We start from the raw sequence: 72,089 nt of genomic DNA on the forward strand, positions 1-72,089 counted from the left end.
GTGGAGGTGGAAATCACCGAAGCGGGGGTTTGACTAAGGAAAAACCCTATATAGCCACCCATACCCCCTTTTTCAGATATAAGTGCAGGTTTCGGGACTCGGACGATGCCACAGGATACAGATCCGGAAAGAACAGGTTGAGACAACACTCTATATCAAATTGCAGAGCAGAAGACTGGGACAGGGGTGCTGGGCACCCTGGTCCCTGGGACAGAGGCACTGGGCGCCCTGGTCCTCCAGACAGACAGCTTTCAGATAGCTTCCCGACAGTGTTTCAGAGTGCAGAACGACAGTTTCCGGTGCAGTTTTCAGGACAATGGCGCCCGCGGCCCCATCCCGCACATTTTCAGTCCGATTTTGACTCCGAGTACACATCTGCATTCTTATTTCATCCTTGTATTTACAACTTTCCATTGTTTAAGTTCAATTCTATAATCTTGTTGTTAGCTCATACTTGCATTTTAGGGTTAGGAATTGAACTTGCATAATCTTACCTTTCAATTACAACAAAGGAATAGAAACCCTAATAGGTAGCCCATGGCTCTCTCTTTCACAAAAAGAAGTAGCCAATTGTGCGATACCTCTAGGCTCTTTCATATTCCGTAGTGTGTGACAAGAGGTAGGATTAGGGCATGATAACCTAGTCTCGCTTTTTCCCCCACACAGGTGCATCATTACCAAAGCGAACCACACCACCATCATATTCTTCCAAAGATAGAAACTTGCTCCAGTCACGAGTCATATGGTGAGAATAGCCACTGTCAATAATCCACTCCTTGGAATCATCAAATTGGGAGACAAGAGCCTTCTTGTCTGACACATCTTCCTTTACTACAACAAACACAATATCTTTATTTTCTTCATCTTCCGATTCCTCATCTATGACACCTTCATCAACTGCTACAAAATAGTTTCTCCGGTTTCCTCCTTTGAATTTCTTGAACCTTTCTGGTTTGTCCTTGTTGTCACCATTAGGGAAATTGACAACAATATGTCCTATCAGGTTACAAGAAAAGAATTTCAAAGGGAGCTTACCTCTATATTTACCGGTTCCCTTAGGAAGTCTCCTAGCAAGAAGAGCTTCAAATTCCGTCAGAATCTCCTCATCATCCATTTCTCTTCTTTGTCTTGGTTCACCGCTGGTGCTTGCTTCTTTTCCTTTTCCGGATGGTGCAACAGAAGCTCTAAAAGCTGATTCAGTCTTTTGAACACTGGCATAAAAAATATTTAGCTCATAGGTTGTCAACTTTGCAATGATGGAGTCTAGGGATACCTTAGTCTTGTCTATTGATCTCAACTCCTGAATAGTAGCAACCCTTATTGCATAGACCGGTAATAAGGATCTCAAAACTTTGCTTACCACAGTGGAATCTTCCATTTTACCACTTGTACTCTTGATATCTCCAACAACAGTTTTGATTCTTATTCCATATTGTTGAATGGTCTCTCCTTCAACCATCTACATGTCTTCAAACTTCCCTCTAATTATTTCTTCCTTAGCTTGTTTTACATGCTCATCACCGCCATAGATATTCTCAAGAGTATCCCATACTTCTTTGGGATTTTCTTTATCCTAGACATTAATAAACTCAATGTCAGATAAACTGTTGATTAGGGCCTCCATGACTTGCCCATTCTCCTGAATCTCTCTCTGAATTTAAGTTTGAGTTGTGTAGAGTTTGAGAGAAAACTAATTCACCCCCCTCTCAGTTTTCTGCATTGTTGCCAACAATTGGTATTCAAAGGTAGATCCTCTAGAAGAAGCTTGACTGCTTAAGGAGATCCCAGATGGCAACCTTTGATTTTAAGAAGGATAGTTTGAGGTTTGATGGAATGAATTACACTCTCTGGAAGAGCCAGATGGAATGCCATTTGTAATATATTGGTGAATACTATTGGAAGATAACTAAGAATTTGTATAATACTCCTCTAAATAGTCCTACCACTCTGGATGAGTCAAAGGAAGCTTAATTCAATATTAGAGATAAGGAAGTGTTGTTGAGTGTCTTACCTAATTCTAAGATGACTAATGTGATCGATTTGTAGACTTCTCATGTGTGTTATATGGAAGAAGCTAGAGACTTTGTATGAAGGTGATAGTCCTATAAAAGTTTCTAAGTTGCAGAGCTTGAAGGGAAAGTATGAAATGCTGAAGATGGGTGAAAATGAGAACATTACCTCCTTTATGTAGAAAGTGAATGAGGTTGTGTTGAACATCAAATGTTTTTCTAGAGTATTGGAAGAATCTGGGATTGTTTCTAAAGTGTTGAGATCCTTGCCTCCTACTTACAAGCATAAGGTTGTTTCTATTGAAGAGATTCAGACAGTGACCGATGTGACTAGAGACATGCTGATTGGTAAGCTTGTTGATTTTGAATTGAGTGAGTTTGGTGAAGTCCCCCCTAAATCTGAATCTGCATTTAAAGCTACTATATTGAGGAAGAAGAAATATGATCTAGGAGAAAGTTTTGTTAATCTGAGAGGATCCGGTTAATACTGAGCGGGGGGTGAATTAGTATTAACAAAAATTCATAACTTAAACTTAAACTGATAAAGCTTTACCAAATCAATCACAAAATAGTAATAAACTATTTACTAGTAGCGGTAACCACTGACATACAACTGTTAAACTAATTTATCAAAACTCCTCATTAAGTGTTCATCAACATGCATAAACTGAAAGCAAATCAAATCAACACATCAGAAACATTCACCATATGAACACTAGAATTTTCACGTGGAAACCCAAATAGGAAAAACCACATCGGGAATTGGTACCCACTAAAATTGTGCACTCTTTCGGAATGCACCCTATTAGGAGCCTAGCTTGGTTAGGAGCTTACAATGATGCCTTATTAGGAGAAAACCATGTTAGGAGTCACTTGGTTAAGGGATTTCTATGATGAGCTATGTTAGGAGCTTTGCCCTATTAGAAGCAACCTTGCAAGAGGATTTAAGACTTAGATTTTGAGCTACCTTGTTAAGGGATTTACAATTTAAGGTTTGTTAGGACCTACCCAGTTAAGGGATTTTGTCTGCTGCAACTGTTATGGAACAACAAATGAATGATCTCAGAATAGCACTAACTACTTGCTTGTTCAGATCCAATTCAACTCCAATCTGCTATACTCAAGTAGACACACACACTGGTTTGGCCACACACTCTTCTTTTGATCACCGACACAACAAACATCAACTATACCAACCTAAATAACCTTTACATCTTAGTTAGTTAGAAAACCCTAGATACATCAAAATTCAAATGAATTTACAATACATATCATCATAGATAATCATTCAGATCATTACAATAATTTTCAGGATAATATTAGTCATTAATGATCATAACTCATCACCATACTTCAATTTGATAAGCAGTCAAACCCATAAAACACTCTTCTATGCTCTTTGTTGTTTCCCAAGAAATTACTTCCTTAATCACACTAAAAAAGCAACTTATCTTTTCACACGGGTTTTGCCACATCACCATCACCATTTGAACATGATATAAATCACCACCAAACCATAAAACATTACTGGTTATAAGATTTGAATACCGGATCTATAACCCTTCTTAAACCCTACAAAAAATACAACAAAAACCATAAACATGACTTCTGGTAATCAAAACATGATGTGATTCTAGTCAAATATACATCATAATGATACAAATACATGTTCCAAATTGCACCACTTGACTTATCACCAATCTCCAGAACCAATCAAAATATTTCCACGTTTACTGGTCAAGGTCCTAATTCCTAGTGCACTGTCTTCATTACTGGTAAGACATTTTCAATAGACCAAAAAAACTTAGATGACAAAATAAACATGAAAAACATAATTGCCACTACCATCATTGACAACACAAATAACTAATCAAAGTCATTAAGACAATAATCTCAATTTCTTCATCACTATATCATTACCATTAGTCCTTTACCTATTCATCAACATTCTCCATCAACATCAGTTATGCCAATCATTTCAACATTCTTCCCCTTTGGCATTGATGACAACACCAACATATTCAATTGTCAACTATGATCTTCTCTACTTCCTTCATCTGATCTTCTTCTGTTGCACTTCATCTGCTAGTTACACTTCTTCACTTGCTCTAATTCTTCTTCTTCGGATCATATTACTTCTCCCCCTTTGACAAAAATGTCAAAGGTTCAAATGTATCACCGATCTTCATTCCTATTGTTGTTGTCTCCAACATCTCTACAAATCTCATCTAAGTTGTAACTAATTCAAACTTCCAACTAATTGTCTATACAAAGTAGGATCAACAAGAGGAGTTTGCATATCAAGCATTAACTTAGTGCCTAATTCAATATGAATTGAAACATGGTGAGCATCATTCATTTTAAACTTATCTATGAGATCTTCAACATATTTACTTTGAGATAAGAAAATTCCTAAAGAGGTATGCCAAATTTGCATTCCTAAGAAATAATGTAAAAGACCTAAATTAGTCATTTAATTTTTTTGATTAAGTTGAAACTTAATATCATAAATCAAATTATTGGAACTTGAAGTAAGAATAAAATCATCAACATATAAGATAATAATGATGATATCATCGTCACTATGTTTAATATACAAATTTGGATCATTTTTACTTCTAATGAAACCTTGAGAAAGAAAGAATGCATTAATCTTAGAATACCACTCCCTAGGAGATTGTTTTAATCCATAAATTGATTTCTTTAATTTACAAACTAAGTGTTCATTACCTTCTTTAATAAAACCAGGAGGCTGAGACATATAAATTTCCTCATGCAAATCGCCATTAAGAAAAGCACTTTTAACATCCATTTGGTGAATAGGACAATTCATTCTAGAAGCTAAAGAAAGAACCAGTTTAATTGTAGGCATTTTAGCAACAAGAGAAAAAGTTTCACTATAATCTAAGCCTTCATTTTGAGAAAAAACTCTAGAAACTAATCTAGCTTTAAATTTACTAGCTTGATTATTAGCATTCAATTTAGTTTTATAAAGCCACTTGCAAGAAACAAGATTTTTACCATGAGGCAAGGGAAGTAAGTCCCAAGTTTGGTTAGAAATTAAAGTATCATATTCTTCCTTTATTGCTTTTTGCCAATGTGGTTGATTTTTAGCTTGATCAAAAGTTTTAGGATCATTAGAATTCATAATAGTAGACATTAAAGCATAATTATAGTAATTAACTCTTCTAGCTTGAAGTATATCCATTCTAGCTAAGTATTCATCACTATCTTGAATTAAAGATTTAAACCATTTAGGTCTTCTTTTAGAAGTAATGGATTCATCACTAGAAGAAGAGTCATGAGGAGTAGAGTTATTATTATCATCATCACTGTCACTAGAAGGAATAGAAAGAGATGCATTAGGAGTAGGGTTAAGAGAAGGAGGTTGGTCCTCCACAAGCACAACTTTTCTTTGAGCAGGTTCATCATCCTCCACTTTAGAACAATCATGAATGCCTTTTTCTGCAATACAAACATCTCTTTCAACTTTTACCTTGTTAGTAATAGGATTGTAAACTCTATAACCTTCAGTATTTTCATCATAACCAACAAAAATAAAAGGAGAAGATTTAGCATCTAATTTTTTTCTTTTCTCCTTAAGTTTCTGAACATAAGCCGTGGAACCAAAAATTCTTAAATTCTAAAAATTGGGCTTTCTACCGAACCAAGCTTCTTTGGGAGTTTTATCCTTTAAGGCTTTGGTAGGTGTTCTATTAATTAAATAAGTTGCACAAGCCATAGCTTCAGCCCAAAACTTGTAATCCATATTTTTTGCATGCAATAAACATCTTGCCATTTCCACAATGGTCCTATGCTTCCATTCCGCCACACCATTTTGTTGTGGTGTATAAGGAATGGTAAGCTCATCTTTAATTCCAAAAGATTTCAAATAAGAATTAAAGGAATTATTGACATATTCTCTTCCATTGTTAGTACGAAGAATATTAATTTGAGAACCAAATTGCCTTTCTGCAAACATATGAAATTCAGTAAACACATCAAGCACTTGATCCTTACTATGAAGGAAATATATCCATGTTCTCCTTGAAAAATCATCAACAAAGGTAAGAGCATACCTTGAACCTTGGATGGAGGGATTCTCCATGGGACCCAAGAGATCACTATGAACTAGATGCAATTTAGTATATACCCTCCAAGATTGACCATGAGGAAAGGGTTCCCTATGCATCTTACCACTCATGCAACCATTGCAAACAATTTGAGAAGGAATAATAGTAGGAAATCCATCAACCATATTTGATTTTTTCATCAATGAAGGGTTAGTGCAGGATCAAGGGGGGCCAAAAAGTGGCGATGTGAAAAAAATAGCCTTCCTCACTCGCCTAAAAATGCGAAAATCCGTGTTGAATTTTTGCTTGGCCTGGGTGTCAGTACACCTTGGCCTGGTAATTACCTATGCAAATCGGATATCCGATTTTTATTTGTAATTTTAATTTAAAAAATATATTATATGTTACATATTACATTATATATATTATATAATACGTATTATATAATATATTATTATATTATATTATATTATAATATAATAATATAATATTATACGTATTGTATTATATTATATATATTATAATATATAATATAATACAATATTATATTATATTATATATTATAATATATATAATATAATACAATACGTATTATATAATATATTATTATATTATATATGTTATTTAAAAATAATTTAAGTATCGAAATCGGATATCCGATTTTCTGAGACTTTTATATTTTGACAGTGATAGTCCCGTGAGTCATTTTTAACTCACGGGTCGCGCGAATTCATCAAAATCCATAGGACACCAAATCATATCGTTAGGGGTCATATTGTGTCTTACGGGGTCGTAGGACACAATATGACCCCCAACGACACCATAGGACCCCTTAAGACACCAAATCATATCGTTAGGGGTCATATTGTGTCTTACGGGGTCGTAGGACACAATATGATCCCTAACGACATGATTTGGTGTCTTAAGGGGTCCTATGGTGTCATTAGGGGTCATAGGGTGTCTCAAGGGGTCATATGGTGTCCCATGAACCCTTATGACCTCTTAGGACACCATATGACCCCTAATGACACCATATTGGGTCGCTTTGGGTCATATTGTGTCCTAAGGGGTCATATTGTGTCCTAAGGGGTCCTATGGTGTCCCAAGACACCATATGACCCCTATGCACACTATATGACCCCTAATGACACCATAGGACCCCTTAAGACACCAAATTATGTCGTTAGGGGTCATATTGTGTCTTACGGGGTCGTAGGACACAATATGACCCCTAACGACATGATTTAGTGTCTTAAAGGGTCATATTGTCTCTCTCTCTCTCTCTCTCTCCCTCTCTCCCTCTCCTTCTCTCTCTCTCTCCCTCTCTCTCTCTCCCTCTCCTTCTCTCTTTCTCTCTCTCTCCCTCTCCACCTCTCTCTCGCTCTCTCTCTCTCTCTCTCTCTCTCTCTCTCTCTCTCTCTCTCCCTCTCTCCCTCTCCTTCTCTCTCTCTCCCTCTCTCTCTCTCCCTCTCCTTCTCTCTTTCTCTCTCTCTCCCTCTCCACCTCTCTCTCTCTCTCTCTCTCTCTCTCTCTCTCTCTCTCTCTCTCTCCCTCTCCCTCTCCCTCTCCCTCTCCCTCTCTCTCTCTCTCCCTCTCTCTCTCTCTCTCTTTCTCCCTCTCCCTCTCCCTCTCTCTCTCTCTCCCTCTCTCTCTCTCTCTCTCTTTCTCCTCTCTCTCTCTCTCTCTCTCTCTCTCTCTCTCTCTCTCTCTCTCCTTCTCTCTCCCTCTCTCTAAAATATGACTAATAAAATTAATCGGATATCGGATTTCTGCCATGTGGCAATTTACCAAATAAATGGCGACAATGGGAAATTGTTTGGGGACCACAAATTTTTGTACTAAAATTGGATATCGGATAAAATCCGATATCTGATTATCCGATTTTTGTAGTCAAATTTTCAAATTTCAAATTTCGGCCCCAGAATGCTTTGGTATTTGGCTTGGAAGTGACAAGCCTGGAAAGTCAACTGAAAAAACGTGTTTTTCAGTATTCCTTGATTTTCCAGACTTTACACTGGTGGCTGACAACTTTTTTTGTAACCAAAATTGATAAAACAAAAAGGGTTTTTAAAGGACGTTCCTAGCTTTCCAACAATATAAGGCTTGTCTTATTTCGACTTTAATAAATTATTATTATTTATTTTCTAATTGAATTTTGACAATAGTCCTGATTGATATATTGATTGAAAAACACTCATAACTTTCAAACAGTATAACATTTTTGAAACCGAAACATGCGTCACATCCTATGCTTCGTCTACTATAGGGAAAAATATAAAAAAATAAAATTTCATAAGGTTTTGACCAAGTTAAGGTGGTCAGACGTAGGAGTTTCTGAATTTCATAAAAGCTGTAGTAAAAAATTCATAAATAATTATGTAATTTATAAAAAAAAAATGTGTCACATCCGGACATGAGTCTAATACTTATATTATAAATATTATAAAAAAATATTAAGATTTTATTGTGATTAAGGTGGTCAGACATACGTCTACTTCTTATTTTTTTCCTGAAATTGTAGTACCACTGCATTGAAATTTGAAATTTTCATCAAATAGGATCTTTTTTTTCCAAAAAACAACTAGTAGCTTAGAAACTACATTCAATTTTCTATATATTCTCTTCTTACATATTTTAAAAATAATGTTCACAACTTATTCAAATTTTCATGTCAAGTTGCATAACTCAGATTTTCTGAAATTTCATTGCCACTTAAGGGCCTGTTTTGGCACACCATGATCCTGCACATACCCTGAAATATAATCAAAATTGAGATGGCCAAGTCTTTCATGCCATATAGTAAATTCAACAATAGTAAGCAAGGAATACTTTGTAGGAGCAAATTCATAGAACTTAAATAAGTTATTAGTATCCATTTAAGCACCAGCAATAACATGATTAGTTTTTGGATCAATGATATAACACATGCCTTTGTAAAAGTTAATCTTATAATTTCTTGACAAAGTTTAGGAACTGAAAACAGATTTGATTTTAATTTAGGAACATAAAGAACATCATGTAATTTCCCATTAGGGACATTCACATCACCAATAGATTCAAATTTGCAACTATGATTATTAGATAATTGAACAAGAATATTGGAAGTATCAGGATGCAAAGATTCAAAATATTCTTTATGAGAAGTAACATGTTGAGATACACCAGAATCAATAATCCACTCAAGTGGTTGAGAAACATTATAAGTACATGTAAATGCATGACGAGATGAATTACCATTATTATTACCTTTCTTATAATGAGGTTTATGTTGTTGATTATTTTGATTATTTTGGTTCATGGGATTTTTACCATTTTGCTTCTTGGGTGGGTGCAAGAAGTTGAGTTCCACTTTTGGGCAAAAGGTGGAAGTGTTTTCCCTATTTTTCAAATTTTTTGTCGATTGATGTCTGTAAAGCGGAAAATCGCGGTCGAACCCTAGTTGGTCTCCCCTCTTCTAACTCTGAGGAGAGAGAAGGGAGGTTCGCTAGGATTCGACGGGTTTTCACTTAGGGGGAAGACTTTACATTCAAAAGAGGGGTTGAAACTCATAAGATTCAATCCCACACAATGTAAGATTGGATGCTAAATGAATTTCAAGGGTTTGGAAAACAAAGCTACCCTCTTTTGTAAAGAATGTTGATTAAGGAAATTAAGCTAAGGATGCATAGAAAGTCATAAAGATTCGCTTATAAACTGAGTTTAGGTTATAGGATGAAGCTGCGGACCTGGAATTAGCAGTAGAATGTCGATACGACGCTGTCCTGCAAATTTGAGCAAAAGTTGTCAGGACGATGGCGCCCAGCGCCACGGTCCTCCGAAAAATCCGCGAAACGAAGGGGGATCTGTTCGTCTCTGCACAAGGATTCCAGATCTTCAATCTCAGCCGCGTACCTGCAACCTACACACAGAAAAGCGAAGACGATGGGGGGTTAGGGATTAGGGGTTTGCCTTTAGGTCAAACCCCGGTTTTGGAATTAACCAAGAAATGAGCAAGTGCTGTAAATGTAAATGACTGTAATGTAAAACAAGTACTAATACCTTGTTCTAAGGATGTTTGTATCCTTATGTGCAAAGGTTTAGATGTTGTATGTTGTAGTATGTAGCATGTAATAAGTGATCTCCTCTTCAATGGTTGAATCCTTGACTTGAATGCAACACTTAGCCTTGAATGGAGACTTGGAATGATCAATTGCTTGAAGGAATGCTTGAATGCTTGAATGCTTGAGTATAATTTCCACGCCTTGTACACATATGTCCTTCTTACCCCAAATGGGAGAAGAAAATGTAGTTTATATACTTGTCAATTAGGGCTGATAGACTGATTTTCCCGACCTTAGGCCGACCAGGGAAGTATATTTCCAAATTGCAATAAAAAAGACTCGATATCACTTAGGAAACCGGGCCCAAAATAGGACCCAGGGACCAGGGCACTGGGCGCTCTGGTCCCACCTCCAGGACAGCGGGGTGCAAGGGGGTTCAGGCCAGGGTGCTTGAAAAATGCAGTTTTCAGTGTCGTGAGCAAGTTTTGGGGTCTCCATTCAGGTTGCGTGTTGCGTCGCCATCGTGAAGACCGAAATGCAGTCGAAATTGCAAGTGTCACAATTTTAGGACGCTACATTTAGCCCCCACTTTAGCGGGAGTATGTATGCTCATACTTCCGGTAAAGTACAAGGAAACAACATTGAAAGACTTTCACCACGTCAAGGAGGCAAGATACACCAAGCCCCCAGTGGACTAAGGATCTTACGACTTCGATTGACAAAGTAAAAGGGAAGATCACGAGGGAGAACCATGACTGTCAGTAGTAAGGTTCCCTCACTATGAGTCATGCAAAAGAAATACCAAAAATTTTCAAGACAAAGCTAAGTTTGCCAAGAAATTTTCAAGTATCTTTGAAAGGATAGACAGGGTGTATGCCCCCCTACGTTAAAGAGATCGTACACGCCTCAATGGGGGTGATTGTTTTAACGTGGTGATACACATAAGAAATGAGAAAGGAAAAGGAGCACGTTATCGCAAAGATTTAGCCCCCAAGTATGAGATAAACCTAAGGATAATAAACACAAACACAAAGCACGAGGTGACTTCGCTTTCCTCGGGGTCAGTATGCTGTATGATAAGTCATGTATATATCATATGTATGTATGTATGCATAATTGTTCTTCATTCCCCAATCAAGGAAGGTCACCTAGAAGAAGGGAACACATGTGTCTTTTGAGTCAACATGAGAGAGACCAAGGAGATCTCAATGCTTTGCATCGTCCTCAAGTAGACAACACTAAGGACGACAAATAGAAGAATGAGGATGACATATAGAAGAAGTAACAAAAGAGAGGGGGAGAGAATCTGCCATGCTAATGTAACTAGTCTAGCATGTCATCTACCCCCCGATCTTGCTGATCAATGTTTCGGGAAGGCAGGGAACACGCTAGAGGAGGAACATCCAACACAGCAGATGGAGCTATCACAAGATCCAAACAAGGGCTATGTTCATGTTCCAAGCCACATTGTTCTTGTCTAGGAGCTAGGATAAGTGCTTTAGAAAAGTCATTAGATAAATGGTTATCAACATCAACAAGTTCATATTCGCTATTAGAAGCAAGAGGAGTAACATTTTCATCATGAATAACATTTTCATCTATATCATCATCAAGATTTATAAAAATAGGATCTTTAACTTGCACAGGATCAAGACCATCATGCATCTTATGTTTAGGAGATTTAGGTTCAATATCCGGCTGAGGAGAAAATGGAATAATGCTTGTTGAAGGTGTTTTTGGAGATTGTAAAGTTTGAGAAACAGCTGCTTGAGCCCTAAGACGACGCTTTCGTCGGCGTTTGCATGCAGAACGATTTTGTCTAGTCTTAGTAGGAAGTGTAGAAGATAGAGGAGGAGGAATGTTCTCATCCTTATCACTTGGGTGTTTAGGTTGTGGTCTCTTAGGCTGGATAATAGGAGAAGAAGAAGGTCTCTTCTCTCTATAAACGGCAGGAGGAGGAACTGCTCCATATAAAGGAGGAATTTTTGGTTTAGGGAGAAGACCAAGTCCATCATGACGAGGAGGTATAGATCTACTCTTAGAAGATTTATTAGGCATAGACATAGTCACATCCATGGGGACGGGTTGGGAATCTTCTTGGGGAAAGACATTAGTTTTGTCTTTCAAAGGAAGAATTTTCTTCTCAAGAATGATAGGGATGTCAAGTTTAGGTGTTCTAGGTTCACTTAGAGATAGGATCATATCTGTTTTCCACTTTTGATAAGATTTAAAAAGATGATCACTTCGCGGAGGAAGAGATTGGAATTGTTTAGGCCAAAAGTAATCAATAGGAACACTAGAGGTTCTTTCAGCTGGTTTAAAGAGACTATGATTGACAGTAACAATTTCACCATTATGGGGAAATTTTAAACACTTGTGAATAGGAGAAGCAATAGCCTTCATGGAAGATAGCCAAGGATAGCCAAGCTTCACACGAAATTGTTCGGAAGAAGGAATAATAGCAAAGTTCACATCAAGGGATTTATTATGGACCTCAATAGGCAATGTAATAGAACCAATTACAGGAGAAGAAAATGCATCAAATAGTTTCACAATCACATCTGTTTTGTCATAGATCACTTGATTCAATTGCAAAGTAAAAAGAAATTCTTCAGTAATAACATTAACCATGCACGAAGGATCAATAAGCACTCCACGGCAAGGTGTATTTTTGACTTTTGCAACTATGTATAAAGGACCATCAGGTGCTCTAATGGTTTCACTAGAATCAAATGTGATGGAAGGTTCTTTAGGGATTTCTTGCTGCTCTACAAAGTTAATCACATTCGGAGTCATAGACACAAGACCATCAGATGAGAAAGAGGAATCATTAGCCTCAATCGCATTAGAGGTATGAGAAGGTAATGGATCAGTAAAAATCTGAAGATTTTGATTAGGAGGAGCTACAGATGTGTTGCCTTTATCATTCACTCCAGAAACAGAAATAGTATTATTATCAATCAAATCTTGAATTTTACCCTTTAAAGAAAAACATTTTTCAGTATCATGCCCAGGCTGACGATGAAAATGACAAAAAGCTTTATGATCAGAATAAGGTGAAGTAATCTTTGCAGGATCAATTTGTCGTATAGGAGGAAGAGTAAGCACATTTTGTCCCAATAACTTATTCATAATATCATGCAATGATTCATTCAAAGGAGTATACTTTCTTTCTTTCCTGAAAAATTTAGAAATAGGAGGCACACCTGATGCTGCATTCACATTGTTGTTGATGATGTTTTCATTGAATTTGATGGAATCTCTGTTTGGTTTAAACTTCCCAAATGGTTGTTGACTGCTATCACCCTTATCACTCGGAGCCATAGGATGTGATTGTTCCATTTGACTCACAGTCAGTTGATAATCGTGAAGAGTGGCACACAACTGTTGGAAAGAAGTAAACTCAGAAAACAGAAGTTTGTCTCGAATATCTTTTTGTAAATTAGAAATAAAGATTCTTTGAATATCATTATCAGGCACTGGAAAAGAAATTTGAGCATACAAATGCTTATATCTACCAATGAAATCAGTCACTTTTTCTTTAACACCTTGTTTACAATGCATTAAATCAATCAAAGTAACTTTAGGACTTATATTGTTTTGAAATTGTTGAATGAAAGCATTTGCAAGTTGTTCAAAAGAAGTAATAGAATAAGAAGGCAACGAGCAATACCATTGTAGGGCTTTGTATCTTAATGTTCTAGTGAATAGTTTTGCAAGCAACCTTTGGTCATAAGCAAAATCAGTACATATTGTTTGAAAAGTCTTAACATGTGTTAGAGGATCTCCTTTACCATTATAGAGCTCCAAATGCAGGATTTCAACATGCTTAGGAGGGATAGCTTGAACAATGTCAAGAGAAAGTGGGCTCGCAACATCAAATGTGGGCACACTAAACTTAGATTGATTCATAGAGGCAATTTGTTGCTGTAAAGAAGAGACAGTTTGTGCAAGATTATTAATGGTAGCTTCAGTCGAAGAGTTCATATTAGGTATGTTAGATTGAGATGGAGGTGTGATGTTATTGAAAGAAGGTAAAGAGTAAGGTGGTGGGACCCTATGATAGTCAACCATAGGGGATGATTGGATAGGAGGAACACTACAAGGAGGAATGGAATGGTTAAATGAATTGCCCCCTTGCATCATGTTCATTTGTGAAGATGTAATAGGAACACTCATTGAAGGAATGTACGAAGAAGTTGGATTGAATGAAGGAATAGGGTTAATTGAAGAAGGAGGATTGCCCCCATGACTAGTGATCACAGGAGGAATGTCTTGTATAGAGGTAGCCATGATGTTTGATGTAAAGGTAGGTATACTAGCAATAGAAGTGGTCAAAGGAATAGAATGATTGACTTGTGTAGGAGGCTATGTATAACCTAAAGATTCGGCACAACTCTTCATAGGCATCACATTCGAATCCATAATGTGTGCGATACCACATAAAACATCAATTCCATTCTTATCACTTTGAAGCATGCGTTTTAGACCCTCAATTAAAGGAAGAGCTTGACTATCGGGATACTCATGAGACATCCATTGGTGAAAATCGTCAAATTGGTTATCCAATTTCGAAAGTTGTTCAACGGAAATTTCATGGAGAGCTTCTTCATCATTCGGAGGATTAGAGGAATTACCCATGTCCTCGTTAAAAAGGCTACTCAAATTAGGTTCCATCTCCTCGGTAGTTAAACCTCGGAAGGACTTAATTCTATGGCTTCGTCTAACGGGAATAGTGTAAGTAGGGCTTATTGTTGTAAAACTCATGCACTAGAAAGAGAGAGAAGATTTTGAATTTAGAGGTAGCAATTTTCAGTAAAAACAACCAATCTTCCAGATTTAAGCTGTTAAATGCAATCACAACAGTCTCCCGAAATTTCGGAAAAAATGTCGGGGACCGTGGCGCTCGGAGTGCAACACGATCCTTGCAAATTTTTTCGAAATTTGCAGGGATAAAAGGTATGATGATTTTAGAGCTAATCTGAAAAAATTGAGTGATTTTACGATCTGTAGATAGGCCAAATTAAAGTTGCAATCTCAAAATTGAACCCTATCAAGATTGTCGAAAAATGCAAGATTTTGAATTTTGAAAAAGAGAGGGAAACTGAAATTTTGAATTTTATGATTTTAGAGGGAATGTCAAAAGCAGTGCAAGTTTTGAAATTTAAAAATTGACTCAATTTCACGCAAAATTCAATTTTAAAAGCGGAAATCAAAGTTGTTGTAATTAAGCACTTAATTTCAAAAGTCATAAATTGCAAGGATTTGAATAAAGCACTGAAATTTCGAATGAATGTAGACACACTTTTCAGATTTAGGACAGTAAGAACACAATTTTGACACAAAATTTCAATTTTCAATGATTTTTGAATGATTAGGAGCCTTAAACCAAGCAATCACAAGACCAACTTTGACTGTAATTTTGAAAGTGTTATAATTGACAAAATCAGCCAAAATTCTGGATTTTAGCAGGAAAATACAGCAAGATCTCGCTCCCGAAATTTTGAAAAAAATGTCGGGGATGATGGCGCTCGGAGTGCAACACGGTCCTCGCAACTTTTTTTCAAATTTTCAGGGATGAAAGATATTGTGATTTTATTACAGAATCCAAAGTTACAGCTGATTTGGAGATGTTTTGATCAGTCAAATTGTCAGACAAAGGTTGAATTAAGAGGGTTTCAAAAATTAGGGTTTTGACATTTAACCACTTAATTTTCAAAATTAAAGTATAGATATGAATTGATAATTTATAATAGAAAAGCAGATCTGAAGCAAGCATTAATAATTAAACATTTCGCAAGTTCAATGTTCAAAAAGAAAATTTAGGGTTTTTATGCAATCACCTCTAAAATTTTGCAAAAGATCAAACATGGAAATGTAATCAAGGAATCAATTTTCAGATCTAAGCATGAAAAATCAGAAAGGATGTTCACGTCGGGTTCACCAAAATGTAAAGCGGAAAATCACAGTCGAACCCTAGTTGGTCTCCCCTCTTCTAACTCCGAGGAGAGAGAAGGGAGGTTCGCTAGGATTCGACGGGTTTTCACTTAGGGGGAAGACTTTACATTCAAAAGAGGGGTTGAAACTCATAAGATTCAATCCCACACAATGTAAGATTGGATGCTAAATGAATTTCAAGGGTTTGGAAAACAAAGCTACCCTCTTTTGTAAAGAATGTTGATTAAGGAAATTAAGCTAAGGATGCATAGAAAGTCATAAAGATTCGCTTATAAACTGAGTTTAGGTTATAGGATGAAGCTGCAGACCTGGAATTAGCAGTAGAATGTCGATACGGCACTGTCCTGCAAATTTGAGCAAAAGTTGTCGGGACGATGGTGCCCGGCGCCACGGTCCTCCGAAAAATCTGCGAAACGAAGGGGGATCTGTTCGTCTCTGCACAAGGATTCCAGATCTTCAATCTCAGCCGCGTACCTGCAACCTACACACAGAAAAGCGAAGACGATGGGGGGTTAGGGATTAGGGGTTTGCCTTTAGGTCAAACCCCGGTTTTGGAATTAACCAAGAAATGAGCAAGTGCTGTAAATGTAAATGACTGTAATGTAAAACAAGTACTAATACCTTGTTCTAAGGATGTTTGTATCCTTATGTGCAAAGGTTTAGATGTTGTATGTTGTAGTATGTAGCATGTAATAAGTGATCTCCTCTTCAATGGTTGAATCCTTGACTTGAATGCAACACTTAGCCTTGAATGGAGACTTGGAATGATCAATTGCTTAAAGGAATGCTTGAATGCTTGAATGCTTGAGTATAATTTCCACGCCTTGTACACATATGTCCTTCTTACCCCAAATGGGAGAAGAAAATGTAGTTTATATACTTGTCAATTAGGGCTGATAGACTGATTTTCCCGACCTTAGGCCGACCAGGGAAGTATATTTCCAAATTGCAATAAAAAAGACTCGATATCACTTAGGAAACCGGGCCCAAAATAGGACCCAGGGACCAGGGCGCTGGGCGCCCTGGTCCTGAGGGACCAGGGCGCTGGGAGCTCTGGTCCCACCTCCAGGACAGCGGGGTGCAAGGGGGTTCAGGCCAGGGTGCTTGAAAAATGCAGTTTTCAGTGTCGTGAGCAAGTTTTGGGGTCTCCATTCAGGTTGCGTGTTGCATCGCCATCGTGAAGACCGAAATGCAGTCGAAATTGCAAGTGTCACAATTTTAGGACGCTACAATGTCAAAATTTGAGGTACTTAGAATTTGAATCTGAAAAAACTTTCGTAATAGAAAATGTAGTTCTCAGAGTCTAATTTTCAAATATGAAATTTATTTCAATACCCACATGGTAGAAACTGCTTTTTAGCAGGCATATTTAAAAACCACTTTTTCAAAATGTCTGTTTCAGGACCATACCACACATGTGTACGACCACCATATTTTGACGTAAATAAAAGAATGTTTGTAAATCCTTTTGGGAAAAGATACCTAATACACCAAATATTGATGAGAATATTTTTTCTTATTTTTTTATTGAATATATTTTTTTTAATTAATTTTTAATTGAATATAAAGTACATTTTCAAAACATCTGGTGTACGACCACCGTAATTTGATGAAAATTTCATATTTTTTAATTTTTTTTAATCTTCAAAAGAATTAAATGTAGATTGATGTCATATAATTTATTTTCAAAAAAACCTAAAAACAAAAAAAGTTATTAAAGTTTTACTAAACCTCACTATTTTACATTTAGGTACCACTTTTGATTAATAAATAATACAAAAATGGTAAAACTAATCATATCACTATGAAATTTACATTTTTAAAACTAGGACAGTGAGAACTCTAATGGGTTTTTATTTCATCAAAAAATATGATCAGGAAGACCTTCAAAAAATTGCGGCAAGGCAGAAATCTGGTATTCTAGTGCCTAAGCCATTTTTTTGGAGGTCCAAGCATAGGCTTGGTCCCACCAATCCTAACTCAAAGCCAAAACCAAGGCATATGTGTGTTTCATGCTCCATCTTTTATGAAATAGGCACTCGTTATGTAAAATTCAAAAAACGGGCACGCATTTTGAAATTTATAGCACTTTAAGAAACGTGTGCCCATTTTTAGAAATGGGTACATGTTTTTAGAAATAGGTGCCCATTTTTAGAAATGGGTACCTGTTTTTAGAAACGTGTGTCTGTTTCTAAAAATCGTGCACCTGTTTCTCTACGGTGGTCTGATCCTAAACGAGCACCCATTTTTCAAAACGTGCACCCATTTTATTTTTATGGGTCGGGGCTCCGAAGCTAAACGGGTGCCCATTTCTTAAAAAATAGGCACTCATTTCTAGCAACAAACTTTTTTGTTCGCAGACTTCCACGGAATTGGGACCCAACTTCTTGCACCCACCATCTTAAAACAATTATTAGTAATATGTCCATCTTTCCCACAATATGTGCAATGGGGTCTTGTTTGAGAATTATTCCTTTGATTATTATACATATTATTATGAGAATTGTTAGGATAGGATTTAGAATGAGATTGATAATTAGAAGATTTGTGATTATTATTATGATTATGATTATTATTGGATCTAAAATTATTATTATGGTTTTGATTTTTAGACATAAAAGCATGTTCACTACTTTTAAGAGTACCAAATTGAATTAATTTAGCTTCCTCTTGACATAATAAATTATGAAAAATATCATAAGTTAATTGAGTAGCTAAACTAGGAATAGCAAGTTGAGCATGAATATTCGTAATAAATTGTTGAAATTGACAAGGAAGACATTTTTTAAGAATAAGATGAATTAAGCGTAAATCAGCTAGCGTAATTCCTAAACCAGTTAATTGACTATTAATATAATCAAACTTTAATAAGAATTCATCCATGGTCTTAAAATCTGTATGCCTTAGATCTTTGAGTTGATCTTGAAGCTGATTTTTTCGGGATTCATTTGAGCTATCATAAGTTATTTTTAAAATGTCCCAAGCTTCATATGTTTTTGTACAATTTCCAATTAGAACATACAAATCAGGAACCATTGAAATTCCAATCAAACCAAGTGCTTCCTCATTTTGAGCCTTCCATCTGTGTTGGTGGGCTTGAGGAGCAGTTGAAGCAGGCTCAGAGGTTTTATCAGTAGCAACATCCAAATGTGCTTGAAATGAAGAATAAAAGAAATATGTGTTTTTCATGAATGATAATTACTGCTATTTAATTTAATTTTTGGAATTAAAGTAGACATGATATCAAAATAATGAACAAATTACGATTAGTATTGAAAAATACCCCCTTAAATTAAAAATGAAAAAAAATTAAAAAAATAACTAAATTAAAAGTTGAACAAAAATTAATAATTTTTAAAGATATATTTACAAAAAAAATAAAATTATTTATAAATATTTAATAACAAATGTAAATTTAAAAAACTTTAATTTCAATTAAACAAACTTTATATGAAAAATTTTATTTAAATTTTTTTATATTTTAAAAAGGTTTATTAAAGAATTTTATAAACTTTATTTAAAAAAAAAACAAAAACTAAACTAAAGTTTACTTTATGATAAAATAAACTTTAGTTTAATTGAAAGAAACTAAACTTTCCTTTATATGAGAAAGATTCCTAAAATAAACTAGAGGAAACTTACATATAAAATATACATGAGAATTTAAACTTTTAAACTTGCATGAAACAAAAGGGATAACCAAGGTGATACGAAGACCATGCACAGGGAAGGTAACATACATAAGAACTTGTAGAGACATTACTCGAGGCAAAAGTGTGTAGACAAAGGGAGAAAGATAACTAAGTGCTGAGATACACAGAGAATGGATGATTTATTTTAAACAAAATTGTAACTGATACTGCATAGAGGAGGATTTAATGTGTTGAAAGGTCTGAAGAGATATGAGGAGGGGCTGGTAGGATAAGTGGCAGAGATGTTATGTTTCTTTTTTTTTCTTTTCTTTTAGCAGAGGCATTACAAAGGTATTAGGTGCAACGGTAAACACCAAATTGATATCGGTTTATTGCTGATGTCGCAAGATAAACAAACAAAAGTTTGGACAACAGATTGAGACTTTTCAACCAGAGATGGATAATAGAAGATTAGAATGCAAACACAGATATTAAAATAAATATGTTAACAACAAAATAGAGACTAAGAACTTGCAGATGAAAGAAACACAAAGAAATACCAATCTCTATGCGTTATGATATTTGATCAAGAACAATATAAATTGCAAATAAATAACACATACAATAACAGATTAAAACTAATATTATGAAACCTCTGATAACAAAATCTTTAAAGTAAGAAAAATGTTAGAGCCTGCAAGTGAATTAGAGAATGTCTTGGTGGCAAGCCTTCCAAAATAAGTTAGGCAAAATGGGTTTGGCGGCAAGCCTTCCAAAACTAAACACTCAAACCAAAAATGAGACTTTGGCAGCAAGCCTTTCAAAGCTTAAAAAAAACTTTAAACTAGAATCTAAGAAGATTAAACCTGCATGCAAACTTGTTAACAAGTTTGGAAAAAAAAAATTAAAACTGAAACCAAAGCCTGCACAATAGAAACTATTAGAGAAAGGACTTCTCCTCTCAAGAATGCCTCCAAGAAGGTGAACTCCATAGAATGGTAACCTTCATCAATCTCAACTTGAAACAAGGATCAAAACCTTCTCTGATACCATGAAAGGAAATGCCAAAGCAAGGAAAGAAAAACAAAATCCAAGTAAGTTTATTGATGAAGTAAATGTTACCAAGAGAAATGCAGAAACCTTGGAGAAATCACCCAAATGTGAAGAAGGAGGCAAAATAACTTTTGAAAGGGGAAAAGCAAAGAAAAACTCCTTGTGATATTATGAATGAGGCAATGCCTAAAATGAGAGAGAGAGAGAGAGAGAGAGAGAGAGAGAGAGAGAGAGAGAGAGAGAGAGAGAGAGAGAGAGAAGCTCTTTATAATAATTTCATTAAGAAGAAATAAGAGAGGTGACATCTCTTAAATAGAGATGAGGAGAGGAGTTACAAAGTAACTCCCAAATATATGAATGCCACCATTCATAAAATGTGTGTGCCATGTGTCCACATCCTCTTATGGAGGAAATCTAATATTCCTTATTAAAGGATAATAAATGAAATGACTTGTCCTCACACATGTACTAGAGGACAAATTACATGTAGGAATTCCAAAGGAATATCCTAAACTAAATACAAATAAACCTAAGCCAAGTAAAGATTAAATATTCTAACTCTATTTATAACCATCAGATTGTGTAGAGAATATTGTTCATCTTCATCCATAATGGGCCAAACTATTTTGTTATATATCAAAATGAGGTTGTGCTGAAGGATATAATACCAATTATTTGTTTTTTTTCCCAATGGAAATGGTCATGCTTTTTGATCGACAACCAGTGAAGGCGTCAGGGGTGACCACCCAAGGCCTACCCAAAATCAATGGATATCCCCCTAGATGAACCTTAGGTTGAAGAACTATAAAATTAGAAAGGTAGCCACGTGAGTCTATGGCTATCAACAAATCTTCAATCACCCCTTCTAGCTTCACAATGGACATGTTTGTTAACTACAACACTATTGGTGTTGGTCAAATATTATCTAGCTATAACTCATCCATTATTCACTAGGTCATAACATTAATAGCTGCTCTAAGGTCTATTAATAAATTTTTAATAAGTGCTCCCTTAATGCTTACATCAACAACTAGATATTGGATCTAAATATTTTAGGTCTACTACGGTTCCTAACATAATCTCAACCAACTGTCCAATAACATGGATTGTTTTATGGTCTTGTCTCTTCCTACCAAGTCATCTAAGAAACAATTTTCTAATGATTTTGGTATAAATTGGAACATCTTTAATAGCTTGGAGGAGAGGTATTTTGGAACATACATTCTTTAGTTGTTCTAAGAGATCAAATTCAAACTAAACTGGATATTTATACATGGCTAATCTCTTAGGAAAAGGTGGGTCATCATTAAGGGATTCCTCACATTTTTGTGGTTTCTCTAATGGTTCTTGGTTAGTGAGACCTATCACTAGATCATCATTGGAAATCTCTATAATTTGTGGTGGGTAGGACCAAGAAGAGTCTTGCCTAAACATAAATGTACGTCACTCACCTCAACTATATAGGCTGGGTATTGAGTTATCTCATTTAAGTAATATTGTTGGGTAGGCTTATTATTAGGATGAAGTGATAGTTGAATAGGCAGTTGAGGTTCTCATGATGGAGCATATGTAGGTATGTTATAATTGGGTACAATAGCCAACTATTGTGGATGCATATTGGTAATAAAAGTGGGTGACTAGGATAGACTCTGTTGTTGCTGTAGGTAGTTAACACCAACCTATTTGCACTATGAAGTTCCCTGCCATGGTTGAGCCCATGGATTTTGAGGACCTTACCACTAATTAGGAGAGAGGTTTTTATTTTGGAGTGGCCAAGAGCCTTGTTAGGCATCCAATTTGATGTATTTCCTTGCCATTGGGGATTTTGCATCATGTTCCAAGGCTAAAATTTCTAATTTGTAGCATTTTGTTGAACCACAAGAAATGAAGGATTAAAAGATAATGGGTTTTGTGGCATACATTGTCTTGGCTGCCATGACCTACATTGTGCTATGTAGAATATTTTTCCATCTTCATCTTCTAATACATGAAATTTTGGATATATTGTTTTTTCTTTAGAAATATAAATAATTTTTTTACATATACAATTTGACCGCCTTTGTCTATAATGAGAGCAACATATACTTCCTCTTGTTTCCTTTTAAGGAGAAGAGTAGGTTACTTAGCTCCACTTTTGAGACACTAGAAGATGTCTTTGAGGTAGAGAGCAACCTAGATCCCCTATCTCTCCTTAGGTTAGAGCTATAGTAGTTTCTTGGAAGCTTGCACATATCATCAAGAATTGCTTGTGTGATATCTCCTCCACCAATCAAGTTGAGTGCATCAATACATTCATCATTAAACCCTCTAAGAAATACCAATTTAATAGACTCAAGAGTGAGCTTATTTTGCTTGGATTTTTTCAAACAAAATTGGAACCTATCCATGTAGTCTTCAAGGGGATCATCTTCTCTTTGAGACATCCTAAAAAAATCTTCCTTTCTCATGTCTCCCCATCTACAATAGTCCTAATAATTTTGCAAGAATTTTTCCTTCATGGTAGCCCAACTAGTAATGACATTGCTACCTAATCCCATAAACCATATGAATGAAAAATCCTTTAAATGGCTAAAAAAAGCTCCAAACAATGCGCATCAGTAACATAGCCATAACTTATACATAGTACATCAAAATAGAATAAGAATGCATTAGGATATTTAGTGACCAAGCTATAAAATTTATGGAGGACATTTAGATTTATATTCTTCAATTTTGCAACCCTCTCTTGGTCAATAATTGGGAATGCAAAGGTGACTAGTCTATCAAGATTTTCTACCTCAACACTATCCATTGTTGGTGTTATCTCTTGTGAATGCTCCAATGTGGGATCTTCCTGAATGTTATTGGAAGATGTGGATCAATACAAGAACTTAATGGATCTTTTGATATCTTTGTTAAAACTACTAAATCTTTTATCTCCTCATTGAAGTGAAGGAGTCTTCAACACTACTTCTATAGAAAAGAAACTGTCGTCTAGCATCCCTCTGTCGATGCATGCAATGGAAGTGTCAAGATTTTAGGCTACCTTCTTGCAAGTGTTAGTAAAAACAAATTTGATGCTAATTGAAAATCTAATTGCTAATTCTAAACACAACACCTGTACTAAGAAAAAGATAAAAGGAAATTTGATTAGAAATAAATGATTGAAAACAATCCTAAACTCAAGAGCCCTTAATCTTAGCACCATCCATGTCAATGGCCAAAAATGATTGGTCTCTACTATGTTCAATTAATTGGTGCAAATTATCATATACACATCATGGTTGAGGTGTCTAACAGGGTAATTGTATGACCTAATTGGAGGCTGATTTAGTTATCAACTAGAGACGTAGCTTCAAAGATGGCACTGAAACTGTATGTACAACAAAAGGAGTCCTAAGTTCTATCATTGCGTAAAAAGAAATATATTCAGTTATGAAAGCATAAACAAAGGAAAGTGAAAAATTAACGCAACAGTGGTTGCGAGTGACTCTGTGAGTGATACAAAAGTAGACATAGTAGTGGCTAGAGGTGCAAATGCTACTCTAACTAATAATTATAAGTGGTTGCAACTGAATGGTTGATGATATTAATGTTGTATTGTATATGTTGGTATTTTGGTATGGTTTTGTCATTGATGTCAACACCTATCAACACTTATCAACTCTGGCACTTTGAAGGATTGGCAATGTTCACCGACAAGCAAGTGACTTATGCACAGTCACCACATTTGGTACACCGATAGGATATAATGATCATCGACACTTGGAATGATATGAAAAACACCTGGTTATGTCGAAGTCATCGTTTAGACACTTTCTCTTGGATATTTTTTCATTGGTATATTCGTGTTTGCATATTTGCTGTTATCGACAAATAGGTCTAGGTTATGCACCGATAGGCTTATCTTTTCCAGATCAGCACGACATGCTTTGGAAATGATTTATTGTTGTTGTAAATGCATTAAGCCGACATGTTGAATCGGATATTGCATCGGTTATTGATTTACTTGTAAATTGATTTTATTGTAATATCTCTTAGAGCCGACCTACTAAAATTGGTCTTAGGTTATGGTATATATGTAAGATCTTATTTGTAAGATCGATATGCGATAGGGAAAAAGAAATATAAGAAGGTATATGCGAGAATAAGAAGAGATATACACACAGAAATCATTTAAGGTGAAGCAAGGTTTTTGTGAAGGCATATCAGAACTGAACCGGTACTGAATCTAGCATAGAAAGATACTATTTTGAGCAGTACATTATTATTGGATTTAACCATCCAATTGTAAACAGTGTGACTCCTATTTGTGTTTGAGCAGTGAGCTCTAGGCACCTGTCCTTTCTGCATGTGCAGACCCCATTTGTATACACATACTATCTGCAGTAGTATCATCTAATTGTGGGTAAGATTTCCCACTGTGGTTTTTCCCCTTACAAGGTTTCCACGTACAAATATTGGTGTTATGTGTAGTGAATGTTATTGTCTTTCTATTTCATGCATTAATCTTTACCGGTACTGATATTAACTGATAAACTGTCTATCGACATAAAGTTTGGTTTACCGATATTAAGCATTAAGGTTGGTTAAGTTGTTTTTGGTTTGAATTTATTTGACAACCGATTCACCCCCTCCTCTCAGTTGTCTTCGGGACCTAACAATTGGTATCAGAGCCTAGTCCTCTTTTTGAAGAAGTTTAACAGCTTGAGGAGATCCAATGTCTTCTAACTATTTTAGGAAGGACAGTCCTAAACTTGATGGAACCAACTATGGCATATGGAAGATCATAATGGAGACACATCTGAATTGCATTGGAAAGGACATCTGGGATTTTACAAAGAATGGCTACATTGCTCCTACTCAAAGTCAGCCTAATCCACCAAACTTGGCTAAAGATGAGGAAAATGATTGAAAAGCAAGAGAAGCACTTTTGAGCACATTATCATATCAGAAAATCATGGGATTATCAGATAGATCAATTGCTAAATCTATTTGGGATCATTTGGAAACATTTAATGAAGGAGATTCCACAGTCAAAATTGCAAAACTTGAAAGCTTCTAGGTCAGGTATGAAAATCTGAAAATGGAAGAAGATGAAAGGATTTCTGCTTTTATGGAAAGAGTGAATGAAATTGTTTTGGGTATTAAATGTTGTGGAGGAACCTTAAGTGAAGATGAAATTTTTTCAAAAGTTTTAAGAGGATTGCCACCGGCATATAAAACGAAAGTTATTGCTATAAATGAGTTGAGAACAATGCCTAATACATCAGTAACTAGGGATACATTGATTGGAAAACTTTCAGCTTTTGAAATTGAGGAATTGGGTCCTGTTGCTACTATAAAGACAAACTTAGTTTTTAAGGCATCAACATCATCTGCACCATCTTTTGACAAATCTGATTGGAAAACCTTTTATGCAAGAGAACTTGAAGAAAACATGAGAGAAAATGAAGAACTTGAAGAACTTGAAGCACTATTTGCAAGGAAAATGCCTAAAGGTCCAGTTGGAAGTAAGTATGAAGGTAAAGCACCCTTTAAATGTTTTAACTATAATAAGATTGGTCATATGGCTTTGAGATGCCTTGATAGACATGCTAGACTAAGAGAAGAAGCTAGAAGAACATACAAGCCTAACCCTGAATATCAGAGATACAAATTTAAGAAGAATAAAAATAAATCTTGTTATCTTGCTGATGAAGGAGTCACTGATGATTCTGATGAAGATCCGATAGATAATGGATGGATTTTTGTTGCTATATCAGAAGATCAACTGACACCTACTGCTCAACTGGCAGAGTAGGCTCTGGCAGCTAAAGTTGAAGTTAAGGATGAATGGATCATTGATTCAGGATGCTCACATCATATGATTGGTGATAAAGATAAATTATTGAACTTTTAGGAATATAATGGAGGTTTGGTAAGATTTCGAGATGATAAAGCTTGTTTGATCAAAGGAAAAGGCACCATATCACTTGATGGTAAGCATAATACTAACAATGTTTATTATGTAGAAGGTTTAAAGCATAATCTTTTGAGTGTTGGTCAATTAGTTGAGAAAGGATTTCAGTTACAATTCAAGAATGGAAAATGCAAAATTATGAACAAAACTAGTTTGGAAATTGCAACCGGTAATCAAACTAGGGGAAACATCTTTCATTTAAATAACAGTGAAAAGACATGTTTGATTGCACATATTGATGAAAGTTGGCTATGGCATAAGAGACTCTGTCATGTAAATTTTGATTGCATGGTAAAAATCAGTACTACTAAGGCAGTTAGAGATTTACCTAAGATTGTTAAGCCTCACAATCCAGTATGTAAGGAATGTAAATTTGGAAAACAAGTTAGAGCATCTCTTAAAAGTATTCCAGAAAAATCCAATAATGCTCTTGACTTAATTCATACTGATTTATGTGGTCCAGCTAGAACTAAAAGTTTACAAGGTGATAGATATTTCATGCTAATCATTGATGACTATTCTAGAATGTGTTGGGTTACTTTTCTCAGAGAAAAATCAGAAGCACTTGGGAAGTTCAAACTATTCAAAGCAATGGTAGAGAATGAAACCGGTAAGAAAATCAAATGTCTGAGATCAGATCAAGGTGAATTTACATCTAAGGAATTTAATGAGTTCTGTGAAGTGAATGGAATCAAAAGACAGTTATCAACACCCTGGACACCACAACAAAATGGAGTTGTAGAAAGGAAAAATAGAACTATCTTGGATGCATCTAGAAGTATGTTATCTAAAGCAAATCTACTACATGTATACTGGAGAGAGGTAGTAAGCACAATGGTCTATACATTCAACAAAGTTCACATCAAAGGTGAAACCGGTAAGACCCCTCATGAACTATGGTTTGGTATTACTCCTACTCTTAAATATTTCAGAATATTTGGAAGTAAATGCTATATTAGAAGAGATGAGTATATTGGAAAATTTGATCCTAGAAGTGATGAAAGAATATTTCTTGGTTATTCATCAAAGAGGAAGGCATATAGATGTTTTAACAAAAGATTGCAGAAAATTGTTGAGAGTACTAATGTAAAGATTGATGAATAATTTAGAGGGACTTCAAGATATATAGACTCTGAACTAGCAATAGAAATATTGACAAATGAACCTACATTGAATCCACTGGTACAGAATGAAGATTCAGTTACACCAGTATCTTCCATTGAAACTGAGGAACAACAAACAAACAAAAACACCCCGGTATGTAAGATTGAATCACTCTGAAGATCAGATAATTGGAAACAAATATAAAGGAGTTATGACAAGAGGAAGACTGGCAAATGAAGAGGTATGTCTTATTTCTCAAATTGAACCTTCATAAGTTAATGAGGTATGTGAAGATAAAAACTGGATTAAAGCTATGAAAGAAGAATTATAACAAATTGAGAAGAATAACACATGGACATTAGTTCCCCGGCCTAAAGACAAAAATGTGATTGGAACAAAATGGGTATTCAGAAACAAACATAATGAAGATGGTAAGGTAATCAGAAATAAAGATAAACTAGTGTGTAAGGGATATTCACAGAAAGAAGGAATTGATTATAATGAAACCTTTTCACCGATAGCTAGAATTGAGGCAGTCAGATTATTCTTGGCCTTTGTAGCACACAAGAATTACAAAGTATATCAAATGGATATTAAATGTGCATTTCTGAATGGAGATCTTAAAGAAGAAGTTTACATTGAGAAACTTGATGGATTTTCTTTAATAGATAACAAAGATATGGTTTGCAGGCTAAGGAAGCAAGCTCCAAGAGCTTGGTATGCTAGATTGCATAAATATCTTTTGAAGATTGGTTTTTCTAAAGGTAATGTTGAGAACAACTTATACTATAAAGTGACTAATGATAACATCTTGGTTATAGAATTTTTTGTTGATGATATAATCTTTGAAGGAGAAGATGGATTATGTAAAGACTTTTTTATTGAAATGCAACAAGAATTTGAAATGTCTATGATTGGAGAAATAAAATTCTTTTTAGGATTGCAGATTTCATAGACTAATAAAGGTATATTCTTGAGTCAATCCAAGTACTTGAAGGAGTTACTAAAGAAATTTGGGATGGAGAACTCTAAACCGGTAAGCACACCTATGACTACAAATGACAAATTATCACTAAGGGATGAATCTACACTTATTAATCTGACTAGTTACACATCTATGATAGGAGGTCTACTGTATTTGACACAAACAAAACTTGATATTATGAATATAGTATGTATTGTTTCAAGATTTCAAAATAATCCTAGAGAAAATCATGAATCAATAGTAAAAAGGATTTTTGGGTACTTACAAGGAACTACAAAGCTTGGTTTATGGTATCCTAGAGATGAAAACTTTTAATTATGTGCATACATAGATGCAAATTGGGTAGGAGATGTGGATGACATAAAAAGCACCACTGGCAGAGCATTTTTTCTTGGAAGCAGATTAATTTCTTGGTTGAGTAAGAAACAAAGTTGTACATCTTTATCAACAGCAGAATCAAAATATGTTGTAGCAGCAACTAACTGTACACAGGTATTATGGCTTAAAAAAATGTTGAAGGACATAAAGGTAAAATGCAAGGAACCTATAACTATCTATTGTGATAACACTGCAACAATTGATATATCTAAGAATCTGGTACTACATTCTAAAAATAAACATGTTTCTATCAAACTAAACTTTCTGAAAGAGAATGTTGAAGCAAAAGAAGTAAAACTTGTTTATGTGAATACTACAGAGCAGATTGCAGATATTTTCACTAAGCCTTTGCCTAAGGAGACCTTTGAATATCTCAGAGACCAGCTTGGGGTCATACCCCCACTGGTAGAGACTTAGAGAATTGATGTTTGTCATCAACCGACAGAACTAACAGAGAAATATTTTATTTTGGCTTTGATAAGGAGAGCTACTTCTTAGGGGGAGTAGTTGGTATTTTGATTTGGTTGGTATTTTGTATTTAAACTTGGTTTTGTATTGCTTTGGCATTTGATCTCAAAGGGGGAGAGATATCTATGGAAAAACACTTATCTTTTGGAGAGAGATTATTCATTGGGGGAGAGATTGTCATTTAGAGATTGATTACTCTTTGTATCTGAATTTTGATTTCTGGTTATGATCTCTTTTGAGAGATTGTTGGTTTTTGGTTTTTGGCATTTCTGTTTTGGCACTTTGATGGTTTTTTCATCTTGTGTTGCCATCAATGCCAAAGGGGGAGATTGTTGGTATTTTGGTATAGTTTTTTCATTGATGTCAACACCTATCAACACTTATCAACTCTCGCACTTTGAAGGATTGGCAATGTTCATCGACAAGCAAGTGACTTATGCACAATCACCGGTATCTGGTACACCGGCAGGATATAATGATCACCGACACTTGGAATGATATGAAAAACACCTGGTTATGTTGAAGACATCATTTGGACACTTTGTCTTGGAGATTTGTTCATTGGTATATTCGAGTTTACATATTTGCTGTTATCGGCAAATAGGTCCAGGTTATGCACCGTCAGGCTTATGTTTTCTAGATCAGCATGACACGCTTTGGAAATGATTTATTGTTGTTGTAAATGCATTAAGTTGACATGTTGAATCGGATATTGCATCGGTTATTGATTTACTTGTAAATTGATTTTATTGTAATATCTCTTAGAGCTGACCTACTAAAATTGGTCTTAGGTTATGGTATGTATGTAAGATCTTATTTGTAAGATCTATATGCGATAGGGAAAAAGAAAATATAAGAAGGTATATGCGAGAATAAGCAGAGCTATACATGCAGACATCATTTAAGGTGAAGCACGATTTTTGTGAAGGCATATCAGAACTGAACTGGTACTGAATCCAGCATAGAAAGATGCTATTTTGAAGAGTACATTATTATTGGATTTAACCATCCAATTATAGTCAGTGTGACTCCTATTTGTGTTTGAGTAGTGAGCTCTAGGCGCTTGGCCTTTCTGCATGTGCATACCCCATTTGTATACACATACTATCTACAGTAGTATCATCTGATTGTGGGTAAGGTTTCCCACCGTGGTTTTTGCCCTTACAAGGTTTCCACGTACAAATATTGGTGTTATGTGTAGTGAATGTTATTGTCTTTCTGTTTCATGCATTAATCTTTACCGGTACTGATATTAACTGATAAACTGTCTACCGGCATAAAGTTTGGTTTACTGGTATTAAGCATTAAGGTTGGTTAAGTTGTTTTTGGTTTGAATTTATTTGACAACTGATTCACACCCCCCCCCTCTCAGTTGTCTCTATGACCAAATAGTATACATGTATTTAAATAAAAAAAATAAAGGAGTTTCAAATTACCTTATATGGCCCTTTCTTGAGGAATGTGGTATCTGTGAAAGATAGCAATAATTAACTTACATTATAGCTATTATTCTACCATTATGAACTTGTATTCTGAACAACAGAGAATAACTTCATAGGAAATCTAGCAGACTCGATCTAATGAATTGCATTGAATAAAGTAACTGATGAAGACAAAGCAAACTGTATTGTAACATTAATTCTTCTAATTGATTATTTATAATAATTCATCTCTATTTAAATCATTCAGGGGAAGGACAAACTTATCTTCCTTCAACTGACTCTTAACTGCTTGTTGCATTCTTTTGAGACTTAGGTGACTTATTCTTAAAAAGAAACCAAAAATAAAAAATATAACTACAAGATTCTATCCCAAAGCAACCTCCTTTATTCAACAGTAACACAAGAACAAAGATGTGGCCCTTTTATTAATTGAGGAGAAATGAAGCATAAATCCGATAGTTTCCATGATATAGTAACTCTTCAATGTGTTCTAAAGAGAAAATTTTATAAGAACTATTCCTTGATCTTGAGCCTTTCTCCCATATTATTGCTCTACGCGTGCTAGCATTACACTATTTCCTTTGTCTGCAAACGAAACAAGGGTACCAACTACATACTGGTTACAACCAACTTCATATTTTTAGTGTCATGTTAGTGCAACAATAGCAGTAATCCATATGAACTATCATCCATGACATTCAACAATGTAACATTCATAAAAATGTATAAAATATAAATATCAATATACCACACACATAGATATATTAATTAGACAAATTTAAAATTTTAGTTTTATTTTAATATTTTTTGTATTTTAACTATACTTGAATAGTACTTGCAAGAAAAATTAAATAAAATAATATCAAAATAATATGTTGAGGTTACGAAATGCAACCATGAACAAAGAATTGAAAAGGTGGAATAGTCTATGGCAGAGATAAAGAAAAACCTCAAGAACCTGGTCGACATAAGCAAGGAGGCCATGAATAATTGTATGGAGGGGCTTGAAAAGATCAATGTCATGGTTGCGGAGTACCAATCTATTCATAGTGATCCTGAGAAAGATCTTGAAGGTGAAGGCATTACTGCTGGCAGCAACAAAACCACATGCCCTAGTTATTCATTATGGAATAATTGGAGGAAATCAATAAAATTACCATCCAGAAGAACAAGGAGCTCTGCTATGGTTTCTATCTGTTTGGCTGATGTCCGGCTTTTGTAAAACTTTTGGTTTTGGGTCCATGTAAAACTCATTTATCTTTTCTAGTGTATTTTTTTTGGATTCGATTGTGTGTATATTTTTCCATCAACGTTTCGAATCACACTCCGTGATTCATCATCAGGATGAAAAGAATTCCCAAGACATGAAAGATGTTGAGTTGCAGATTTGAGGCAAAATATAAAGAGGAGAGGGGTGGGGGAAGGCACGAGAAACAAGGAGAGAGGAAAGAGAAAAGGAAAAGACCACCTGAAGGATGAGAGACCTAAAACACTCCAAGGAATAAACCACCCACAAAAAAGAAAAAAGGAAAGCTCAGCACCATAATCAAAACCACTAAAAAACAAAAAAGAAGAAGAGAAAATGGGAAAAAAATAAAAAACTAAAAGAATAAAAAATGATTATAAATACATAACGGAATAAACACAAAGGCATAGACCAAAAGACAAAAACCAGAAACAAATAAGAAAAGAGGAAATTACAATTCCAAAAGAATGAGCATATAAAAATAAACACAAGAGGAGGTCTAAAATCAAATATAAACTAGAAAATAAACAAATAGGAAAATAGACCAAAGGGGGAGAGGGCGATGCATAAATGAAGAAGAAAGAGGAGGAGAAGTCAGGGAGGGGGGCGGGGATGACGCTGGAGGGCAAGAAGAAGAGGGTGCCACGAGATGCTAAGGTTTAACCCATCGTCTCGATTAAGATTGGATGGGTGCTGAATGATAGCAATGGCCTCTTTAACTTTCCTCTTGAAAAAGTTGTTCTCCCTACACAATACCTGAGTGTCCTCCAAACAGATATGATGCTTGGTAGTTGATGAATGCTCAGCTAAGGCTGATTTGAGGGCACGTTCATGCTTAATGTCGGCACTATGCTCTTTTATTCGAGTCATGAATGAACGACCTGTTTCTCCAATGTATGGAGTTCCACAGGAGCATACAATCTTGTATACACCTGACTCTGAAAAGGCATCCCTAGTGTCCTTAAGCGGTGGGGCATGCCTCTTGATGGTGGAAACAGGTTTGAAGGCACAACGGAGACCTTTTTTCCCAAGGATTTTTGAGATTTTGTGAGAAATGCCTTCAACATAAGGGAGAGAGACATACGGGGCCTGAGATAGAGAGGGCACGAGATTCGAGATGGAAAGGAAATGAGATTTGGCTTGGAGGAAGGCCCTAGTGATCTGCTTGTTCGAGTAGCCATTCCAAAGGAAGACTTGACGAAGATGGGAGAGCTCTTGGTCTAAGTTATCCTTATCACAAATCCGATGGGCTCTTAAAGCCAAGGTTTTGAGGATCCCAACTTTCTGGCTATGGTGGTGATGAGAAGACGAATGAAGATATAAGTCAGTGTGGGTAGTTTTGCGAAACACCTGACGACCAAGGGATCCGTCAGGCTTTTTACAAATTAAGACATCGAGAAAGGATAAAAGGTTGTTGGATTCAAGTTCTTTGGTGAAGGTAATAGACGGAGAAATGTTGTTGAGGTGAGTATGAAATTCCTCTAACATGTCCAAGCCGTGGGGCCAACATACATTGGTGTCATCCATATATCGTTTCCACCATTTTGGCTTGAGGGGGAAAGAATGTAAGGCCACCTCTTCAAAATGTTCCATGAATATGTTGGCAATGACCGGCGAGAGAGGGGAGCCCATGGCTACTCCGTCAACCTGTTCATAGATGGCAATGAGCTCTTGTTCCAAGGTGTTATCTATGAACAGGTTGACGGAGTAGCCATGGGCTCCCCTCTCTCGCCGGTCATTGCCAACATATTCATGGAACATTTTGAAGAGGTGGCCTTACATTCTTTCCCCCTCAAGCCAAAATGGTGGAAACGATATATGGATGACACCAATGTATGTTGGCCCCACGGCTTGGACATGTTAGAGGAATTTCATACTCACCTCAACAACATTTCTCCGTCTATTACCTTCACCAAAGAACTTGAATCCAACAACCTTTTATCCTTTCTCGATGTCTTAATTTGTAAAAAGCCTGACGGATCCCTTGGTCGTCAGGTGTTTCGCAAAACTACCCACACTGACTTATATCTTCATTCGTCTTCTCATCACCACCATAGCCAGAAAGTTGGGATCCTCAAAACCTTGGCTTTAAGAGCCCATCGGATTTGTGATAAGGATAACTTAGACCAAGAGCTCTCCCATCTTCGTCAAGTCTTCCTTTGGAATGGCTACTCGAACAAGCAGATCACTAGGGCCTTCCTCCAAGCCAAATCTCATTTCCTTTCCATCTCGAATCCCGTGCCCTCTCTATCTCAGGCCCCGTATGTCTCTCTCCCTTATGTTGAAGGCATTTCTCACAAAATCTCAAAAATCCTTGGGAAAAAAGGTCTCCGTTGTGCCTTCAAACCTGTTTCCACCATCAAGAGGCATGCCCCACCGCTTAAGGACACTAGGGATGCCTTTTCAGAGTCAGGTGTATACAAGATTGTATGCTCCTGTGGAACTCCATACATTGGAGAAACAGGTCGTTCGTTCATGACTCGAATAAAAGAGCATAGTGCCGACATTAAGCATGAACGTGCCCTCAAATCAGCCTTAGCTGAGCATTCATCAACTACCAAGCATCATATCTGTTTGGAGGACACTCAGGTATTGTGTAGGGAGAACAACTTTTTCAAGAGGAAAGTTGAAGAGGCCATTGCTATCATTCAGCACCCATCCAATCTTAATCGAGACGATGGGTTAAACCTTAGCATCTCGTGGCACCCTCTTCTTCTTGCCCTCCAGCGTCATCCCCGCCCCCCTCCCTGACTTCTCCTCCTCTTTCTTCTTCATTTATGCATCGCCCTCTCCCCCTTTGGTCTATTTTCCTATTTGTTTATTTTCTAGTTTATATTTGATTTTAGACCTCCTCTTGTGTTTATTTTTATATGCTCATTCTTTTGGAATTGTAATTTCCTCTTTTCTTATTTGTTTCTGGTTTTTGTCTTTTGGTCTATGCCTTTGTGTTTATTCCGTTATGTATTTATAATCATTTTTTATTCTTTTAGTTTTTTATTTTTTTCCCATTTTCTCTTCTTCTTTTTTGTTTTTTAGTGGTTTTGATTATGGTGCTGAGCTTTCCTTTTTTCTTTTTTGTGGGTGGTTTATTCCTTGGAGTGTTTTAGGTCTCTCATCCTTCAGGTGGTCTTTTCCTTTTCTCTTTCCTCTCTCCTTGTTTCTCGTGCCTTCCCCCACCCCTCTCCTCTTTATATTTTGCCTCAAATCTGCAACTCAACATCTTTCATGTCTTGGGAATTCTTTTCATCCTGATGATGAATCACGGAGTGTGATTCGAAACGTTGATGGAAAAATATACACACAATCGAATCCAGAAAAAAAATACACTAGAAATGCAAAATGGATTGTGGAAATCTCATAGCTTTAATCATTTATCTTTATCAAATAAAACTTTCCAAAAGTAAAATTAAAACTTAGATACAAAAATAAAACAAGATATTACCAAAACAAAATATATAATGTTGATTACATTTTTCAAAATAAATATTAAACAAAAAATACATCAAAATAATAAATAATAATTTTCTTCAAAAATGAAATTAAAAGTTATATATAAATATAAAACAAGTATATCGTTAAAAAATAATTTTACAAAAATAAAATAAAACATAATAGTTCTTTAAGAAAATTAAAATTTATGCAATGAGTTCTTTTATTTACATTTGTTGAATGGATTGTAAAACCTTTGAGAGGTCCTTTGAAAGATTTTATACATAATATGATAGATTGTCTATTGCTTCTATGAGAATTGGTAAAGAACATTCAACCAAATCTATCTTTGCTAGTTAGATCTCTCTTTGTAGGATCAATCCCTCAATCTTAAATAAAATATATATGCTCATCACTCATTCATTGATTCATATAATCAAAATATAACTCTTAACTTGTTATTAATATTCTCTAGACTTATATTCAATTTTACTTTAAATATTTAATAAATAAATAACAGAATACCAACACATTTAAAATAATTAATTTATAATTATTTTAAATATAAATTATACACTTAAAAATCTATTTTTCATAATTTATTTTTACCTTATTATTATCAGCAATTCATACTGGTATCACATGGTTTCCCAAATATTGTAATAATTGATAAAAAGCTTCAACTACTTTTTCTTCCTCACCCGTCATTAACATTCCCATGTCGTCTTCACCAAATGTTTTCTCACCGTTTTTCTCTAGTGCAAATTCCTCTTCCCATCCGAAAGGGGAAGATTGTGTGAAAACACCTATCCATACCCATTTCCCTGCTTCCATCTCCATTAACCGCATGGAGGAGTATCTCCACAACTTAGCATTGGGACTCATGAAATTTATTACAAAGCACATCATCGCTGCCACGTTGGAAGAACGTTTCTGCCCACATTTTAATCTCAGTTCAACAGAACCCCATTTACTCTCGGCCGCCTTGCATAACTCAACTAAATTGACACCCGGGAATTCCCAAGACTCGAGAGCCGCCTTCACACCACTCCCTATCTTTGCACATACAATACATTCTGATGGCCATTTGCTTCTCTGCAAAAAAAGTATTGACAATACAATAAGCCGATGAATACTTCTTACATAATGTGTTCGCATATTTAGAAAGTATTGTTACCTTTATAGTTTGATGGCAAGGTTGTAATGCCGATATGCCCTTCCATGCCGACACCTCTATTCTTCTCAAACTCTCCATACTTTCCAGACTTCTTCTACCCCAATTATGTGCGATCAACGTCTCTAATGACCTGCAATATTCTAGCTCTTCTATTATCTTCAGCTCTTTATCAGCAGATTCTTTGATTTCAAATTCTCTGAGTGAGACTAACTCTTTAACATTTGGAAACTCTTTTAATTCTTTCCCAGAGTATCGTAAAACCAGCTTCTCGAGGTTTACCAGACCACAAACACCGCTTATGCTTTTCAGCTTTTCACAATCTATCACCTCTATGGTCTTCACAGATATCGGCAAGCTATCTATCTCTACTAGCTGGTCATTATACGAAAGTAATACCTTTTCCAGGCTGGGGCAACATTGTTGAGAAATTGATATCCTCGACACAAGAGTTCTTTCTACTTCTATATATTTGAGGCTGCACAACGAAGAAGAAGAACACCTCGACAAGACATTCAAGGATTTAAGCTTCACATCACAAATATCAAGATGAGTCAAGGAGGACAAATTCCGGATTGGTGGCAAAGTTTTCAACGGACTCTTATTGATTGTCAGCTTTTCCAGTTTGCTCAGCTCACCAATGTTATATGGTAATTCCATTAAGCTCATGGAGCCCACTTTTAGCTTTTTCAGTGATTTCTGATTTGGGATTTGGGCAGGCCAGTTTGTGAGATTTTTACATCCATAAACTTTGATAACCTCCAGCTTTGTAATATTTACAAAATTGTCCGCCTGCAAGGTGAGCTCAGAGCAATGAATTAAATAAATATTCTGCAGATTTATGAGATTCTCAAATGAAGGTGGCAACGTCATCAACCCACTGAAACTCAACTTTAGATGCCGCAGGTTTCTCAAATTGCCGAACTTGGGAGGCAGCGACATTAGCTTCTCACAATGCTCTAACACGAGGTACTCCAGCGACTTTAGTTTGCAAAAGTCTGCTAGTAGATCTTCGATAGCAGATGCCACGGATATGACTATCTTTTTCAAATGCTGTAAACGTCCTATTGAGCTCGGAAATCTCAGTAAACTGAAGACTTCGCAGATAAACAGCTCTCTCAACTGCTCAGGAGGCTGCAGAGGCATTCGTTTTGTATTAAGACAAGACCGTACAACGACTATAACAGATTTAAGGCGTGTCTGCACATAAATTACAGTAAAGGAAAATACTTACATCGGCAGTATCGCTCCAAAGTTCTTCTAAGTCGTCACCAGGTTCAAGCTCTAAAATTCTTAAATTCAACGGAAGCCATGACGGAAGAGCTGTGTGCGGAAAATTGAACCATCGGAGCCAGACAAGGCCTGCTGATAATATAGCTGATTCTTTTGTAAAATAGTTGTTTCTGGCAACCAGGATTTCTAATCGCTGCTTAAACCTTTTACTTGATCCTCTCACATTTTCCACAAGCTTCATACATTCTTTATAAAAGTCTTCTGTTACCGCTCGAATCCCCCTTATCCCCCGAATCAGCACGCCCTCCTAAATGAAAAACAAAAAATGAAAGCAGTCAGCTTATCAGTGTACCAGAAAATATATCCATCTCAAAATACTGGATAGCATAGAAAACATGATATTAAGCTCACCTGCCCCTCTATTTCAATGTCGCCAATTTGCTCTGGTGACCAAAGACGCAAGGGAGATTTAACAATTTCTTTTCCCTTATTGGCAATCTCTCTTCCCATATCCCGTAGATGATCATGCATTTTAATGCAGTTCTTCTCATCGACCTCAACAAGACACTTATTCTTCAGTACTGTCAAACTATGCGGCCCACTCCATCCCGACGCAGACCCATCCCACACTGTGACGGCCAACTCTTCTTTTTCTCCTATAAAGAAACAACATATATCTAAAAATATCTCTTTTTCTTCCTCATCTAGTGCATCAAAGCTCACTTCTAGTATGTCTTTTATGTCTTTCGGCAGTACTCTGGAGATCTTGTCTAATTGAGCATTCCAATAATCCTGGGGCTTGCCATTAACTAGTCCTCCAAGCACCTTAAGGGATAAGGGCAATCCTTTGCAGACTTCTAAAAAATTTTCAACGAGAAGTTGAAATTCATTTATTGGAGAGGGTTGTCTAAACGCATGCCAACAAAAAAGTTTCATAGCATATTTGGGATCTAATTCTTTCATCTTGTAAATGGAGGAGACTCCCCATGATGTAAGAACTTCAGATTCTCTACTTGTGATAACAATCACACTACCCTGTCCAAGACTGTCCTGGATTGGCAATAGAGCCTCCAACTGCTCTTGATGGTCTACATCATCCAAAATGATTAACATTTGAACAGATCTCAAATGCTTTGCTAAAATTGCTTTTCTTTTTTCTACATTATCAACATTTTGAACATTTTTGAAACCAAGATCTTGTATCATCTCTTTTTGCTTCTCATGTAGATTTGTTTTAGTCTCATCCCGCGCCTTATGAATAAAGCAGCATTTATATATGGAGTTTATTTTCTTATTGTAATATTCTTTTGCCACTGTAGTTTTACCACATCCACCCATCCCAACAATCCCCACAATATTTATATTTTTAGAAGAGTCAAATGCATTTCTTTCAAAGTCTTGTAAAATTTCATCAAGACCAAGAGGATAATTGGCCACCACTAATGGTATCTTTTGAGTGTCCTTAATGTAATCTTTAATAGCCTCCAACAAGTTCGCTTCCCCTTCATCACTAACAAAAACAATTAAAAATGATTACCCAAATTATTTTTTCAGAAAAAAAAAAACAAAAAAACTTAAACAAATAAATTTATTTAAACATATATTTAACTAATATTGAAACATTTTTCATATAAACAATGTTTTAGCTCTTTGAACTAAAATTGAAAAAGAGAGACACAGATATAAAATCTTTCATATGTTAAGAAAATTAGAAGCTTTATAGAAATTAAATAATTTTATAGCATATATTTTTAAATATCTATTTGATTGTGAGTGACAAGTTTTTTATAAGAAGATAAGGAATTGTAATTTTATTTTTATTTTTTCAAAATATTTTTTATGGTAAGAGGCTTAACATTACATAGTACCTACCCAGTTATTTTTTCCGTATAATTTTAATGACTAGATAATAGATAATTTAAAAATAAGCTAACAACTAAAATCTAAATTTAGAAGCAACTTTATATTATTATTATTTATTATGACTAGATAAAGATAATTAAAAAATAAGTTAAAGACTAAAATTTAAATTAAAAAGAAACTTTCTATCATTATTATTTGTTAGATTTAAAAGAAACAAATCTAAATTAAAAGGTAACTTCCTATTATTATTAAATGTAAAAAAAAATTATATTTTTAAATCTAGATTTAAAAGAAACTTCTAATTTAAAAAGCTATGTTTTTAAATATAGATTTAAAAGAAACTTTAATTTTTTTCATACAAATCATTTCATATTCTAAAATAAGACTAAATTCTAATTAAGATTTAACCATATGAAATTAATTAATCTATGATTTGATATCTCTTGGCATCATCTACATAAATTTTATTTATAAAATATAGGTATGCTAGTTTAAAGTCGACATTTTTTTAAAGATATAAAGACATTAAAAAAATTAAAAGTAACAAAGAATACAATATTAATAAGTAAAATAAAATTAATAGATAGATAAAAAAAAATGGCACTGAACAAAAATTCACATAACACCAAAAAATGGTAGGAAGGTAGAGAATGGAGCATCCAAAGAAAATAAGAATTAAAGTAGATAAAACTCAAACTAAAGAAGAAGTTAGTGGGACTTAAACAAGAAAATATTGGCATCAGGAAACCTGAGGAGATTCTAAAATCCAATGGTTGTTGTGCATGTCATATATTGGCAAAGATAGTCATTGATGTAGGACTAGATAGCTACAACACCATAGCCTTTGGCATTTATGTAAGCTTGTATGGAGATCTTCTTTCTACCTCTCATATTGAGAAGTTGAATGTTTTGGCTGAAGGGATATTATCTCTTTGTTGAAGGGGTACTAATCTTATTCTAAGTTAATACGGGGATCTACCTCCTCTGGTAGAACTTAATTAAAAAAACAATAATGAATGGTAGCTTTTCCAAAAGTAAAACTAAAAGAGAGACACAAAATGAGTGTATGAAGTTATATATATATGTGTATATGTATACATCTATATGTATATGTATGTATGAATGTGTATATATACATGTATATGTATATATGAATGTGTGTATATATATATATGTATGTATGTATGTATGTATGTATGTATACGTATATGTATATGTAAACATGTATGTACACACACATCTCAGTACAAGGTGATATCTTATATATTAATACTAAAAAGAAAGATTACATAGATATCAAAAAGTTTATGCTTAAAACCACTATCCTTGAAGACAAAATAACACAACCCCCGAAAACATGAATTCTAATACATACCAATGACATCATAAACAACTATTCTAGAGGTAACAAAAACAACTACATGATTGGTACTACAAATTACTACAACACATAAGACTAGAACAAGAAAAAACAACCATCCTCTGCAAACAAAAACCTATAATACACAACCCACTCACAACTTTAGTTCTTTCTCCTTTAGCTTCTTAGTGTCATCGATCCAATAGTATTTCTTATAGAAGTCATGCTTATGTTTTCTCTTCCTTGGCTCCTCTCCACCTGTTGCTTTCCCCATTTGACCATGATTGCATAGATACTCTTTAATGAGCACCCAACCACCTTGATCTTTTCCCATTCTCTACTCCCTACTATTGTCTACTCCCGAAACAAGAAAAGGCCTTAGAGGGATAAATTCATTATCCACTTTCTACTTTCCACTCTCCTTCACCCAGTCGTATCATGGCCATCAAGGTTTTCATACCAAAATTCCACTCTTCCCTAACACATTCCCTCATTACCTATTTTACGTCTTCTTTGGTGCCCAATTCCAAGCACCAAGAAAAGAAAATAGAGGCCACATCTATATTTGTGTGGTATCTGAACTCGAAATTCATATACTCCTCCCTCATAAACTTGCCATCTATCCTCAGGAAGTGAGGATGTCAACTTTAAATATATTCCTCATCCTTTCCTTAGAAATTTTCCCCATAAAGGTGAGTTGCTACTTGTCTATCAGAAGGGAAAAATTGGCCTCTATATTGATACACAAAATAATAACAAATCCACACACTCCATACAACTCACCACTCTAGCCTGCCTCACTACCTTCAAGAAACCCTATGCTACTAAGAACAAGGTCAAATATGTTTAAAAGGATAGAAAAATAACTTATTTGTCCAACCCCATAGCTCAACACCCATGTTTCCTTCACTACCTTGAAGACGCCCTATAATGAAATGATAAAGGCCAAACACATTTAAAGTGATGACATATTCACTTGATCGTATTCCCTACATTACACAAGTTGCCACTTCATCTCAAGTGCAACTTGCATAGTTTTCCAATGGCTATAGACTGCCAATTGCATTCACCTCCATACTACCTCCTATATTTATCCCCTTCACATAGTTGAACGACTCATGTCCCATCCATTACATGAAAACCTGCCTCACCTACAAAGGCTAAATTTAGTCCTCTGAAGTCATTTGACCATTTCATCATATTGTTGCCTCTAGCAAAAATCTCTAGTTTGAGAGAAGATTGACCTTCCTATTATCCTCACAATTGATATGGAAAACTTTGAAGTCTTGAAATTCATTTAATTTATATTTATAATATTAATAAAATTATTTAAATTCCAACTAAGAGCTTCACCCTTAACTATAGAATTCATAATCACCCGAGAGTCGCCCTCTAGATGTAGCTTTGAGACTAAAAGTTTGGAAGCTAGGTTAAGTGCCAAGATCGTTGCCTGAGCTTCCACCTCATTGTTAGTACTTTCTTCTATTTTTTTAGCACTGATTACAAGGATGTTTCCAAATTCATCCCTAGCAATGCATCCCTCACTCAAGGGCCATGATTTCCCTTTGATATCCTATCAAAATTGATCTTGATCAATTCATTCTCTGGTCATTTCCATATCACCTCCTCAATGGGTTGCTTAATTGGATTATCCAAATGAGTCCAATTAATGGGCCTAAACTTAAGAAGGGGCCACTGAGACTAGATAATCTTGTTTGCCATATATTGAAGGGACATTTTTGAAAATTATGATTTTGTGTTGCTGCATTGATAGTTTCTAAAATCACAGATTCAGTCTCACCAACATGCACTACAAGTTTCATCTTTGCCTTGGAACATTCTCTTGTTTCATTCTTTCCACAATCAATATCAATGGGACAACATACTAAATACTAGAATACACTACATTGTTTCGAACCAAATTTCAACTTTGAAACAAATATTTGACCAAGGAAGGTAAATGGATTTGCAAATTGATATTTTATAGAAATAATCTCCAATATTTTGAAGAAAAACCATAGTTCAAAAGAAAGTGGTCAAGTGTTTCTTCAGTGGTCTTTACAAAGCATACACGTAAAAGGACCATGGAATCCTAATTAACTCAATCTTTCACCTAGTAAAATTTTGCCTTTCAAACCCAACCACACAAAGGTGCCCACCGTAAGAAGACAACATTTGTTCCAACTTAGTCTAGTCGACCACCCATTGTCCTCAATTTCATTCTCCAACAACTTATATCCAATCATCACTAAATACTATCCAATTTTATCTCAACACCATATAATTTCATCATTATCTCTTGTTAAAAAAATCATTTCCCTCCAGAATACACCTATAACAAGCTTCTTGTTGAATATTATGTTGTAAGCCCTACACATCTCTCCCATTCCACTTTTCAACACCATTATCCACAACCTTTTCCACATCGTTACATACTTCTTATCCCAATTGGCTTCCATAATATGTTGCTCTTCTCTAACCATAGGATCCTCCTCAAGAACTTTGTGTCCTTTCCAAGAGTTACACTAATTTTTTCCCCTCTCTCTATTACTCAATTGCATATAATATGATCACAAATGATATGCCTATAAGACATTAGGAAGTTCTAGATTCTTGACCCCTTTGGGGGATTTTGAATAGTGATAATTTGATCTCTATGCTGAGAAAATAGGTATTTTCTCTTAAAGATTTTAACCCATTTCTAGTTTGGATTAGAGTATATATTTCATACTAACTTTTGTCCCAATGATTCATTCATAGTAATCCAATTACTCAAACCTGCCCCATCTTTTGATTTTGGTTTATAGACTTTTTCCCATGCCAACAATGATATTTTTTCTTACTCTTACTTTCCATTCCAAAAGAACCTTTTCAATTTTTGTTCAATCATTTTCCAAACTTTGATTGGGATTTTCAAGCATGTCATATAGAGGATTGGTGAGGCACAAATAACAGTACTTAACATGGTGAGCCGTCCAACCAACATCAACCATTTTCTCTTCCACCTCTCTAACTTCCCAATGCAATTGTCAACTAATTTACTCCACACAGTTGACTTACAAGCTCGTAGAAAAAGAAGAATACCTTTAAGAGCTTCCCTAGAAGTTTCCCTAATTTTATATCCACGATTCTAGAAATTTCCCTATGCTTATTCAAGTGGGTATTAAAGAAGATGATTTTAGACATGTTCCAATTCATCCTCTATCTTGAAACATTGTAATATTAGTCCAGAGTATTTTTTATCCATCTAGCTTCCCTCAATGATGCCGCCCCAAAAAGAATAGTATCATTAACATATTGCTCATCTGTGGTAGCATCCAAACTAGAGGAAATTTTCATCTCTTGCCACTTGCCCTCTTGCCTTATTTTAGAAGTGGATCTACCCAATGTAATTATGCCAAAATGATGAAAAGGAAAGGAGATAGTGGGTCTTCTTGTCTCAATCCTCTAATATATTGAAATAATCTTTGTGGACTACCATTGAACAATATTAAAATTCTATGAGTTGTGATGCAACTTTTCACCCATGCAAACCATTCTTTGCAAAATCCAAATATTTCCGTAACTAAAAGCAATAATTTCTTACCTACTTGATCATAAGCTTTTCTTATATCCAACTTAATTAGTATTCTATCTACATTGGCCTTTCTAATAAAATGGTTGCCTCATGAGAAATGATAATGCCCTCAACAATAGATATATTTGGAAAAAAATCACCATGTTCTTTTAAAATTATTCATGTTAAAATTCTTTTCATTTTGAGGGTCATCACCTTAGCAATGACCTTATATGAGGAGTTACAAAAGTAGACCAGTCTTAAATAATCAAAGGTTTGCACTTGATCTTATTTTTGGGATCAAATAAATCAACGTATTATTAAAATATATTTCGATATATGTTTTAGCTCTTGATTCCTCTACTACTTCCCATAGATCCAAAGCAATCACATCCTAGAAAGTTTGGTAAAATAATGTTGGGAATCCATCTGGGCCTAGAACTTTATCCTCTTCCATATAGAAAACTTCCTATTTGAATTATTCCAACACAATTGGTTTCTATAGGAGTAGATTTTGTTGCTCAGGTATAAGCTTAGGCACCACTTCCAACATTTTATCAACTAGAGAATCATCCCTCACCCAATCCTGTGTTAGCAAGCCTTCAAAGAACCTAATTACCTCTTGATTGATATCATCAATATTTGTTAATGAAACTCCTTCTCTATTTGTAACTTAATAAATTCTATTTCTTGGCCTTTTAGCTCTAACTGAATTGTGAAAATACTTATTAGCCCTATCACCCTCCTTTAACAAACATTCCCAAGAATTTTGCCTCCAAAAAGTCTCTTCTTTACATAAGATCTCCAAATATTTACTATTAAACTCTTTTTCTAATAGAGAAATCCTTTCTTCCCTTAATTGATAATTTTGTTATGCAACTTTTCAAATTGTTCCTCCATATTCAATTTCTCTTCAAAAATGTTTTTAAAATGAACTTGATTCCATTCCCGATGCCTATTTGTAATGAATTGTAACTTTTTGAAGAAGATGTAAGTTTTCCTACTAGTAACCTATGGAAAATCCTTTCACCATTGGGCAATAAGTATTTTGATCTTGTTGTCTTGTAGCCACATTTTCTCAAATTTGAAGGGACAATGGATTGGAATAGTCTTTTTGTACTAGGAGGGTTAGTGGGTAGTGATCAAATCATAGGAAAGGAAGGATTGATGCTTCAACAATAAAGGGATGATTTGACCATATAATATCAATGAAAAATATATCAGTCTTCTTTGCAATATGATAAATTCCATGCAATCTATTGGTCTAGTTGAAAGATCCATTCTTGGGATTTATTTTCAGCAAATCATTATCTAAAAACAAGCTTTTTAAAATCCTTCTGAATAGCACCCAAAGCCCCTTCACTACCTAACTTATCTTCCAATTCTAAATTCATATTAAAGTCACCACCTAAAATGATTATTGATCTATCCACATTCTTTGACAAAGGTCCAATACTTGGAACCAAACCTCCTTTTTCAAGCCTTCTCTTTCTAGACCATATAAATTGAGCAAAAAGAATTCACAAACCATGTAGATCACTTGAACTCTGACTAACTATCAATGAGCTGACTATGCTACTAGTTCAATCTTAACCTTCATCAGGTTCCAAAGGATACCCATACCTCCTAATATTCTCCACAAAAGAGTCTTTGGATCTTCCTTATTTAATTTGGTTTCTTGGAGCAATACAATATAATTGTGTGATTGATCAAGACCTCTCTTGATCAATCATCTCTTGTAAAGGGCATTACATCCCTTGACATTCCAAGTTAGAACCTTCATGGCTCCTCGAGAAGGTATCCTCCCTTCCCATGAGATAACTTACTTTGTCTTTTCACACAACCTGCTATCTCCAATTAACTCAATTTGGCTTTCTCCCCATCGACTTCTTCTCACCAATTTTCATTGTTTTGACATAGCCACTATTTAAATAATCATTCTTTTATCTAGAATAGTTTGTTCCCCTTCTAAAACTCAGTCATCTTTACCTTTTATGAAATCCCAATCAAGATCATCTCCATCTTCACTTAGCCTCAAGATAGCTTACCCTGTTTCCCGTTTGTAAGTCCTTAGAATAGGTTTGGTAGAGGATTCATGAATATCTTTAAAAGAAACATCTAGTGAGCCCCAATCTCAAGATTCATGGATCCTCTTCCTCTCAGTACCTCCTGAATTATTCAATATTGGCTTCCCTGTGACATTTATAGTTTTCTCAACTTTAGCCAAAACCTCTCCTACTAAATTAAGAACCTCTAGACTACAATTTACTTGACAATCTGAATCCAAGAGATACTCACTATTACTATTAGGCGTTCCACAATCTCCTTGCGATCTTCTTGCCCTATTTCCTAAACACTAATTTCAATAAGGCATTCTGGCATCCCATCATTGGGATTTTGAAACTTGGAACTTTTTGGAATACTCTCTTTACTCATTTTGAAGAGATCTCTCCTGATTAAGTCCAAGTTGGATTTAATGTCAAACTCGTTACTCAACTCCATTCCATTTGCAACCTTTTTGATCAAGTTGATTCACATAATAATTTGGCAACTTTGAGTCCTTTTTACCTTTGGCCAGTGAGATTATCTTGTTTTCCAAACCTTCTACCTCTTTTCTTTTCCATTTAAGGGTGATACAATTAGCCGACAAATGACCTACCACTTTGCAAAAAATTATAGTTATCCACTATCTCTTCAACTTCAATCTGTTGCCACCAATACCTTGCATTTATTCTAATTTCCACCACTTTTGGAAGGTTAGAAAAAGGCTTCTAGTTCATACATATTCTCACATACGTAGTGAAGTCAACCTGTTCAATAGCTTCATTTGCTTTGATGAAGTTACCCAACCTGTTCCCAATAAGTTTTAAAGTTTTTGATCCTAGTACTCCCTAGCTAGATTATGCAATCCTATCCAGAATGGAACTTCGTCAATTATGGTCCTGAGGGGAGTAAATTTTGGCTCCAAATCTTTAATAAAAAAACCTTATGCCACCCATCAAAAATGGCCCATTGTTAAAAACCTAGGTTTTTAGACTAGCATTTTCTGCTATAACTAAGTAAAAACCAATGGGAAGGGTTTTTAGCTCACACTCATCACAACATTTCCTAGCATGGCTATATATGTGACCCATTCCCTTTCCCACTTCATAAAGAAGGTTGTTTCTTTAAATCTATTTATTGTTCCATTTCATTCTAGAGTATCCAAGGAAAGAGAAATAATTTAATTTTTTGCACTCTGAATGCGTACCTTATTAGCATCGCTTGTTTTTTTTAGGGTCCTTTGACTTCCATACTTTTTCAAAGATAACCTTTTTGTCTACAACTTGTTTGTCAAAAAATATTTCGTAGCTTGATCTAGGTTGCTACAAACCTCCATGACACTTTGAGTCTCTTCGAGAAATAATGTTTTCCTTTCATCTAAGGAAGTTGACATATCCAAAACTGTTATGTTCCTTCTAAACCAAGTTTGGCGGCTTCCATGCAAACACATTTCCCCCATTAATCCTATTTTCCTAATTCATCTATTGATCAGGTCCATCATTCTACCTTGGTCGCAACTCTAGGTTCCTCCTTGTTTCCATAAAAGAAAAGCGAATATAATACCAAAAATATATTTTTTTAATACAAATAGAATTAATTTATAAATTTTAAAATATTTATGTATGTGTATGCATGTAGTAAATAAAATAAATAATTTTTAACAAAATACAAACTCTCAAAAAGAGACAAATATATCTAAATATTTTATAATAGATGCAATTAAGATATACATAATTTATTAAAACACTTACAATGAGTAGTTTTCATTTTAATTTATTATTATAATTTATTTAATTTTTAAAATAGTTTAATTTTGTTTGGATGAAAGATTTTATTTGTACTATGATTTTAATAAATAGAGGAGAGCTTAATTTTAACTTTTTCTCAGAATGCATAACTTAAATATTTAAGTAGAAGAAGTAATATAAAATAGTCATAGTTTTAACTTTTGATAGCTCAATATATATGTTGAAAAGGAAAATGTATCAATTAAAATTTGTATGTGTGTTTTAACGATATATTTTTTATCATTGCTTTGAAATTTAACTGAAAAAAATGATTTGATAAAATATTAGAAATAAATTATTTACTTGTAAATTCCTATACGTCATGTTGAAAAGTTTCTAATATTTGAGCTTTAAAAACAAGAAAACACAACAACATTTTGAGTCAAATTTAAGAAGGTTGTCAAATTTGTAACAATTTAACTTTTTTATACCCTTTTATTGTTATAATTTCCTTACAATTAACACAAATGTTACAATTTAATTATGCTGACGAAGAAGGGGAAAGAGAAGAGGATTATGGATATAATTTGTATATTGCAAGATAAATATATTTTTAGTATGTGTGGAAAAATTTCTTTTATTATATTATGTATGACATTATTGAAATTTTTTTGGTGTAGATAGATTGACACTATATTAAATCAAGATATAAATATCAAACAGAAAAATCATATCTAAAAAAACTAAGATCCACCACATACAATGACAAGAACAAAGATATAAAGATTCAAGAAATTCACAAATCCAATACAAAGCTAGTGCTTCAAAAAGACAATAAACAAATAAAGTGGTAAAAAATAGGAAGGCCTTTGGGTGGTCCAAGCCAAAAATAAAAGTTATCAAAACTAACCCAGGTCATTCTCATATGGTTTTCAAACATATTTTTATTGTTATTGGTGATTGGCATTAGGATGATCTTCTTATTAAAGAAAATTATTCAAATTTAGTCATTGAGATATTTGATCTTTTTTTTCATACTTGTATTTTACCTTTCTTATTCATTGTGTTCTCATTTTTATTTATTTTTATTGTCAGAGAACAAAAACTATTCTCATTTTTATTTATTTAACCAAACCATCTCTTGTGGTCTAGATCTAATTATGGTCCTAGTCTTTTTGTGATCACTATTGTGCTTTTGTTCCCATATATAATATAGTTGGTATAAGCTTGTCCCCTAATAGAATTATTGATGCAATCTTATGTATCTGAATGCAGAGTTTTTTCTTCATCTATCTTGATTATTGTTAATAATCTTGAACAAAATATCTTCAAATTGAACACTTAAGATTGCCTGTCTAAAAACAAATCTTATGAAATAATTAATATGATTTTAAAAAGACTCTTCCATAACATTTTAGCATCTAGAAAATAAAGAAGAGCCAAGAAAACTTCATTAAATTAAGAACATCTTTACATCTAACTTCTTTCATTTTGACATAAAAATTCTTTTGAATGATTAATAGTTAAAAGATTATATATTAAAGAGAAAAGGTTGAAATTTTGAAAAAGTCTAGAGAGATGAACCCAAACAAGATAAACCAAAAACTGCTGAGCATTAAAACAACATCAAACGTCTAAAAGGAGGTTAAGAAAACAAAGTAATGGTAATAAACACATGAAAACCTGAAACTAAGGAAGAGGGTATTTGATACTTACTCATTCTCCTCAACAATGTGGCCAGTACGGTATGTAACGTCTTGCAGCGCCACTTTCCAATCATTTAGTTTTTCTGAGCTGTATCTGGCGCCCTCTTTATGTTTGGAAAATGCATCAGTGTAGACTCCTTTCCCTTTGGTAGTCCACCGGATATCACGGGGTTCAACTTTGTAGAAGACAGGAATAACTGTCTTGCCTGTGTTGAGCATATATGATAACTCCGCCAAACACCAAGGAGATTCTGCATATCTGGGCGAAAGTATGGCAATATGGAGGAAAGAACTAGTCATGGCTTCTTCTATTCTAGATGGTATCAGATCGCCCAAATCAAGCTCTGGTTGATCCAAGAAAATTTCAAGTCCCATGGATTTCAGGGTATCGTAGATGAAGGTGGCCAGTGTTTTCTTGGTGTCAGGTCCACGGTGGTTGATGAATACATCCCAGGTCCTTGGTTTTGAAGATGATCCAGATCCAGATCCAGATGCAGATTCCGGCACAACTTCCTCAAAGGCATTGTTACTCTCGCAGGGCACCCTTTTTCTTCTCTTCGTTGGTTTTGAAGATGATGCAGATGGCGGCACAACTTCCTCAGAGGCATTGCTACTCTGATTGGGCGGTTCTACTCTCGCAGGGCACCCTTTTCTTTTTCTTTGTTGGTTGTGAAGATGATGCAGCCGCAAATGGCGGCAAAACTTCCACGAAGGTATTGCTACTCTGATTGGGGGTCTTTTCCAATTCTTCGTTGGATTTGAAAATGATCCAGATTCGGGCGTTGCCATGGAAGTGAAATGGAAGAAAGTGAAGTGTGGGTGAATGATAAGAGCGGAGTATATGTAAAACACAGAGAGACGCAGGGGAAGAAGGGATTGAATTCGCAATAGTATGGCAGAAAGCAAATAGAGAAAAACGGTAGAAATAATGTGTGGAGGAGCAGAGATTCCAAGTCAATCAAAGAAAAGTCGTCAAAATATTGTAGGAGAAGAAGGGATTGGAGCGAATAATGGAGGTATACGAAAGCTTTTAAAAGACGTTTACCCACTTTCCGCATCCTTGCAAACTCCGCTTTGCCCACTTCTGAAACTTCCAATTTCCAGTGTATACGAAAGCTTTTAAAAAGTAAGCTAGAAAAAGACATTTACTAAACATTTTCGGGGAGACCAATCAAAACCAAGCTGGAAAAAGACGTTTACCGGATCAAAACCAAGCTGGAAAAACACGTTTACCGAATCAAAACCAAGCTGGAAAAAGACAAACGTTTACAAAACATTTTCGGGGAGACGACTCCACAGTATTTCGGGGTTCACGTTTAGGGGAAGGGTATGGTACTGTTCACGGCTAGGGAAGGGTAGTGTATATCTTAAGTTTGTAAATGGTAGTGTAGTCATTCTAGTTATTTTCATATATCTTAAGTTTGTAAATGGTATTGTGATTTTGATGGATGTCATTATTGTAAGTTATGACGAATGTAGAAGAATAAAAAAGTGGGTATTTCAAAATGAGTTGATATATATTTTCTATTGTCTTGTTAATTGTTCGTCTTGATCATCATAAAATTTGCACAAATGATTGAATATTTGTGTATAAATGCCCTACTAATTGCTTCTAATTATTGACTGCTTTTTCAACTATTGGACCATATACAAGTGGATGGTTATTGGCCCAATAAATGACTTATTAGTGGACATGAACATGGGCAACCCTAATTTATCTATATAATTTGTTATATAGTTTCTTCATTTGAAAGTGTATACAATTTATAATTCTGTGAAAGTAAAGTTTCATGTTATTAGTTCTTGTTTGAGGAGGAATGCTAAAGTATGGTGATGTTTTATTAAGTGGTAATTGTGTATGTTACAAAGTGAGTTTCAAAGGAGTGCAAATAACTAATAAAAACACAAATTAATAAAACATCATGATTGGGTTAAAAGAGGTCATAAAGAGCATAAACAAAATATGTTAAATCCCTTTGTTGAGTAGATTTGTCCATGATATTTGATTAGATGTGTGCTTAGTCAAAAATTCGGCAACATAATGACGCTCAAATGGAAAATGAGTGGGAGAGCATAAAGATGGAGCCAATTGTAAACCCCACACACTAAGCAACCTATTAACTATAGAGGATTATAGTCAATCCTGAGTGTTTAACACTTTTAAGCCTAGAAGTGCATTCTTAGTGTGACAACATACATTAGGCAACATATTAAACCTAGAAAATGTCAGTCAATTCTGAGTATTTGATTTAAGTTATTCCTAAAATTGGCCAAGGGTTTGATTTATATGATTTCGATGAGATTGGATGAATGGTCAAGATTGAATATCAAGATCTATGGTGGAGGATTAATGAGAGAAAATATATGAATTAAAAATTGATTTTGGGGGTACTTGAGGGGGCAAGCCCATGTGCTTGTGTAAGAAGCCCATGTGCTTGATGTGATGGGACAAGTTGACTTTTACTTAATCAAGGATTAAGTGTGTACATATGATTAAGGAGAGGATTAGGTGGAGATTAGGATTAGGATTAAAATGCAAGTAGGAGATGTAGGATGATGCAAGTGGATGAGAGAAAAGGAGATTTTTGAATTAATTTTAATTCAAAATTGGAGGAAAGGAGTGATGAGGATTTCAATTAAATAAACAAGGGCATTTATTTAATTAATGGATGAGAGTTTTGGAGGTAGTGTTGAATAGATAAATTAAATTAATTAATTATCTTACGAATAGGTGGAGATTAGGATTAGGATTAAAATGAAAGTGGGAGGTGTAGAAGGATGTGTAGACGTATAAAAATGACTATATTCCTAAATGATTATTTTATGTTCATTTCTCTATTTAATTAAATTATCCACATTCCTCTATTTAATTAAGTAAATTACTCAATTTATTTAATTAAATTCAATTAACCCCTTTTAGGTCATTTAATTGAATAAATCATTTTATTTAATTAAATCTATTCTTCTAAACCTTTTAATTAAATTTACATTTAATTAAATAGGGAATCCCAATTAAATAAATCTAATTTATTTAAAAACCTCCACTTGCAACCAAATTAAAATAAAACAATTTATTTTAATTAAACCTATTATCCCTCACCCACTTGCATTTTCCTACATCTCCCACTTGCATCCTAAACCCTCTTCTAGATTCTTCTAATCACTTCTAAATTAGCCTAACCCATCTCCTAAATATTGTCACATCCCTAAGCAAGAGGAAGTCACTTCTCAAACCCGCAAAGTCTTTGATAACCATTAAAGGCTTCAAGTCTCCAATAACTTTCTCTTCCAAACCATTAATGGTTAACTCAACCCTCTTGCATGATTAGAGACTTTTTCTAAACTCAACCCTCAATCTAACCCAAGGGTCTCATCAAGCATTCATTGCTTTGACCATGGTTATCCCTTAAACCTTGCACAAGAGTTTATCCTTTGGGTAAAAGTTTTATCCAATGGATAATCTTAACCTAACCTTAACCCTTACCCCCTAAGGTAACTATGAGGTCTTTTCAGGCATTTAATGTCTCCAACCCCTTCTCTCAACCAGTCTTATGTTAACAATTGTCACCATTTCATTGGTGAGAATTGAAAACATGGATTCCCAACTTTCAAACTTAAATCTTTCAATCCTAGCCATCCATTGCCCTATTTTTTACTATAAATAGAGCTCTCCATCCTCCATTTTAAATCATCCAAGTCTTTAGCATCATACTTATACTCAAATCCATCCAAGCTTTAATATATCATTTATGCTCATCATTTAGCCTCTCTTTTAAACAGGAATTAATCTAAATATGCATGTTTAGAGTATTTTCCTTATCATTTAGCTTAATCATAGACTAGTATATCATGCTAGGATAGGCTTGCTACTAATCTTGTCATCTTATAATCTAGTTTATTGCATTTGTAAGATCATGCATAGCTTAGGATGCATTTCATAATAAAATCAATTAAAACATCCCTTGTTCTTGCATTAGTCATCCCTAAGTCACTTTGCTCAGAAATTTGAGAGAAAAGGCATTGGCTTGAGGGACCTTGTGAGATAGAGAACCATGGAACCAGCCTTGGGAAGTTGAGTCATTCTTCATGACTCCATAACTTGCACCAAGAAGTCCTGTGGGTGTGTGAGCAAGCCTCTTTGAACCTTATTTTTTCACATGTTAAGTTCCATTGACCCGCTTTTCCCGCACAGAGGATGCAAGTGGATGAGGGAAAATAGGATTTTTGAATTCATTTTAATTCAAAATTGGAGGAAAGGAGTGATGGGGATTTTAATTAAATAAACAAAGGTATTCATTTAGTTAATAGATGATAATTTTGGAGGTAGTGTTGAATACATAAATTAATTAAACTAATTATCTTAGGAATAGAGGAATATAAATGGTTAATTAAATAATAATGAATTGTTTAATTAATATAAATAGCTAGAATAAATGAATAATGGGAATAAATTGATCAAATATATGTGACCAATTTTAGGTGTCTGCATTTTTCTCCTCTTTGAGATGGTGTTATGAAGTAGCATCATTTCAAAAAACATTAATTCATAGAACTTAGAAGAAAATGGTTAGACGAGAGAAGATGCCCCAATCATCCAAGAGAGTGACTAGGAGAAAAGATGATGGGAGATGAGGATGGTGATGCCCCCTCAAGAGGACATGAAGGTTCAATAGAACACGGGTGTTCTCTCAAAATTAAAGAGATGATGCATGCATGATGAAAGAGTGAATATGGTAGATGGATTATGATAGAAAATACATTATGGCAAGGGATTAGGATGATAATGTTGATGATGAGTCTTGATTGGTGATGAAAGGCTGAAAATGATTAATGGATAGACTAACAAGTCTATATTATGCAAGATGAACTAAATGATAATGTAATTATATGGAGATGAGATGCAATGAGATGATAATGCAATGATATGGATGATACTTGAGATAGACTAACAAGTCTATACTATGTGATGTAATGATAATGCAAATATGGGTTGAATGTAGAGAAAGATGAATAAAAGCTAAGTGTATTGAGATATCAATGCAAAATATGAGGGGATAAGGGAAAGAAGATGTGTGATGGAAAGGTAGGATGTAAAGACTAGAAAGATATGGGATAAATGGATGAGGGAGATTGAGCATCATATGGCAGCTACCATAAAGTGAGCACTTATTTTCATTTAGAATTGTCTATGAGGCACCAGGTCATGAGGAACCAAGGTGATTTTATAGCCAAACAAACAAAAAAAGGTTTTCCTAACATCGATCTCACAAAGCTACCTAGATATTTGAGAGAAACAATGCTAGAAAAACCACAAGCAGAAGGATATGCCCCAATGTAACATAAGATAATTGAGACCTCATAAGGGAACAACATGGAACACATCCAAAATGCACAAACAAAAAAAGAAATAGCATACAACTAGTTTCACCATTTATAACACACCATGATATAAAGGATTGCGGTGATCATGAGGTGTTAAAAATAGGAAGCTCAAAATAAAGATAAACAAAGATTCAAAAGCACAAGAGAGACATCAAGTATCTCAAGTACATTTTTCCATAGGGAGGATTAATGGATGATGATTAATTGATTTCTCTTATATGAGGAAGGATACATCTTGCGAAGACTGAGGATGCATACTAAACTAGGATTTCCCATGATGCGAAACAAGTGAGACACGTGAACCTCTAAGGTACCAGTAGATGATTGTTGAAGCACTAGCTAGATAGCGACACAATCTTGAGGACACATGACTGGATAATGCTAGAGACAGGACCTAAGGACATATGCACAAATGATCCTAGATGAAGACATGTGACTGATTATATTTAAAAGATAATATTTACAAGATGTACAAGGGATTTGGAAGATGGATGATAAAGCAAGGACACATGCAATGTTGCCCTAGTTAAGATGAAAAGCCATGATGGATGGATGGTTGATGGGGTGTTGTTGATGTGAGAAAAATATATCCCTAAAGAACACAAGGATTGGGAAGGGTGCATCAAGATGGTCATGATTGTTGATATGTGGCGAGTGATCAAGAAAGTATTTAAAAAACCGATATTGTAAGAAAACCCTAAAAATAACCGACTTTGAGTGTTGCCCTAAAAAATTGCTTATTATAAGCGACTAGAATGTAAAGTCATTGTGTTGTGTTGTACTAGTATACTGGATAATAAGAAAAGATTGGATGACGGTGTTCTATGGATATATCCCATCTTGGGTGAACCACGTTAAATCTCTATGTTATTTGTGTTATGCATTTTTCTTCATATTTTGTGTTTGTATCTACATATAATTGTTAATTTGTGTTTGCTCCAGATCTATCTAAACCCTAACAATGATTAAATTGAGATCAAGGCTTGTAGTAAGGCTAGGAACAAGACCAAAGAGGTGATTGGGTGATTTGATTTGCATTTGATGTTGATGTTGATTGCAAGGAGTCCATGCGGATAGGATTTGCATGCGATGGTGGATTGTGAAGAGCATTAGGATTGATGGTATTGGATTACATGGAGGTAGCCTAGAGATAGATATCAATGACAAGGGATGTACGAGGTAATGGAATGATATGAAAATAGAAATTAAAAGATGAAGGATATGATGATAAGGATTGGTAGATGGAAGGATTATGAGATAAGGGTGGGGGAGATGAAAGGATTTTGGATGAAGGAAGGAAATATATGAGGATATGGGGAAGGAGCGATTATGGATGGAGGGATGGAGAACTGGGTGATAAGGATCATTGGAAAAAGGGATTAGTGGATGGATGGTGGGTGTGAAAGGGTCTCCAAGGCCTACATCACAAAGGGAATAATATTCCCTCACTTAGTATATATCATTCATGATGAGGCATTAGGATGGATATGATATGATAGGATAAATGATAGGATGACAGGAAGATGAGGGATGTGAATATAAGATAGGATAATGAGTGGATAAGGACAATGAGGGTATGTGAGAGGATTATATCATGGATGGAAGGATTTATGGGTTGATATAAGGTTAGACGGATGTCGAGAACTGTCCAAAGCATGTATACATGATAACCTTTTCTTTTGATCAAGATCCAAAGGAGGATGGAGGAAGTGAAATGGATATGATATGATAACTATAGTAGATAGGATGGATGGAGGAAGAGATGAATGAATCTATAGAATGTTGGATATTGCTGAAAAGTTTGCTAGAATGATGTGTTGTCATTGATGTTAACATATTCTTATGTGTATTCCAGTGTTGCAATTAGATTAAATCAGTTGGTTTGGCAAGTGTGTTGTAGTTGAGTTGTTTCAGATTAATGGGTTTAGAGATACTTATCTCTAGTTGATTTAGCTATATTTTCAGTGGTCTGCATGATGATTTGATCAAGTTATGAGGTCTGATATTAGGGTTGATATTTAGTTGTTTGTGTTATTTGGCATTCTAGTTTTTGCTCCACATTGCGTTATCTTGGTTTACGGATTTGGAAGAGTATTTGGGACATTCATATGTGTCCTCAATTTAGATGGTTCATGATTTTGAAGTCCACAAGTGAATCTTTCAGTTAGATAGTCAGTTTGTGTGTGTTCTTGAGGTTCAATATATTAATGATGGAGATTCTAGTAAGTTGTGATGTTGTGGTTGTTTTTGTGGTCATTCACATTACTTGTGGATATTTCTAGATCAGGTCATATATGTGTTGATGGTCTACATTGATCATTGTGTGCATTATTGATCATTTTCTTGATCTCATGGTGTTCTTCAAGTTATGCGACATTCTTGGTGATTGTAGCATGTTGCGGATGTTTGAGGCATAATTCTTGGTAGTGTTTCTTGGTTGCGATGTTGATTTGGGTCTAGACTATGTCTTAGCCAACATTGTTCTGGTCCACATGTCTTATTGTAGCATGTGAGGTTATTATTTTGTAATTTTTGTTGAGGCTTTAGCTGACCTTGAAATATAGGTTGATTATTTGTATAAATATATGTAATATTCATTTGAGAGATGTATCTACATGTCCAAACATTGAATAGATCTTTTAGTAGAGGAGAAGCGCAAAAGAGTGCCAAAGGGTGTGAAGAAGTGTAAAGAAAAGAGTTTGAGTATATGTGCTTAATTGGAACTATAACCAGGCATGTAGAGATATTATTTCATTAGTTCATGATCCTCCAAACATAATCTAAATTATTTTGTAAGATAATGAGTCTTCCTCAGGGTTGCAGCCCTTCTTGTTTTGTGATTTGATCAGTGAGCTCTAGGCAGTGTGCTTGAATGCATGTTCATTCCCCATTGTAATATTTCACTTACTCCTAACAGGGTATTATCTCATTGTGGGTAGGCTCCCACTATGTTTTTTCCCTTAACCAGGTTTTCCATGTAAAAAATCTTAGTGTTATGCATGTTATTGATGTGGTGTTACTTTGTGCTTTTATTGTTAATAATCGGATCTGAATTTAAGTTTGAGTTGTGTAGAGTTTGAGAGAAAACTAATTCACCCCCCTCTCAGTTTTCTGCATTGTTGCCAACAATTGGTATTCAAAGGTAGATCCTCTAGAAGAAGCTTGACCGCTTAAGGAGATCCCAGATGGCAACCTTTGATTTTAAGAAGGATAGTTTGAGGTTTGATGGAATGAATTACACTCTCTGGAAGAGCCAGATGGAATGCCATTTGTAATATATTGGTGAATACTATTGGAAGATAACTAAGAATTTGTATAATACTCCTCTAAATAGTCCTACCACTCTGGATGAGTCAAAGGAAGCTTAATTCAATATTAGAGATAAGGAAGTGTTGTTGAGTGTCTTACCTAATTCTAAGATGACTAATGTGATCGATTTGTAGACTTCTCATGTGTGTTATATGGAAGAAGCTAGAGACTTTGTATGAAGGTGATAGTCCTATAAAAGTTTCTAAGTTGCAGAGCTTGAAGGGAAAGTATGAAATGCTGAAGATGGGTGAAAATGAGAACATTACCTCCTTTATGTAGAAAGTGAATGAGGTTGTGTTGAACATCAAATGTTTTTCTAGAGTATTGGAAGAATCTGGGATTGTTTCTAAAGTGTTGAGATCCTTGCCTCCTACTTACAAGCATAAGGTTGTTTCTATTGAAGAGATTCAGACAGTGACCGATGTGACTAGAGACATGCTGATTGGTAAGCTTGTTGATTTTGAATTGAGTGAGTTTGGTGAAGTCCCCCCTAAATCTGAATCTGCATTTAAAGCTACTATATTGAGGAAGAAGAAATATGATCTAGGAGAAAGTTTTGTTAATCTGAGAGGATCCGGTTAATACTGAGCGGGGGGTGAATTAGTATTAACAAAAATTCATAACTTAAACTTAAACTGATAAAGCTTTACCAAATCAATCACAAAATAGTAATAAACTATTTACTAGTAGCGGTAACCACTGACATACAACTGTTAAACTAATTTATCAAAACTCCTCATTAAGTGTTCATCAACATGCATAAACTGAAAGCAAATCAAATCAACACATCAGAAACATTCACCATATGAACACTAGAATTTTCACGTGGAAACCCAAATAGGAAAAACCACATCGGGAATTGGTACCCACTAAAATTGTGCACTCTTTCGGAATGCACCCTATTAGGAGCCTAGCTTGGTTAGGAGCTTACAATGATGCCTTATTAGGAGAAAACCATGTTAGGAGTCACTTGGTTAAGGGATTTCTATGATGAGCTATGTTAGGAGCTTTGCCCTATTAGAAGCAACCTTGCAAGAGGATTTAAGACTTAGATTTTGAGCTACCTTGTTAAGGGATTTACAATTTAAGGTTTGTTAGGACCTACCCAGTTAAGGGATTTTGTCTGCTGCAACTGTTATGGAACAACAAATGAATGATCTCAGAATAGCACTAACTACTTGCTTGTTCAGATCCAATTCAACTCCAATCTGCTATACTCAAGTAGACACACACACTGGTTTGGCCACACACTCTTCTTTTGATCACCGACACAACAAACATCAACTATACCAACCTAAATAACCTTTACATCTTAGTTAGTTAGAAAACCCTAGATACATCAAAATTCAAATGAATTTACAATACATATCATCATAGATAATCATTCAGATCATTACAATAATTTTCAGGATAATATTAGTCATTAATGATCATAACTCATCACCATACTTCAATTTGATAAGCAGTCAAACCCATAAAACACTCTTCTATGCTCTTTGTTGTTTCCCAAGAAATTACTTCCTTAATCACACTAAAAAAGCAACTTATCTTTTCACACGGGTTTTGCCACATCACCATCACCATTTGAACATGATATAAATCACCACCAAACCATAAAACATTACTGGTTATAAGATTTGAATACCGGATCTATAACCCTTCTTAAACCCTACAAAAAATACAACAAAAACCATAAACATGACTTCTGGTAATCAAAACATGATGTGATTCTAGTCAAATATACATCATAATGATACAAATACATGTTCCAAATTGCACCACTTGACTTATCACCAATCTCCAGAACCAATCAAAATATTTCCACGTTTACTGGTCAAGGTCCTAATTCCTAGTGCACTGTCTTCATTACTGGTAAGACATTTTCAATAGACCAAAAAAACTTAGATGACAAAATAAACATGAAAAACATAATTGCCACTACCATCATTGACAACACAAATAACTAATCAAAGTCATTAAGACAATAATCTCAATTTCTTCATCACTATATCATTACCATTAGTCCTTTACCTATTCATCAACATTCTCCATCAACATCAGTTATGCCAATCATTTCAACATTCTTCCCCTTTGGAATTGATGACAACACCAACATATTCAATTGTCAACTATGATCTTCTCTACTTCCTTCATCTGATCTTCTTCTGTTGCACTTCATCTGCTAGTTACACTTCTTCACTTGCTCTAATTCTTCTTCTTCGGATCATATTACTTCTCCCCCTTTGACAAAAATGTCAAAGGTTCAAATGTATCACCGATCTTCATTCCTATTGTTGTTGTCTCCAACATCTCTACAAATCTCATCTAAGTTGTAACTAATTCAAACTTCCAACTAATTGTCTATACAAAGTAGGATCAACAAGAGGAGTTTGCATATCAAGCATTAACTTAGTGCCTAATTCAATATGAATTGAAACATGGTGAGCATCATTCATTTTAAACTTATCTATGAGATCTTCAACATATTTACTTTGAGATAAGAAAATTCCTAAAGAGGTATGCCAAATTTGCATTCCTAAGAAATAATGTAAAAGACCTAAATTAGTCATTTAATTTTTTTGATTAAGTTGAAACTTAATATCATAAATCAAATTATTGGAACTTGAAGTAAGAATAAAATCATCAACATATAAGATAATAATGATGATATCATCGTCACTATGTTTAATATACAAATTTGGATCATTTTTACTTCTAATGAAACCTTGAGAAAGAAAGAATGCATTAATCTTAGAATACCACTCCCTAGGAGATTGTTTTAATCCATAAATTGATTTCTTTAATTTACAAACTAAGTGTTCATTACCTTCTTTAATAAAACCAGGAGGTTGAGACATATAAATTTCCTCATGCAAATCGCCATTAAGAAAAGCACTTTTAACATCCATTTGGTGAATAGGACAATTCATTCTAGAAGCTAAAGAAAGAACCAGTTTAATTGTAGGCATTTTAGCAACAAGAGAAAAAGTTTCACTATAATCTAAGCCTTCATTTTGAGAAAAAACTCTAGAAACTAATCTAGCTTTAAATTTACTAGCTTGATTATTAGCATTCAATTTAGTTTTATAAAGCCACTTGCAAGAAACAAGATTTTTACCATGAGGCAAGGGAAGTAAGTCCCAAGTTTGGTTAGAAATTAAAGTATCATATTCTTCCTTTATTGCTTTTTGCCAATGTGGTTGATTTTTAGCTTGATCAAAAGTTTTAGGATCATTAGAATTCATAATAGTAGACATTAAAGCATAATTATAGTAATTAACTCTTCTAGCTTGAAGTATATCCATTCTAGCTAAGTATTCATCACTATCTTGAATTAAAGATTTAAACCATTTAGGTCTTCTTTTAGAAGTAATGGATTCATCACTAGAAGAAGAGTCATGAGGAGTAGAGTTATTATTATCATCATCACTGTCACTAGAAGGAATAGAAAGAGATGCATTAGGAGTAGGGTTAAGAGAAGGAGGTTGGTCCTCCACAAGCACAACTTTTCTTTGAGCAGGTTCATCATCCTCCACTTTAGAACAATCATGAATGCCTTTTTCTGCAATACAAACATCTCTTTCAACTTTTACCTTGTTAGTAATAGGATTGTAAACTCTATAACCTTCAGTATTTTCATCATAACCAACAAAAATAAAAGGAGAAGATTTAGCATCTAATTTTTTTCTTTTCTCCTTAAGTTTCTGAACATAAGCCGTGGAACCAAAAATTCTTAAATTCTAAAAATTGGGCTTTCTACCGAACCAAGCTTCTTTGGGAGTTTTATCCTTTAAGGCTTTGGTAGGTGTTCTATTAATTAAATAAGTTGCACAAGCCATAGCTTCAGCCCAAAACTTGTAATCCATATTTTTTGCATGCAATAAACATCTTGCCATTTCCACAATGGTCCTATGCTTCCATTCCGCCACACCATTTTGTTGTGGTGTATAAGGAATGGTAAGCTCATCTTTAATTCCAAAAGATTTCAAATAAGAATTAAAGGCATTATTGACATATTCTCTTCCATTGTTAGTACGAAGAATATTAATTTGAGAACCAAATTGCCTTTCTGCAAACATATGAAATTCAGTAAACACATCAAGCACTTGATCCTTACTATGAAGGAAATATATCCATGTTCTCCTTGAAAAATCATCAACAAAGGTAAGAGCATACCTTGAACCTTGGATGGAGGGATTCTCCATGGGACCCAAGAGATCACTATGAACTAGATGCAATTTAGTATATACCCTCCAAGATTGACCATGAGGAAAGGGTTCCCTATGCATCTTACCACTCATGCAACCATTGCAAACAATTTGAGAAGGAATAATAGTAGGAAATCCATCAACCATATTTGATTTTTTCATCAATGAAGGGTTAGTGCAGGATCAAGGGGGGCCAAAAAGTGGCGATGTGAAAAAAATAGCCTTCCTCACTCGCCTAAAAATGCGAAAATCCGTGTTGAATTTTTGCTTGGCCTGGGTGTCAGTACACCTTGGCCTGGTAATTACCTATGCAAATCGGATATCCGATTTTTATTTGTAATTTTAATTTAAAAAATATATTATATGTTACATATTACATTATATATATTATATAATACGTATTATATAATATATTATTATATTATATTATATTATAATATAATAATATAATATTATACGTATTGTATTATATTATATATATTATAATATATAATATAATACAATATTATATTATATTATATATTATAATATATATAATATAATACAATACGTATTATATAATATATTATTATATTATATATGTTATTTAAAAATAATTTAAGTATCGAAATCGGATATCCGATTTTCTGAGACTTTTATATTTTGACAGTGATAGTCCCGTGAGTCATTTTTAACTCACGGGTCGCGCGAATTCATCAAAATCCATAGGACACCAAATCATATCGTTAGGGGTCATATTGTGTCTTACGGGGTCGTAGGACACAATATGACCCCCAACGACACCATAGGACCCCTTAAGACACCAAATCATATCGTTAGGGGTCATATTGTGTCTTACGGGGTCGTAGGACACAATATGATCCCTAACGACATGATTTGGTGTCTTAAGGGGTCCTATGGTGTCATTAGGGGTCATAGGGTGTCTCAAGGGGTCATATGGTGTCCCATGAACCCTTATGACCTCTTAGGACACCATATGACCCCTAATGACACCATATTGGGTCGCTTTGGGTCATATTGTGTCCTAAGGGGTCATATTGTGTCCTAAGGGGTCCTATGGTGTCCCAAGACACCATATGACCCCTATGCACACTATATGACCCCTAATGACACCATAGGACCCCTTAAGACACCAAATTATGTCGTTAGGGGTCATATTGTGTCTTACGGGGTCGTAGGACACAATATGACCCCTAACGACATGATTTAGTGTCTTAAAGGGTCATATTGTCTCTCTCTCTCTCTCTCTCTCCCTCTCTCCCTCTCCTTCTCTCTCTCTCTCCCTCTCTCTCTCTCCCTCTCCTTCTCTCTTTCTCTCTCTCTCCCTCTCCACCTCTCTCTCTCTCTCTCTCTCTCTCCCTCTCCCTCTCCCTCTCCCTCTCCCTCTCTCTCTCTCTCCCTCTCTCTCTCTCTCTCTTTCTCCCTCTCTCTCTCTCTCTCTCTCTCTCTCTCTCTCTCTCTCTCTCTCTCTCTCCTTCTCTCTCCCTCTCTCTAAAATATGACTAATAAAATTAATCGGATATCGGATTTCTGCCATGTGGCAATTTACCAAATAAATGGCGACAATGGGAAATTGTTTGGGGACCACAAATTTTTGTACTAAAATTGGATATCGGATAAAATCCGATATCTGATTATCCGATTTTTGTAGTCAAATTTTCAAATTTCAAATTTCGGCCCCAGAATGCTTTGGTATTTGGCTTGGAAGTGACAAGCCTGGAAAGTCAACTGAAAAAACGTGTTTTTCAGTATTCCTTGATTTTCCAGACTTTACACTGGTGGCTGACAACTTTTTTTGTAACCAAAATTGATAAAACAAAAAGGGTTTTTAAAGGACGTTCCTAGCTTTCCAACAATATAAGGCTTGTCTTATTTCGACTTTAATAAATTATTATTATTTATTTTCTAATTGAATTTTGACAATAGTCCTGATTGATATATTGATTGAAAAACACTCATAACTTTCAAACAGTATAACATTTTTGAAACCGAAACATGCGTCACATCCTATGCTTCGTCTACTATAGGGAAAAATATAAAAAAAAAAAAATTTCATAAGGTTTTGACCAAGTTAAGGTGGTCAGACGTAGGAGTTTCTGAATTTCATAAAAGCTGTAGTAAAAAATTCATAAATAATTATGTAATTTATAAAAAAAAAAATGTGTCACATCCGGACATGAGTCTAATACTTATATTATAAATATTATAAAAAAATATTAAGATTTTATTGTGATTAAGGTGGTCAGACATACGTCTACTTCTTATTTTTTTCCTGAAATTGTATTACCACTGCATTGAAATTTGAAATTTTCATCAAATAGGATCTTTTTTTTCCAAAAAACAACTAGTAGCTTAGAAACTACATTCAATTTTCTATATATTCTCTTCTTACATATTTTAAAAATAATGTTCACAACTTATTCAAATTTTCATGTCAAGTTGCATAACTCAGATTTTCTGAAATTTCATTGCCACTTAAGGGCCTGTTTTGGCACACCATGATCCTGCACATACCCTGAAATATAATCAAAATTGAGATGGCCAAGTCTTTCATGCCATATAGTAAATTCAACAATAGTAAGCAAGAAATACTTTGTAGGAGCAAATTCATAGAACTTAAATAAGTTATTAGTATCCATTTAAGCACCAGCAATAACATGATTAGTTTTTGGATCAATGATATAACACATGCCTTTGTAAAAGTTAATCTTATAATTTCTTGACAAAGTTTAGGAACTGAAAACAGATTTGATTTTAATTTAGGAACATAAAGAACATCATGTAATTTCCCATTAGGGACATTCACATCACCAATAGATTCAAATTTGCAACTATGATTATTAGATAATTGAACAAGAATATTGGAAGTATCAGGATGCAAAGATTCAAAATATTCTTTATGAGAAGTAACATGTTGAGATGCACCAGAATCAATAATCCACTCAAGTGGTTGAGAAACATTATAAGTACATGTAAATGCATGACGAGATGAATTACCATTATTATTACCTTTCTTATAATGAGGTTTATGTTGTTGATTATTTTGATTATTTTGGTTCATGGGATTTTTACCATTTTGCTTCTTGGGTGGGTGCAAGAAGTTGAGTTCCACTTTTGGGCAAAAAGTGGAAGTGTTTTCCCTATTTTTCAAATTTTTTGTCAATTGATGTCTGTAAAGCGGAAAATCGCGGTCGAACCCTAGTTGGTCTCCCCTCTTCTAACTCTGAGGAGAGAGAAGGGAGGTTCGCTAGGATTCGACGGGTTTTCACTTAGGGGGAAGACTTTACATTCAAAAGAGGGGTTGAAACTCATAAGATTCAATCCCACACAATGTAAGATTGGATGCTAAATGAATTTCAAGGGTTTGGAAAACAAAGCTACCCTCTTTTGTAAAGAATGTTGATTAAGGAAATTAAGCTAAGGATGCATAGAAAGTCATAAAGATTAACTTATAAACTGAGTTTAGGTTATAGGATGAAGCTGCGGACCTGGAATTAGCAGTAGAATGTCGATACGGCACTGTCCTGTAAATTTGAGCAAAAGTTGTCGGGACGATGGCGCCCGGCGCCACGGTCCTCCGAAAAATCCGCGAAACGAAGGGGGATCTGTTCGTCTCTGCACAAGGATTCCAGATCTTCAATCTCAGTCGCGTACCTGCAACCTACACACAGAAAAGCGAAGACGATGGGGGGTTAGGGATTAGGGGTTTGCCTTTAGGTCAAACCCCGGTTTTGGAATTAACCAAGAAATGAGCAAGTGCTGTAAATGTAAATGACTGTAATGTAAAACAAGTACTAATACCTTGTTCTAAGGATGTTTGTATCCTTATGTGCAAAGGTTTAGATGTTGTATGTTGTAGTATGTAGCATGTAATAAGTGATATCCTCTTCAATGGTTGAATCCTTGACTTGAATGCAACACTTAGCCTTGAATGGAGACTTGGAATGATCAATTGCTTGAAGGAATGCTTGAATGCTTGAATGCTTGAGTATAATTTCCACGCCTTGTACACATATGTCCTTCTTACCCCAAATGGGAGAAGAAAATGTAGTTTATATACTTGTCAATTAGGGCTGATAGACTGATTTTCCCGACCTTAGGCCGACCAGGGAAGTATATTTCCAAATTGCAATAAAAAAGACTCGATATCACTTAGGAAACCGGGCCCAAAATAGGACCCAGGGACCAGGGCGCTGGGCGCCCTGGTCCTGAGGGACCAGGGCGCTGGGCGCTCTGGTCCCACCTCCAGGACAGCGGGGTGCAAGGGGGTTCAGGCCAGGGTGCTTGAAAAATGCAGTTTTCAGTGTCGTGAGCAAGTTTTGGGGTCTCCATTCAGGTTGCGTGTTGCGTCGCCATCGTGAAGACCGAAATGCAGTCGAAATTGCAAGTGTCACAATTTTAGGACGCTACATTTAGCCCCCACTTTAGCGGGAGTATGTATGCTCATACTTCCGGTAAAGTACAAGGAAACAACATTGAAAGACTTTCACCACGTCAAGGAGGCAAGATACACCAAGCCCCCAGTGGACTAAGGATCTTACGACTTCGATTGACAAAGTAAAAGGGAAGATCACGAGGGAGAACCATGACTGTCAGTAGTAAGGTTCCCTCACTATGAGTCATGCAAAAGAAATACCAAAAATTTTCAAGACAAAGCTAAGTTTGCCAAGAAATTTTCAAGTATCTTTGAAAGGATAGACAGGGTGTATGCCCCCCTACGTTAAAGCGATCGCACACGCCTCAACGGGGGTGATTGTTTTAACGTGGTGATACACATAAGAAATGAGAAAGGAAAAGGAGCATGTTATCGCAAAGATTTAGCCCCCAAGTATGAGATAAACCTAAGGATAATAAACACAAACACAAAGCACGAGGTGACTTCGCTTTCCTCGGGGTCAGTATGCTGTATGATAAGTCATGTATATATCATATGTATGTATGTATGCATAATTGTTCTTCATTCCCCAATCAAGGAAGGTCACCTAGAAGAAGGGAACACATGTGTCTTTTGAGTCAACATGAGAGAGACCAAGGAGATCTCAATGCTTTGCATCGTCCTCAAGTAGACAACACTAAGGACGACAAATAGAAGAATGAGGATGACATATAGAAGAAGTAACAAAAGAGAGGGGGAGAGAATCTGCCATGCTAATGTAACTAGTCTAGCATGTCATCTACCCCCCGATCTTGCTGATCAATGTTTCGGGAAGGCAGGGAACACGCTAGAGGAGGAACATCCAACACAGCAGATGGAGCTATCACAAGATCCAAACAAGGGCTATGTTCATGTTCCAAGCCACGTTGTTCTTGTCTAGGAGCTAGGATAAGTGCTTTAGAAAAGTCATTAGATAAATGGTTATCAACATCAACAAGTTCATATTCGCTATCAGAAGCAAGAGGAGTAACATTTTCATCATGAATAACATTTTCATCTATATCATCATCAAGATTTATAAAAATAGGATCTTTAACTCGCACAGGATCAAGACCATCATGCATCTTATGTTTAGGAGATTTAGGTTCAATATCCGGCTGAGGAGAAAATGGAATAATGCTTGTTGAAGGTGTTTTTGGAGATTGTAAAGTTTGAGAAACAGCTTCTTGAGCCCTAAGACGACGCTTTCGTCGGCGTTTGCATGCAGAACGATTTTGTCTAGTCTTAGTAGGAAGTGTAGAAGATAGAGGAGGAGGAATGTTCTCATCCTTATCACTTGGGTGTTTAGGTTGTGGTCTCTTAGGCTAGATAATAGGAGAAGAAGAAGGTCTCTTCTCTCTATAAAAGGCAGGAGGAGGAACTGCTCCATATAAAGGAGGAATTTTTGGTTTAGGGAGAAGACCAAGTCCATCATGACGAGGAGGTATAGATCTACTCTTAGAAGATTTATTAGGCATAGACATAGTCACATCCATGGGGACGGGTTGGGAATCTTCTTGGGGAAAGACATTAGTTTTGTCTTTCAAAGGAAGAATTTTCTTCTCAAGAATGATAGGGATGTCAAGTTTAGGTGTTCTAGGTTCACTTAGAGATAGGATCATATCTGTTTTCCACTTTTGATAAGATTTAAAAAGATGATCACTTCGCGGAGGAAGAGATTGGAATTGTTTAGGCCAAAAGTAATCAATAGGAACACTAGAGGTTCTTTCAGCTGGTTTAAAGAGACTATGATTGACAGTAACAATTTCACCATTATGGGGAAATTTTAAACACTTGTGAATAGGAGAAGCAATAGCCTTCATGGAAGATAGCCAAGGATAGCCAAGCTTCACACGAAATTGTTCGGAAGAAGGAATAATAGCAAAGTTCACATCAAGGGATTTATTATGGACCTCAATAGGCAATGTAATAGAACCAATTGCAGGAGAAGAAAATGCATCAAATAGTTTCACAATCACATCTGTTTTGTCATAGATCACTTGATTCAATTGCAAAGTAAAAAGAAATTCTTCAGTAATAACATTAACCATGCACGAAGGATCAATAAGCACTCCACGGCAAGGTGTATTTTTGACTTTTGCAACTATGTATAAAGGACCATCAGGTGCTCTAATGGTTTCACTAGAATCAAATGTGATGGAAGGTTCTTTAGGGATTTCTTGCTGCTCTACAAAGTTAATCACATTCGGAGTCATAGACACAAGACCATCAGATGAGAAAGAGGAATCATTAGCCTCAATCGCATTAGAGGTATGAGAAGGTAATGGATCAGTAAAAATCTGAAGATTTTGATTAGGAGGAGCTACAGATGTGTTGCCTTTATCATTCACTCCAGAAACAGAAATAGTATTATTATCAATCAAATCTTGAATTTTACCCTTTAAAGAAAAACATTTTTCAGTATCATGCCTAGGCTGACGATGAAAATGACAAAAAGCTTTATGATCAGAATAAGGTGAAGTAATCTTTGCAGGATCAATTTGTCGTACAGGAGGAAGAGTAAGCACATTTTGTCCCAATAACTTATTCATAATATCATGCAATGATTCATTCAAAGGAGTATACTTTCTTTCTTTCCTGAAAAATTTAGAAATAGGAGGCACACCTGATGCTGCATTCACATTGTTGTTGATGATGTTTTCATTGAATTTGATGGAATCTCTGTTTGGTTTAAACTTCCCAAATGGTTGTTGACTGCTATCACCCTTATCACTCGGAGCCATAGGATGTGATTGTTCCATTTGACTCACAGTCAGTTGATAATGGTGAAGAGTGGCACACAACTGTTGGAAAGAAGTAAACTCAGAAAATAGAAGTTTGTCTCGAATATCTTTTTGTAAATTAGAAATAAAGATTCTTTGAATATCATTATCAGGCACTGGAAAAGAAATTTGAGCATACAAATGCTTATATCTACCAATGAAATCAGTCACTTTTCTTTAACACCTTGTTTACAATGCATTAAATCAATCAAAGTAACTTTAGGACTTATATTGTTTTGAAATTGTTGAATGAAAGCATTTGCAAGTTGTTCAAAAGAAGTAATAGAATAAGAAGGCAACGAGCAATACCATTGTAGGGCTTTGTATCTTAATGTTCTAGTGAATAGTTTTGCAAGCAACCTTTGGTCATAAGCAAAATCAGTACATATTGTTTGAAAAGTCTTAACATGTGTTAGAGGATCTCCTTTACCATTATAGAGCTCCAAATGCAGGATTTCAACATGCTTAGGAGGGATAGCTTGAACAATGTCAAGAGAAAGTGGGCTCGCAACATCAAATGTGGGCACACTAAACTTAGATTGATTCATAGAGGCAATTTGTTGCTGTAAAGAAGAGACAATTTGTGCAAGATTATTAATGGTAGCTTCAGTCGAAGAGTTCATATTAGGTGTGTTAGATTGAGATGGAGGTGTGATGTTATTGAAAGAAGGTAAAGAGTAAGGTGGTGGGACCCTATGATAGTCAACCATAGGGGATGATTGGATAGGAGGAACACTACAAGGAGGAATGGAATGGTTAAATGAATTGCCCCCTTGCATCATGTTCATTTGTGAAGATGTAATAGGAACACTCATTGAAGGAATGTACGAAGAAGTTGGATTGAATGAAGGAATAGGGTTAATTGAAGAAGGAGGATTGCCCCCATGACTAGTGATCACAGGAGGAATGTCTTGTATAGAGGTAGCCATGATGTTTGATGTAAAGGTAGGTATACTAGCAATAGAAGTGGTCAAAGGAATAGAATGATTGACTTGTGTAGGAGGCTGTGTATAACCTAAAGATTCGGCACAACTCTTCATAGGCATCACATTCGAATCCATAATGTGTGCGATACCACATAAAACATCAATTCCATTCTTATCACTTTGAAGCATGCGTTTTAGACCCTCAATTAAAGGAAGAGCTTGACTATCGGGATACTCATGAGACATCCATTGGTGAAAATCGTCAAATTGGTTATCCAATTTCGAAAGTTGTTCAACGGAAATTTCATGGAGAGCTTCTTCATCATTCGGAGGATTAGAGGAATTACCCATGTCCTCGTTAAAAAGGCTACTCAAATTAGGTTCCATCTCCTCGGTAGTTAAACCTCGGAAGGACTTAATTCTACGGCTTCGTCTAACGGGAATAGTGTAAGTAGGGCTTATTGTTGTAAAACTCATGCACTAGAAAGAGAGAGAAGATTTTGAATTTAGAGGTAGCAATTTTCAGTAAAAACAGCCAATCTTCCAGATTTAAGCTGTTAAATGCAATCACAACAGTCTCCCGAAATTTCGGAAAAAATGTCGGGGACCGTGGCGCTCGGAGTGCAACACGATCCTTGCAAATTTTT

General features: G+C 35.1%; 2 protein-coding genes across 2 annotated transcripts; both read right to left on the bottom strand.

Moving 5' to 3' along the window:
• Positions 1–36,379: 36,379 nt before the first annotated feature.
• Positions 36,380–38,455, bottom strand: LOC131070241 (disease resistance protein RPV1). Its single transcript, XM_059218718.1, has 3 exons — positions 38,167–38,455; positions 36,936–38,066; positions 36,380–36,853 (listed from the first exon to the last, which is right to left on the bottom strand). The coding sequence occupies exons 1-3, from the start codon at positions 38,404–38,406 to the stop codon at positions 36,386–36,388; spliced, it is 1,839 nt and encodes a 612-aa protein (XP_059074701.1). The 5' UTR covers positions 38,407–38,455; the 3' UTR covers positions 36,380–36,385.
• A 79-nt stretch (positions 38,456–38,534) lies between these two features.
• LOC131070242 (disease resistance protein Roq1) lies at positions 38,535–51,378 on the bottom strand. The gene is made up of 2 exons (XM_058005755.2): positions 50,431–51,378; positions 38,535–39,675 (listed from the first exon to the last, which is right to left on the bottom strand). The coding sequence occupies exons 1-2, from the start codon at positions 51,207–51,209 to the stop codon at positions 38,535–38,537; spliced, it is 1,920 nt and encodes a 639-aa protein (XP_057861738.2). The 5' UTR covers positions 51,210–51,378.
• Positions 51,379–72,089: the final 20,711 nt, after the last annotated feature.

The sequence above is a fragment of the Cryptomeria japonica genome, chromosome 4 (assembly GCF_030272615.1).
Source record: "Cryptomeria japonica chromosome 4, Sugi_1.0, whole genome shotgun sequence".
Lineage (NCBI taxonomy): Eukaryota > Viridiplantae > Streptophyta > Pinopsida > Cupressales > Cupressaceae > Cryptomeria > Cryptomeria japonica.

Bases quoted from the DNA above. Each gene is read 5' to 3' on its own strand.
- LOC131070241 (XM_059218718.1), bottom strand. From the start codon at position 38,406: ATGAAGCTTGTGGAAAATGTGAGAGGATCAAGTAAAAGGTTTAAGCAG. The intron at 38,067-38,166 runs GTAAGTATTTTC...ATGCCTCTGCAG, and splicing joins TTTGGAGCGATACTGCCGAT to CCTCCTGAGCAGTTGAGAGA. The intron at 36,854-36,935 runs GTAACAATACTT...CTTTTTTTGCAG, and splicing joins CTTGCCATCAAACTATAAAG to AGAAGCAAATGGCCATCAGA.
- LOC131070242 (XM_058005755.2), bottom strand. From the start codon at position 51,209: ATGGCAACGCCCGAATCTGGATCATTTTCAAATCCAACGAAGAATTGG. The intron at 39,676-50,430 runs GTAAGTATCAAA...TGTTTTTGTTAG, and splicing joins CACATTGTTGAGGAGAATGA to TGATGAAGGGGAAGCGAACT.